Source organism: Physcomitrium patens, chromosome 13 (genome assembly GCF_059467195.1).
Source record: "Physcomitrium patens ecotype Gransden chromosome 13, ASM5946719v1, whole genome shotgun sequence".
In the NCBI taxonomy this organism is placed as follows: Eukaryota; Viridiplantae; Streptophyta; class Bryopsida; order Funariales; family Funariaceae; genus Physcomitrium; species Physcomitrium patens.
In genome coordinates, this window is record NC_143422.1 from 5,102,281 (window position 1) to 5,174,369 (window position 72,089).

At 36.2% G+C, this 72,089-nt stretch overlaps 5 protein-coding genes across 5 annotated transcripts; 3 read left to right on the forward strand and 2 right to left on the reverse strand.

Moving 5' to 3' along the window:
- Positions 1-2,842: 2,842 nt before the first annotated feature.
- LOC112290664 (uncharacterized) lies at positions 2,843-3,463 on the forward strand. The gene has a single exon (XM_024537211.3). The coding sequence runs from the start codon at positions 2,869-2,871 to the stop codon at positions 3,298-3,300; it is 432 nt and encodes a 143-aa protein (XP_024392979.1). The 5' UTR covers positions 2,843-2,868; the 3' UTR covers positions 3,301-3,463.
- Positions 3,464-4,315: 852 nt separating this feature from the next.
- LOC141046091 (cytochrome b-c1 complex subunit 8-2, mitochondrial-like) lies at positions 4,316-6,108 on the reverse strand. The gene is made up of 3 exons (XM_073538154.2): positions 5,722-6,108; positions 5,124-5,191; positions 4,316-4,936 (listed from the first exon to the last, which is right to left on the reverse strand). Exons 1-2 carry the CDS (start codon positions 5,889-5,891, stop codon positions 5,143-5,145), a joined length of 219 nt encoding a protein of 72 aa, XP_073394255.1. The 5' UTR covers positions 5,892-6,108; the 3' UTR covers positions 4,316-4,936; positions 5,124-5,142.
- An 851-nt stretch (positions 6,109-6,959) lies between these two features.
- Positions 6,960-7,724, forward strand: LOC112290713 (uncharacterized). Its single transcript, XM_024537329.3, has 2 exons — positions 6,960-7,122; positions 7,242-7,724. The coding sequence occupies exons 1-2, from the start codon at positions 7,042-7,044 to the stop codon at positions 7,578-7,580; spliced, it is 420 nt and encodes a 139-aa protein (XP_024393097.1). The 5' UTR covers positions 6,960-7,041; the 3' UTR covers positions 7,581-7,724.
- Positions 7,725-9,173: 1,449 nt separating this feature from the next.
- Positions 9,174-11,364, reverse strand: LOC112290712 (DEAD-box ATP-dependent RNA helicase 22). Its single transcript, XM_024537328.3, has one exon. It carries the CDS (start codon positions 11,318-11,320, stop codon positions 9,512-9,514), a length of 1,809 nt encoding a protein of 602 aa, XP_024393096.1. The 5' UTR covers positions 11,321-11,364; the 3' UTR covers positions 9,174-9,511.
- A 725-nt stretch (positions 11,365-12,089) lies between these two features.
- LOC112290776 (peptidyl-prolyl cis-trans isomerase FKBP20-2, chloroplastic) lies at positions 12,090-14,386 on the forward strand. Its single transcript, XM_024537445.3, has 6 exons — positions 12,090-12,220; positions 12,679-13,098; positions 13,285-13,394; positions 13,571-13,679; positions 13,783-13,859; positions 14,160-14,386. The coding sequence occupies exons 1-6, from the start codon at positions 12,157-12,159 to the stop codon at positions 14,277-14,279; spliced, it is 900 nt and encodes a 299-aa protein (XP_024393213.2). The 5' UTR covers positions 12,090-12,156; the 3' UTR covers positions 14,280-14,386.
- The last annotated feature ends 57,703 nt before the right edge of the window (positions 14,387-72,089 follow it).

Consider the following 72,089-nt stretch of genomic DNA (forward strand, 5'->3'; position numbering starts at 1 on the left):
TGATCGGTTTTCCTCAAGTGCTTCTACCATTGCCCACACAATCCAGTTCAAACAATCCGAGTATACTAACAATTCTACAAAGCAAAAGTGTTTACTTGTTGCCTACACTTTGGCAGAAAAGATCACTTCAGGTTGGCTTGTGTATGAACCTGACTTGCCATCTAAGGTTAATGGAAACATCTGGAAATGTAAAGTTACGATGATTTGTTGCTCTGATTTGCACAATAGCAACAATATACCAGATGTACTACCAATAGCTAATTATGGCAACTTTGTATGAATTATTCCAACAGGAATGGAATAATTTATACAAATCATTCCATTCTCATTAGCCACTAAACCAAACACAAACTATTGCATTTACTACATTGGGAACTTCAACAAAAAAATAGGATACAAATGTATAAAGTTGATTGGAGAGTTAATAGCAAATTGACTACTCCTCCCTAAAGCTGTTTAAACTTTTCTCTATATTCTTCCATATAGTAGTTTAAACTCTTTCATGTGATGGATTCAATCTCATGTTAATAATTTGGGCATGCCTATTGTCACATATACTTTAACTAAAGCTACATACACTATGATGTGATTAATTAATAAATTATCTCCTTACAAATAGACCAGTCGTATAATAAATAACTCTTACATCTTGAGCATCTCCTTTACCATTTGACACTCTGCCATCTACTTCATTAATATTAGCCATACATTTATATACCTTTCAAACAATTTATGCCATATCAAAAACAAATGGATTGCCAATGTAGAATAAAGACAACACACAATTATTCTTCAAGGTTGCATTCTTGAAGTGCCTTGGTTGAAGATAAAATTTATCTTCTATTATTCCATGGCAATAGCAAAATACTCTTATTCCAAGTCAAGAGCCACAGACACCATTTCTTTATATAGGATGGATGTGCCAATGTGTTCAACAACCAACCTATGTCAATTTACATTGTTTAAGATATTGTCGTATAATTGTCAACTATCATGTCAAGTGTGTACTCTACAATTGTGTTGGAGTTGGAGTTGAAGAATTGCTAGTTGAAGTGACCATAACATTAGAGTTGTCATTATTGCTGGAATAGACATTATAAAAGTCAATGGTTAGTGAGTGTAATCTTTGCACTTTGCTAACTGTAGCAAATAAAGAATTTCCATCCCTTGAAGCCATAGAAAAGGCCTTCAATCATTTTGCTTTTGGTGAAGGATATAGCATTGTAATTAAGACCTTGTGCAAGCAACAAAATGGTTGTTATTGTGTTTATTACAAATGCAATTGTGGAAGAAGTTATTACAACCATCTTGACTTGATAGAGGAAAAACAAATACATACAACGTCAAGTGCACTTTCAAGCTGCCGATTTAAATAATTGGCCAAGAACATGAAGACCAATGGTCATTCAAAGTGTATCATGAGGATTTTAATCACAAATTGTTTGAGAACATGTTTGTGTATGTTGTGCTTCTCAAGTTTGACACTCAAATGAATAAGTCCATTATCAATGTATAATGTTGGGATTCTAAGATAAAATATACACATTCATATGAAGAACTTGCACAATTGGATTATTTCAAAGAAGAAGTTGCAAAATATCCAATAAGAAATAGTTCAAAAAAAGTTGGATAAACAAATGTCCATGGACATTTGTAATGCAGGCTTTACTATTGAAACATGTGTAGATGCTGGTGGGACAATAATTCTCTTCTTTTTGAATGTCATTGGGCTTTGTCACTTCTAGGAAAAGCGTGGGATGGGATGCGGCCAGAGCAGAGGGAAACAGAGAGTGAGGACATCCGGTGCACCCCCCCTTCAATACCTCGAGGTGCATGCCTCCCCTTGTGAGGACCATGTCTTCACCATGTTGTCATCAGCTTGTTGTCATGCTTCAATGCATTTGTTGCAGTCATTAAATGTCTACTCTTTACACAAGCCGGCGACGTCTTTCGTAGCAGTGCTCAAGTGAGGGTACATGCGCCGCAGAGCTCTTCTTTTCGATACCCATTTCTCATCTCTGTGCGAGTTTGTGCACAAATTTTGTGGCTCTTTGGATGGCAGGATGGTTTGCATTTAGACAAACGTTGAGGGTAACTATATTGCACGCGCCCGGAGCAATTACCGTTGTGGCTTTCGCGGCTGGAGAATGATGGGTCTTGTTGGACTCTTTGGGGTTCACCGCGACTCGTTCAGTCTTCGATCGTTTCTTGGACTAGGTTTACTACAGGCTTCTGATTCAACGGAATCGAAACGGGGCTATTTGCGCTAAGATCCATCCCTTAAGGCTGTCCGCGTTTCCACCGGAGTTTCTCCCCCGAGATACAATAGTAGAATTTAGCGGCCATATGGAACTCGCAACTACAGCAATGAGTATGGCTCACCACCTGGCATCTCATTTGCAGGCCAGTGCAACCTGGTAACGCGTCTGAGATCATTCTCAAGAGTCATGTATCTGAAGGAGGACAGGGTTCGCAGGATCAAGCAGGGAGATTCCTCTGTTTTCAAAAGCTTCACACTCTTCAAGAAAAATCCATGAACACTACGCGAGGTTTGGTCACAACTCGCTTTCAGAGAGTGAACGCGTTTTTTTATATTTCACTTGTGTCGATTCTCATCTTCGATCCACAACCCATACCCGAAAAGTAAAAGCCCCGATTCGGCCGGGCTTCGACAAGCACCAACGAAAAGATCCAAGTCTTATCCAAACATTCTGACGTGGCTGAATTCCTTTTCATGGGCTTACACTCTTATTGGTCTTACACGCTCCAGGTGCTTGCTATGCAGAGATTGCAACCCTTTCTTAGCCTCAGTTCTTTCTCACGCTGTGACAGCAATCTCCGTCCTGTGTCTGTCGAAAGATCGTAGCTATGGCGTCCTTTGTTGCGTGTCAAGTAGTGTCCACTGTAGCCGTCGTCCCCAAGGTGGCCCTGACCAAGCCCACCTCCGCTGCCTCGAAGTCGCAGCTCTTCGCTCCATTGAGGCTCAAGGAGTGCTCCTCTCGTGGACCTAAGGTGGTGTGTGCTGTAGGTGATGTGTCTGCTGCAGGCACCAACTACCTCATTGCCGGCGCCGTTGCAATTGCTCTGGTCGGCACAGCATTCCCTATCTTTTTCTCTCGAAAGGATCTCTGCCCGGAGTGTGACGGCGCTGGGTTCGTGAGGAAGACTGACTCTGCGTTGAATGCCAATGCAGCCAGGAAGGATCAGCTCCAGATTGTGTGCAAGAACTGCAACGGGCTCGGCAAGGTCGGCCAAATCGACAAGATGGAGCAGACTGCCGCTAAGGGCAAGAAGAGATAAGCTCCCATAGCTCCGATTCTTCTCCTTCTAGCTCACAGATCTGAAACCTCTTCTTAAGCATCGTCTCCTCTAGATCCCTGCCTCATTGCATAGTGTGCTGCACCAAGCCGCATGGTTTCTGTTGTGCATTCTTGTGATATAATTTCATAACGTCTTGTGACTACTCTCTCGTCTATCGTCTCATTCCCGGTGTTTGTATCTCGCAACACACAGCGAGACTTTCTGCATCACCATTTGTAAACCTGTGTTTTCTGTGTATAATCTCGTCTTTGATGCGTGGCTCCCATCGTCGATCATTACAGAGTGTGTCTGCTCAGTCTCTTAGCTTCTGTTCTTCTTATGAGGACTTTTACTGTCGCGCTTTCGATCGCACCTTCACTTCTGATTGTCACCGAATGTGTTGCTTTCGCGAGCTGATGAATCCATTGCGACGGCATCGCAAATCCATTCAGTGAACGATGACGTTTACTGTGATATCTCCCCACATTGCATTGTGCAGGATGGAAAGGTTTATACCTTTTTCAACTTAACCTGGATAGTTTTGCAACACGGATTCAGCTATGACGCAGCCATTTTTATTACCACTTGAGAAGAGTGATGAATGCACCATCTTGTGAGGACTAAACTGCTATAATGTTATGTAGCATTTTGATGTTCATGTGCTACGGAAACAGGTATTCAAATCGCTTGCAGGAAACCGAAATTGATTCTCTGACTTACTTATACGTTAAGTATTATTTTAAGTTCATGCTTTTAATTTAAGTTAATTATTTTGAATTATTTTATTGTTGTCAGGGGTGCAATTACCTTTCACTTGATTGAATTTGGTAAATGCATGATCTATATTTATTATTTTCACTCGAAATGCAAATGGAGTTAGGTATGTGTCACTGTGAACATGCTACAATGAGATATAACATACTGAATGCCGAATTGCTCGAATAAGTCAACCGTAGTGTAGTACTGTAAAGTTACATCAATTATGTAAAGCAATCCATACTATGCATTTAATGAATTATGTTAACTTCACCATGTTAGTGAAATTTATATAATAAATCTAGTACATTGTATTTTTTTCCAATACAAGAATTATTGTGAAGATTGATGTTCAAAGATAACCAATAATGTTCCTAGTATCTGGTTATTGTCAGGCTTTTCTATTCTTACACAAAAATATGAATACAAAAGAATAGTAATGTTTGATGATGCTACCACCAAACTTCAACAGTTGTCACGCATCATTAATTCTATGCACACAGCACATTTAGAAGTGACTGTTTAAACACCTTTATTGTATTTCACTAAGAGGATGCATATGCAATAACAAGCCTCAAATCTTTCGCCATACAATTGAGCGGGTGATAAGAAACTCTTCATTACTTCTATCTCATGAGTAAATCCATCAAATTTCTCCGGCAATATTTCAACGATGAATGCAGTAACATCGTCAGTAGGAGCTGTTGTTAAGATTCAGGTCACAGCTTTCCTCCAGCTTCATTGAACAACCACATGTGTGTAACCCGCAGCCAAAGAGAAATGGGATCTTGTACTACCTGGTGTGGTTGCTATCCTCCTCCCCCCTCCTCCGCAAGGAAGGTGACTACAGAATTCTTTCATGTCAAGTTTCTCCCAGCAGCTACAAGCACAAAGTGGAAATTTTCGTCACTTCCCAGGGAGAGAAAAGTTGGGAAGAAAGAAATAGTGTTCTCGAAATGACGCGGTTGAAAAGAGAATTAGGGTTCAGCCAGTTTCTTGAAGTACTTGAGAATTTTACGAATGCAAGGTGTCAAGAAATGCCGTGAATCTGCTCTAAAATTCCAAACCTCTAAAAAACTGGGATCTCTAATGTCGATGATGCAGCTTCTCTCTCTCTCGGTATGCCTCAGCGTACCTGCACACACGCAAAATGTCATGGATTCCGTGTATTCTTTTGGCATCACAGTACGTTTCCATTTGTTTGTTGATTTGTTTGATCTTTTAAATATTATGATTATTATTATTATTATTATTTTATTATTATTTGTTTTCTTCCTTCCTGCAGCAACTCTTATTTTTAAGGTAACATCCCCTTTTTCAACAAGCAAAGCTCATCTAAAGAGGAAGAAAACAAACGCGAAAATTTCCAGAACAACTTCACAAAAACGCTTCAACCCCAAACCTGCTGAATATAGTGAAGATACAACAAACAGATACACAAATGAAACATCCAGAGAAAAGATGTAAAATGAAAAAAGGGAAAGAATACAGCACCCCAGAAAAGAAAACATAGTCACAAATTTTGATAACCCTGCATTAACCAAATAACAAGTCTTCCACCAAAGACCAAAACCATAAGATACGAGATGCCATCCCTCACCAACTCTTGATGGTGAGACACATGCAACAAACCAACACACAACGGCAAATAGCATAGAAACACACCCGTAGCTGCCGAGGACAGGAACCAACAGAAACAGTGCCGACACCCAGTTGTCATTGAACCGCTTCATGGTCTTGTACCGAACATCATGAAGAAGGCCTCGCCATATGTGTTGATGGCAAGGGGACAGTGAATAGGTGACCTCCTTCAGCCGGACCGGCACCTTCCCCATAGCTTGCAAATGCTAACGCACTCTAAAGCAACACAAAAAAAAAAAAAAAAAAAAAAAAAAACAAAAACAAAAACAAAAACAAAAGGATATCAAAACCACATCTACGGAGCATGCAAAGACATGAAATTGAAGGTGAGGAAGAATGGAGGCTGAAGCAGCAAAACCCATGTGCAAGATTGGGCAACAACAGGAGCAAGAATTTGTGTGCAGTTGTGCGAGGAGGTCCTGGGTGGCGGTGGTTACAAATGAGCTGGCCTTTCCGGATCACACCACATCATGAAAAAGACACTAGTTACATTGCAAGGGGGGCTAGTAGACTATGCTCTCATCACAAGGCAGGCAACTCAAAATTCCTCATTCTGATTAGTCTAAAAATGTACACAAACTACTGGTGGAGGATGACGAGTACTCACTTGCATTCAACTCAGTGCAGGTGAGTGGTTCGAATCCTTGTTTTAGATTTTTAACTGTTTTATATTTTGTGAAAAAACAATGCATGAATAATTTTTTTTGTTGTTAAAAAAAAAACAAAGAATCTCAATAAATAAATAAATAAATAAATAAATATAAATAAATAAATAAATATATATATATATTATTTACTTTGTTTTGGTGGTGGGTTTGTTAGTGGTAGATGTCTGATGCATACTTTTAGTCTTGTCCTAACTTTAGAAATTAGTATCTTGGTAAAAAAAAAAGTACCAATAAAACCAAATCTATTCCCATTGAGAATCTCTATAAAGCCCCCCACAGCCATTCCATGACGGCGACGGTTATCTGCGGCAACCAGCGGCATAAATCGGATAAATTATGAACGTTAGACTGAGCGAGGGAATCAGTGGCCCAGAGCAGCCCAACTTGGATGAATACTTACTTTCATGCTTTTTCTACACTTTCATCCATCCTTTCTCACGGCGTACTGGGTGACTGCCAGGTGTCCATCAATCTTATGTGCCAAGTGGTGGTGCAGGCATCGTTCCCCGTGTCCGAATTATTCAATTAAAAATGGTCTCGACTATGTATATGTTGTAGTCAGTATTTCGATCGCCCTCTCTCTCCCTCTCTTTCTCGATATTCAATCACTCGCAATCCTTCTGTTTCTTCGATTTTTTATTCTGCTACTTCATTGGTTTACTCAATTTCATCGACAATGAATTTCTTCGGGAACAACAACAACAACACCCAGGACGCCGCTGCCCAGAAGGCGGAGGAGACCAAGGCTTCCACCATGGTAAGGAACCCACCTGATTGTCCACAGGGTCCACTTCTGTTATCCGTGAGTTGCGTATAGTTGAGCAGTTGGATTCTTTGTTCCGAATCACTGGCTTTTGTTAAATATGAATCTCTCAGGACATCGCTGGGGCCGCCCAGAACAAGGCCCAAGACGCCGCTGGAGCTGCAGGTGACAAGGCCAATGAAGCCAAGGAGGCTTCGGCCAACGCTGCGGGAGCGGCCCAGGACAAGGCCTCGGATGCTGCGGGAGTCGCGCAGGATAAGGCTAGCCAAGCGCAGAGCCTTGCTGGTGAGAAATTGCAGCAGACACAGCAGGCTTCAGCAAATGCGGCCCATGCCGCACAGCAGAAGGCCATGGAGGCCAAGGATGGAGCTGGAAACATGCTGCAGCAGACTCAGAATGCTGTGGGCAACGCACTCAACGCTGCCAAGAACGCAGTTACCCCCAACCAATAGATTTTTCTTTGTTCAGTCGCTCAACAATGATGATTAACTCTTTCGATGAAAGGGTAGACAAGAGAACTGTAAATTGCCGTGTACTGTATAGGTCACGCCGCTTTGTATGTAATACAAGAGCTCGCAAGAGCGTTCAGTTTTTTATCTCTTTGTTGGTACATTAAGTATTTGAATCAGTTTCTGTATTGTTCTCTTCTTTACATCGGTTAATTGGTAGATTTGGTACGATCTGATCGGTAGGTATGGAATGTTGGTAAATTTCTCGGGACTTACAGATAACAAAACTTATCGAGTTTCACCAAATTGGGTGTTTTACTACTCAGTTATGCACAATTCTTTTTCATTTTTTGAGGCGTCGAATTTTCCTACAAGTATTGGTGCGTAATGTTACACTGAAGTAGCAATTTTCGTGATAAGACTGTAGAGGTGGTGATGAATATGTTAAGATTATATAATATACCAAGTTCCCGCAACATTATTATGTGATGTAAAGGATTCGAGGCACCCGATTGTCGATTTGTGCAAGATAGGTTATCAGATCTAGTGTGAGTTAAGCCACAGCCTACAGAAGATTGAATTAATCATGCTCACCAGATTGAGTTTTACTTGCTGGGAATGTGTCACGGGAGATGAAGCGTGTAGCAATATTCTTGTTTGAGAAAATACCTCGAAAATGTCTGCTTCAGTGAATAGAATAACCGTCAATAATTGCATCCTTCCATAGGAAGATGGTACCTCAAAAAATTCAAGTTCAGTATCAAAGAATTGGACTTACAAGAAGTGCTGACCAAGTGGACCAAACACGAGAATCGCGAAAACCGAACCCAAGACAAAGCTTGTTCATTGCAAGTTGTCGAACAAACCCACATTTACAATGAGAATAGTCCTCGATCATTAACTATTGACCACCCTCTTGATTCAATATTTTCCAGAATCCTAGTCTATAGAGTGAACACATGCACTCATAATTCATGCTTTAGAAATTACAATTCTGTTTAATACCGTGCGCATCCAAACTCATCGCAAATTTCGATCTGGAATGACTTCTGAATGTACAACAAGACACCATTTCGTAAGCAGGCCGACTAATACATTAAGAATTGCGCTAAATTGGCAGTAGAGCGGCGTAGATCCTAGTTCTAAGATGTATAGATACTAGGATTTGGGCGTATATCTAAGCGCACCCTGATAAAGAACCAGTTATAGAAAGTACGCGATGTCAGATTTTAAAGAATACTGCATACTTCTTCTGCTGCAAAAGCTCTGAAGCATAGATCATACAATCTCAGCTTCATAAAGTAGACTGAAGCCCTGAAAGAGTGAAATATCTAGCACAAAGCATGAGTGAGCAAGTCAAGGTAGAGCCTGATCGTTCCGAATTTGGAACCTCAGAAGCTGGTCACCAACAATAGAGGACCTTTTCGTATCCTACAGTCATGTAACAATTTGCTCTTGCGATAGACTGACAAAAACTATCAGGAGTGCATGACTCCGCATCATGCACGTATAACAGAATTGCGAAATGATATGTACTGACACAAAATTTCACGTAAATGGACACTGAAAGCAGTTCGGTTTGAGTTCAGATCAGCCTTCCACAAAATACTTAACTAGTTCAAAAGATTGAAATTCATAATACACGTAGTTAAGCTTTGCTAGCGAACCTAGTCAATAAATTGCATAATTCTTTGGTATGTAACTCGTTATACTGTCTACCTGGTCTTTGAATAAAGTAAATGAAATGTTCACCTCTATGAGTACGTATGGTGAGTAACCCTCTTCACAGGTGAAAACCCTACACTGTCTACCTTCTCCTTTCTGTACAGGGACGATTAACTTTGACCTGCATCCAACCTACACGTCTACCCAAAATTAATGCATGAATGGCAGCATTGCAGTCGACGGTAAAAGAAAGCTTCCGTATACTGTGGTTACTGTTTGGTCAAGGCCGACTTGGCCTTCTGCGCATCCTCGTAGGAACCGTACTTCTTAACTTTCCTGCGTAAGCTTCTTTTGCGACTAAATGCACCTTCAACAGGTATGGCAGCAGTCATGGCATCACGCATGGCATTGACAAGCGTAAGGTTTGCGTCCGTGTATATACTGGTCACAAACCCAGGCTGACCTGCTCTAGCAGTTCGACCTATTCTGTGAATGAAGTCGACAGCTGAAGTAGCAAACTCTGCTTGAATGACATGAGTTATGTTAGGAATATCAAGGCCTCTAGCAGCGGCATCTGTGCAGATTAGCGTACCGCCCTCTTCTTCGAAAGATGACAAGGCTGCTGCCTTATCCTCCACTGATAAGTCCCGATGATAACGCATGCATTTCAGCCCACATTGATCCAGGACCCGTGCAATTGCATCTACGCCTTCAACGCTGTTAGCAAAAACAAGCGTTCTAGCGTTGGACCGACTTTCTCTTAAAGCGTCAGTAAGCACAGACAATAGGTTATTGTCTTTGTTAACATGTACCCACCGGTGTTCTAACATGGGATTGTGGCGATGAAGGAAATTGCCATGGACCCAAGTCATAGCCGGAAATTTCTGCTTGAGAACTGCTCCAGGTGAACTCTTGCCAGCTTGAGGAAGTGTTGCTGCAACAAAAATGTACTGTTTACTTCTCTTATACTCCTTCCTATTCCGCAACCACTCAGATCTCCTCTGCATTGACGCACTCTGTCCACTGGAAGCTGTGCTCTCTTGGGCACGTTGCTCGAAAAGTAAAGAGTTTCCACTTTCGTCGACAATTTCCTGTGCTTCTCTTTCGACCTCCTCTGCCACATCCCCTGCCTCCTCCTGCCCTTCAGCTTCGCTCCAAACTCTCCGAAATTCAGGTTCTTTAAACTCTATCTTCGTCTCTACCGACGCTTCAAGCTCTCGAAGCTTGGAAATCCGCTTCTCTTCTAGACGAAATAAGTCGATGAGCCGACCAACATCCCGCACAAACCCGCCCCCCAACAACATGTCCGCTTCATCAAAAACCACCATTCTCACAGCCTTAACAAACGCTATACGTCGACGACGATTCGCATCGAACCCAAACAAATTATTCAACAAAGCTGCCGGAGTCGCAACAACAACGTCCGGAAGATAAGTCGGCCATCCCTGTCCCCCTGAAATCATATCCACGCGCACCAGAGGCTGTCCGTCCTCACCTCGTAACGCATTCGCCATATCCACAACCTGATGGCACAGCAGTGCATTTGGACACAACACTAAACCCAACCCAAACCCCAAACCCTCAAAAGGGCTTTTCTCCTTATCCTCTGCATCTTCTATCCCGCTCGCACCTGCCTTCCACATCTTCTGCACAAGAGGCGCCAGATACGTGTGCGTCTTCCCGCTGCCCGTCTCCGCAGCTACTACCACATCCCCAGTCCCCAAAATCGAAGGGATGGCTGCCGCTTGTACCAAAGACGGATGCGGCAGCCCCGCACGCATCAATGCCCCCACAACCTCGCCATCCAACCCCAGCGACCTCCAAGTAATGCCCTTCTCAGCCCAAAACCCACCCGCATCCTCGCCGCCTCCTTCCGCCCTGATCCCCGACGCCGAAAACCGCCTCCTGGCTCCAGGAACGCATCGCAGATTGAATCCAATTGTCTCCACCGTCCAAATATTCGAACCGCACGCGCTCTGCAAGCGGTATAAGCACCTGTGCGACGAGCAGCTGAAAGCTGCTCTGGTGTAAGGCACGAGCGCCGACACGGACGCCGCAGCCACAATGCACCGCGCCATGGCTGAATTCCTGCTGCAATTAACGAGTGCTCTTGTGTCGTCGCAGCAGAGACACCGTGAGACCCAGAGGGACTGCCATCAGCCTGAGGATGAAGGCCGAATGTCATCTACGTCATCCGACTTCATCATTGTAATACATTCATCCTATAGTAGACATACCAACTTCCATGCCACTCCTTTGTCCTTTATCATAAACCTCTAAGCAAGTTGTTAGAAGATTGAAATGGTAATTTAACCCCTAAAAATTGTATATCAAAAAGCTACAAAATCGTTTTCCATGATAAAACAGTTGCTATTTGATGTACTAATATTTTATTTATTTTTGTAAAGAAGAATTTTTGAATACACCAACTCAGATGCTCAAAATACCCCGAATATGCATTTCCTACATTATAGAAACCCCAAATTCAAAAAATATGTATATATATATATATATATATATTTTAAATATTACTTAAGCAAGCAGAAGTGCCACTAAGCGCATTCTGTTCCTTGTAGGACTTAGAAACCAGTTGATTTCAAAACCACCACCTCCAACGTGTGAACAGAACTCATTCAAGGGGGAGTTTCCTTCGAGGTCGGGGACCTCGAATGAGGTGCGGACCCAATGGATCGACACCTCAATTTCCACAGTGGATAAATGGCCGCCTGCCCGCCCTGCCCGCCCGCGCGTCGACGCAGCCACAGCTGAATGGGGGGGGGGAGTCAGGCTTTGCTGGGCGGGGCTTTGCACACGCAGTGGTCGCAATAACAATTGCAATGTCTGGATAGCCAGGGAGGGAGGGGGATTCACAGCAGTCTCGGCGGTGGTGAGATCGACGAGCAGTCACGCAGCCATGTTTGCTCTCTGTGCAGCTCGCGTGGTGCCTGCACTCGGTTCTTCGTCCTCCGCGTCTTCGTGTATTGAACTCTCAACCTTATCTGTGCCAGCTCCAATTTCGTGTGTGGTGATTTTGTGTGAAATCGCTGAGAGGTGGACAGGAATCAATTCTGTGAGGAGTTTCATCTACTCAGCGCGGGAGGTTTGTTTATAGGGTTAGATTTTTGTCGCGTAGGGTTATCACCGCTGAGGTTTTGGGCTTATTCGCTGCTGTGATTGTTTGTTCAATTGGGAGTGGTGGAGGTGGTGAAAGGTTATGCGGTTGCCCTTCCTACTCTGCTGTCAGTTTGCAGCTGCGTTAGGTTTACCCCTGAATTGATGTGTTTTCCTCTCCGTGCCCGAATTAGCTTTTCTGCGGTCTGTATGTGCTGATGAGATTGGAAGAATTTTGGTTTTGAGTAGTGAAGAAGTGGGATATTAGTCGTCCGCTCATTGAGATTTGTGCATCCTAACGACGTAGCTTGTTGGAATGTTGCAGCATTCCGGGGTTCTAGAATTACCTCGAAAGGATTATGTGAGGTTTCAAGTTTGTCAGCTCGAACGACATGCGCTACGGTGCGGTGCATTCACTCGGATAGTTTAAATGAAAATCATCGAACCGATTCTGAAGCTAAGACTAAGCTTTTTAGTAGGGCAGATTCTCTGTCGAACGGTTTAGATGAATGTAACTTTAGTAAGCGTAGAGCAATAGGGCGCAGAGACCTTTTGAATCTTGCTGCAGGATTCGGAAGTGCTCTGCTAGTTGAAAGATTAGCGGAAAAAGACATTGCTTTAGCAGTCTCAAAGAAAGACCCCTCCCCAAAGAGCCCTGTCGATGAGAAGAGATTGCTCGATCAGAATCGGAGGATGCAAAAAGTCAACAATGCTCCAGAGGATTTTCCTACCTTTATTCGCGAAGGTATATCTTATATTGTTTGATTCAACAGTATCGTGTAGTTATTTCTTTCCAACGGTGTTGTTCCCCTCTTTTTGTAGCCATGTGATGTCTCTTCTTTTCTACGATCACAGTAATGATATTCTGGGGCACTGTTCTTACTTTTTCTATCAGCGGGATCTCTAAGGAAACACAATTTGGTGCGTTCAGGATTCCAGGTGAAGGTGATAACGGATGACAAGTACACGACGGCCGAATCGGGACTCATTTACTACGACATTGTTGAAGGCCAAGGGGAGTCGCCGAAGGATGGGCAGCAGGTATTTGCATTGATCTCCTTGCATAATCAATTTTTTGTTATACATTTTGTTATATTTATTTTATTTTGATGTTTTAAAAAAATCAATTAAAATTTAAGAAATGCTGTTTTAGAACTTTACAGGTGGGATGGATTTGGTCGACGCTAACCTGTGCTTTTAACGGTTGTTGGGAGTAGTTAAAATTCCATTACATAGGATATAACGAGAATGGACGGCGCATTGATAGTAGCTATCAACAAGGTGAACCTGCACGTACAAGACTTGGTATCAAAGGGATGATTCCTGGTAAGTCTTCTAGCCTTTCACATCATAGGTATGTAGGCTCTTCTTTTAATTATTCGTTTGTCGGATTGAAGGCCTTCGCTGAATGGGATGCTTATTTATATAGGTTTCGAAGAAGGGATTCGGACCATGAAGCCTGGAGGCAAGCGTCGGATTGTTATTCCTCCCGAACTTGGTCCCCCGGTATGTGTCTTCTACTTGAAGAGGCCAGTTATATTGGGATTTTTGTTGGTGATTCAATTCCTTACCCACTTCACTTCCAACGCGTATACGTGTTATTCCTCCATTTTCGTAATTCTGTCTTTCAGTTGATGTTACATGTTTCTAACCACCGCATATTTCATCTGAAATTTAACGAAGTAAGTGCAAACCAATTTGAAATGTAGAGTTAAAGATACTATGTGACTATGTCCATGTTGTCCAATGCAGCAAATACGTGTTTTGTTGCATTATCCTTCTTACAAGTTGTTTTCTTTTGAGCAGGTTGGACCATCAACCTTCTTTAGTGCCAAGCAATTTGAAGTATTCGACGTGGAACTGTTAGAAGTGAAGAATTGCGAAAGAAGAACTGTGTTTCTTTACTCTGATGTTGTTTGTGATTAGGCTTCTATCTATCTTACTAGGAAATACCATTCTGGAGTCGGCAACAATGTGGTGCAGCTTTGTGGGCTTAATTTATGGCTTTCCTAAATCGAAGTTTTCTTTTGACCTCTGGTTTGCATTGTATGAGTAGGATTGGCGTTTCAAAGGATTTGACTCGAATCCTTCTAGGCAGATTCATTTAAGCAGCAACAGTTGTGAAAGTCCGTCTCCCGACATTGTGTCCGGTCTTGAATGCGCTTGAGCTAAAACTAGTTCCCATTTAAATCATGCTTATGAGATGCTACCGTGATTCTTGCTGAATGAACTGGAACTGCATGTATTGTTTCTTGAAGAAAGCACTGTTTGGTGGGTATAGTCACGCATTGAGGATCAGCCAATGTTGCAGCGATCATTTTGACTTCGCAAGGAACGCAAACACAATTATAAAACCAGCTTTCACATACTCATGAATTCATGAAGCCAGTAATTAGGTCGAGCACGTTAATGCAGCTGATCGTTCCATCCATCGAAACCTGGAGCGGCGACCCGTACTGGTCATGTTCTTCGACGCAGTCTACACACTTTCAAATTTTATACCAAACTAATCACAAATTTCTTTGGTGATGGAGTAGAGTGAAGAACCGGATGGACGTGATTGTTGTGACAGCGAATCCTGTGTGACTGGCAAGGGGCAAGCTGTCAGCAAAGGAAGGGACAGGCTCCACCAGAGGTTGCCATTAGTTGGCGAACAAGGTTCAACTTGGAGATGGCGCAAGACAGCCATGGGATGAATTCCATTGAATACAATATAGATGCATAGAATACTTATGTATCCCAATACTTGCTGAGGCCCTCTTTCAAATCGATTTTGTATTAAAATATTGAGATTGGGAATGTTCCTACTAGCCCTATACATTAGGCTTCTTTATGATCTTATTGGCTAGCACATGAATTGTGCTAAGGCCATTTTTTCATCTCTACATATGTAGAAGGATCCCCTTGTGGAGAAATTGTAGTATGGAGGCATTGGTTAAAGGTTGGTTTTGGGTGTACTATACATCACACCTAACAAGGTTGATGTTGGTAAAATTTAAGTGCAAATTGTTATTTTTAAAATCTCTATCAAATTGCTATGTTGCATCATGATTGGATTGAAGAAGAATTGGGCAATTTTTTCAAAATCCTTCAACTATGATGTTTGGACTTCAATTCATTTGGTGAGGCAATACATGGCTACTATGATGTACTTGTGCCTTGTGATCATTGTTGTTAGGGGCCCCTGAGATCTATGCCTACTTGCATGAATAGTTCTAAGATAGAAATTAATGTTAGTATGTACAACACGACATCCTTGTCATAATTAGGTTTTACTTAGTACACTAAATATTATTGAATAAAATTAGTTACTTCACTTATTATATTGATTCAATAGTAGACTTCTTGAAGTTGCTTGAGAGTTCTTCATACTGTAAAGTCTCTCTATATTTTTGCTACATGAAATAATTCTAGAATTTAAAAAAGATTAAATGCTTTAGATACTTGAAAAATGCAAGATCCTCCATAGAATCGTCTTTTTGTAAAAGAAGGCACAATCCTAAGTGAGGTATTGAGAGAGATAGTACTTTATTTGTTTGACAAGAGTTTGTCCAAGCTCCAATCAATTGAGCCAATCCGACAAGCCTCCACAATGTATACTCATGTCATATGTAGAATAAGAAGTCAAGATCCATTGTCCATGAGGTTAATTGTAAAAGGTTGAAATTGACAAATGGAGTCAAGATCTTGAAAATTTGTATAAAAATTGGGTGTCATAGACTCAGCATGTGTCAAAGCTTCAATGTTGGCATATATGCAACCAAGCTTGTGAATGATGGTGCAATCATACAATTATGAGATTAGGATCTATTATTCTAGCCATCATATTAAGTCATGTAAGCTCATGAAAGCTTACAAAGAAGGATAATTGATTTGATAACAAATTGTAAGCCATAGATATATGGTCAAAAGTGCTTGATGGCAAAGATGACAACAAATTATTTGTTATTACTATTGTTGTAGTTCTTCTTTGCCTTAAAGAAGCAATGTAAGGTGTATGTAACTACTCATTCTTGGCTATGATATTTTGGCTAAGTATGGCTTCTAAAGCATCTTAATTTGCATCAATTTGTGGGATGAAAGGTAAGTAAAAATATAGACAATGAGAAGTAGAATAATACATAAGCCAAACTTAAACTTATTAAAGATAGCATGTTTGACATTGTCCCAAATAAATGCCACTTCTTTCTTCATTAATTAGTAAAATGGAGCTACTAATAAAGAAAAGTCTTTTACAAATTAGTCCTAATGATTAATTAATTCAATAAAGAATCGAGTACATTTGAGATTCATAGATGCATGGAATTAAAAATCTAATTATACCTTATCAAGATCGGATTGTAGTCTTATAATAGACATAATATATCAAAGATATGTGAGCTTTAGCAAGCCAATGACACATTTCTTGGCCTTGAGTTTGAGACTCATACATCCAATTCATATTAAGATTCTTTAAAGATCAATGAGATGAGAGTCAAAGTCCTTAGAATATATGTTGACATCATTGATATACACTAAGGTAAACTTCCAATTGAACTATCTTAATACCATATCCATAAGATGTTGAAAGTTATATATGACATTATATAATTCTATAGGCATGATATTGAATTGAAACAATTTCTCTTGAAAAATAAAGGATTTTTTTTTTTTTTTTTTTTTTTTTTTAAAAAACTTTTTTAGCCTCATTTGATAATAGGACTTACTAAAAGTCTATGGCTAAATCAATAAAAGAGAATATAGTAGCTCTATGTAATTAATCCAAGGTATCATTAATACAAGGAAGATGATAAATATTCTTCTTCATAATTAAATCCAAAAGTTATTAGTTGATGCAAAATTGAATATTTTTATTCTTCTTCTCTACCAATACTACTATGAAGATCCATAGAAAGAGGGATGGACTACCTACTATTGAATCTAAGAACTTATATATTTTAGTTTTGATGATGGATTGTTTTTTTATATTCTTATAATAATCCACTTGCCACCTAGAAGGTGCTTTAGTGACAATAGCTTGAGTGATTAGAGTAGCTTAAGAAAGATTAATAGGGCCAATATTAAAAATTTTGAAGTTGTGGTAGATAAAGCATTGCTTTATTGTGAGGTTGGAATCCATTTGCATATCATATATGGCAGCAAGAAATTTTTGATGATCTTTTTTTTATACAATGATGGATTGAAGCTTGATAGTAGCCAAAAGAAGAATTGTGTATGAATGGAATACTTCTTCTAATCTAATGTCTATACTAAAGGTACTTGAGAGTTTATTAATGATGTCAAAAGAGAAGATAATAAGATATACTAGAATTTGATTAATTTAGATGTCTACTTAAGTGATTAAAGGATTGACCACTATTATTATGAATTTGTTGTGATATCATCAATTATAAATACGATGTGCTACCAAGGCACAATTTTGCTCAAAATAGAGATATTATGGTTGAAATTCAAGGTAATGTTGAATAAGGCATATGATAGATATGTTTGTGCAGTGAATATGTTGGAAGAATAGAAGCATCATAAATACAACATATTCTTGAATGAAGGTGGAGAAATTAGTAGTCATTGCTAGAAGTTGTGTCTTTTGGCTACTTATTAGAAGAGTCCACATATAGAGTTGTTTGTTGGAATTTTAAAAATATGCTCAAATTAAAATAATTGTCGTTATTTTTGGAGAAAGAAAGAGGAATCAATGGACATGTTGCTCTTAGCGCTATAGTAATAAAGGCAAGAAAGACTATTTGTGAGGTTGTATTGAATAGATTAATTGTTATTTGTTGAGACACAATGTCAAACAAACATAATGTTTGAATCATCCAATCTAAAAAAAAAATAGTTTTTTTAATATTAATAATTATATCTACTATAGCATAAATCCTAGTAATAGTAATAATAACTACTACCATTCAAAGGAAGCAATAAAAATTACTATCTATTATTGTAACTTACATATTAATTAAGATGATGCAAAGGTTTAAGAGCTTGGTAATGACTAAGAGAACTCCCATTGCATTGCAACTTATATTGATGATTATGGAAAAATTGATGCCATTGATGGATCTTAGTACAATCTATGGTCTTACAAAGATCTCTTTTTTTGAATTAATAGCATAATTTAATTGAAAGAACATAATAGACATTCGGATAGGTATCAAGGATATGAATCTCAAAGAACTAAAAGATTAATACATTCTTGTGTTACTTAAAAAGTTTGAAAAATCATTCAAAAATGGTATAATATTAAACTATAATGACTATGGCCAAAGATAAGAAGACTAAAAACTCTTGAAACAAGAATAAGAATTAGAAAAACATTAATAAGAATGAAGAAGACTTCACTCTTGCTTCCATATATACTACCTATTTAAGAGCTACATGGCACTATTCTATAAGACCTCCAACATGTGTCTAATTTGTAAGACATGTGTTTTAATTTGTAAGTTAAGTTTCATTTATAGATGCCACATTGTTAGGTTGTATCACATGCTACCGACATGAATAATACATGGCTAATTTATTGACAAAGTTTCTAACCTATCAATCAAATATAAACATTATAATATCAAATACACATCTATGAAGCTTCTAAGAAGCTTTGTCATAAGATAAAATCAAATCCATTTCCATTTATTTTTATACTTAGTACTTCTTATTTAGGTAAATATATATGTCTATGAAAATAGGTGGTCTTACCATAGTCTTCATATCTTTAGTATGAAAGAGTGTAATGTTTAGTTTAAATTTATATTGGATGCACATTACATTTATAGTTTTTTTTTTTTTTTTTTTTTTTTTTTTTTTTTTTTTAATCTTGCCTAATTATTTGAGCATTAAAGAATGTAGTGAGTAATTCATGGTATTTACTTCCAATTATATTAAAGATACTACATAGATTCATTTAATATTTAAAGCCTCTAATATTGATGTTGTTATTAGAGATATCTAGTTTAATCTAATAGATATCACTACATAATGTAATAAGCTACGTAATGAGATTTTGAACAAAGATGATTTGATAAGTGATTTTTTCATTGATATGCATATTCATTGCTCGGATTATTATCATGCGATTTTATATTTTTATATTGGATGCTGTAACAATGGTAATTTTTGTGGATGCCTTATGCTTCATGTATTATAATGGTAAAGAAATAAAACATTAAAGGAATATATTAAAGTAGCATGGTATTACTTTATTCGAAATGGATATATAATTTTTGCTTTTTGCATTAGATTCAAGAACAAAGATTATATGAAGTGTTACAATGCAACTTGTTGCATGAATTTACCTTTGTCCTATATTACCAACTTAGTGTAGTTAGTGAAGTATGAAAAATATAAATCAAGATTATTTATATATTGGTATTTGGTGTTATTCAAGTAATTCTATGTTAGATTCTATTAGTTGGCAAGAATGAAGAATACATTATCAAGGTATTAAACACGTGCTCATGTGAGCAAGATGATGCAATTGATCTTAGACTAAAATATATCATGTGTGTCTCTCAACAGTGATATGCAATATTACAAGTTTCAATAAAAATTCAAAGTGTCATGTGCTTCTGTTACAATGATAAAATCTTAAATGAAGGTAAGATAATTATTACTAAGAAAAAATTTTCCAAAAAAAAGGCGAATAATTTATTAAAATTAATGTAGAGCTTGTAAATACATTTGATATGTGTCACTATAGCCAATGTGATCAATGGTGGAAGAAGTATATTAGAAAGAGCATTTGGGAGATGCATTCACCAAAAAACCTTCATAACAAGGTAAATAACATGCAACATATAATCTTTTAGCAAGAATTTGGCTACTTATTGTAGCGTCATTGCTACCAATTACTTATAAAAAGTTGAGAAGGAATCTATGAGATATGTGGGCAAGAAATCTTTTATAACTATAAGTATCATAATTGTCTAAGTGTCATGAATTTAAAATACTGATTGAAAATCTAAACAAGAAGCTCAAGAAGAATCAACAAGAATTAGATTAATCAGATGAGTATAAGAACAATACTAGAGAGGTGAGCTAGAGCTCCAAGAGATGTATTGTTGAGACTAAGGATCCCCTCATTCTTGGCTCCTATATATACTACAAGCTAAGAAGCTTTTCAAGTAGCTTCCACAAACTAGGAAGCTTCTCAAGTAGCTTCTACGAGTTAGGAAGCTTTTCAAGCAACTTCCACAAGCTAGGAAGCTTATCAAGCAGCTTCCACGAGCTTGAAAATTTTTCAAGTAGCTTCTACAAACTACAAAGCTTCTCTAGAACCTTCTAAAATCTTCTACAACTTTCTAGTGTATGTCCTTAACATCACCCTCACTTTAGCTTCGAGGTCTCCGAAAAGCACTCCTATTGCGAGTCAGTATCAATGCAAGAAATTGAAAATTTATCACATAGTGTTTGTAATATACTCCAATTGTTGTTTACATGGCAAGTAGTTCATTGGTCCTTGTAACCAATGATAGTGTCCTATGCCTTCGATTTTCCACCAAATAAGAACTTCTGTGTCTTCATTGTGAAAATGCCCTGCAAACATTCCTTTGAGAAGATCACCACAAGCAGGTTCTACCTCAAACACAATCAATAGCGACCTGTTATTAAGTATCCTCTGTCGTCTTCGTAGTACATGCGGTGCCGTAATGTGTGAAGTCTTGCTTGAGAATGCTCCTGGCACTTGGCTGTAGAAGGAAGAATAGAAATTGCGATAACAAAATCCTAATTCTAATAGAATACTAACAATGCTCTAATTAGACTATAATAATAGTAAACAAACGTAATCAAATTCAAAATAATTCAAAGAAATTTCAAACAAACAATAATTTTTTTAAAAAAATATTAGAATGATTACAAATATTACTCAAATATATGTCAATTCAACCTTAATTTAATTCTAGTTAAAACCCTATTGAATTTCACTCAAACTTTAGACCAAACCTAATTAAATCTTAAATCCTAATAAATCCTAAACTCTAAGTCAAATCCTTAACAAACCTTAAATTAAACCCTAAATCAAACCCTAAACCAAATCCTAAATCTTAAATCAAATCCTAAATCAAACCCTAAATCAAACCCTAAACCAAACCCTAAACCCTAATCCAAACTCTAATCCAATCCTAAATCCTAATTCAAACCCTAAATCCTAAATCAAACCTTAAATCAAACCCTAAATCAAACCCTAACCAAATCCTAATCCAAACCCTAAATAAAATCCTAACCGAATTCTAAATCCTAATTCAAATCCTAATCCAAATCTTAAATCAAATCCTAACCAAACCCTAATCCAAATCCTAAACTCTAAATCAAACCCTAAATCGAACCCTAACCAAACCCTAATCTAAATCCTAGTAATTCCTATGATAGATTTAAACCTCAATATCTAATAAATAAACCATTGATCTCAATTCAAAATTTATATATTTCTTAAAAATTAAGTTTAAAATAAGTAAAAAAAAAATTTGAAAAGGATCGGAGTTACTAAATTGACAAAAACCTCAAAAATGTGTTCGGGTGTTAGCCGGCCTCCTTCTCCAATCTTGATGCCAACCTTCCAGAGCTAATTTCTCTTCTTTGTGCCGTTCGATTGGTTTCAAATTTCTCAAGGACATAGAAAAACAAGTCTAATATCTTCTCACATAAGTTTTACTTCAATCCAACTAGTAGATTGCATGAAAACTTAAAAACACTCACTGGACCTAAAATTCTACTTTCTAAGACCTTGACCCGCTTAAACCTCAATATCTCTCACTTCAACTGTTAGATCGAGCTCAAATTCACAAAATGTATTTAACACAACTATAAACATGAATCCAAAAATTTCACCTGTAGATCTGCAACAAAACTCTCGAAATCACTCAAAACATAAATCCTATTTTATTTCATAAAACTCAAGTCATCCAAAACAAACCTCTACTTTGCAAAGCTCTTACAAAGTCATATCAACTCCAAATCATCCAAAATCAACGTCCATAGAAACCCTATCCAATCTTCTATCAAATCCCACTTTCCGATCTGCCAAAGAGTCCTAGAGTCGTCGTCGAGACTCAGTTTTGTGCCTTAGGATCTGATTTAGACCCTAGTTCATAACCGGTCCTCTTTGGGTATCAACTTTCATCTTCTTGAGGTAATTTTTACTAATTTGCACTCCTAACTCTTCCCTATATATGTCTATATCCTTTATTTTTCTAATCTACCTCGTTTTGCCTTACTTATGGCCTTACAAAGTAAATAGAAGTATAATTTGTAAAAAGGCAGCATTAGCATCTTTAATTTTTCTACCTTTTTACTAATATCTATTTTTCCAAGATAATTTGCTACAATATTTTTGAAGTAAGATCCTCAAAACATGATATATTTCTTCACCCTTTCACCTACTAGTCATATTACATCAGGACAGTGATTCTTCATCTCGGGGTCGTCTTCATGAAATACTCAGTTGAGAAGACATGAATGGTATGGTATTGATCTCTTGGCTATCCATATTAGACCGAAAAATATAAGCACTAAACATGGAAGAAAGGGCTCAAGTTACAAATTTATAGTCTCTAACTATGTCTTTTAGAAGTTCCTTCTCCCCCTTCTTTGTAAGGCTGAAGATTAAGAGACTTCAAGGAGAAGGAACTTCACTGAAAAACTTTCATCAAAAGGGCTTAGATTTTTGAGGATAGCGTCGATGAAACTCTTGTACCTTTTGCAATGTATTGATAAGATTTTTTGCTAGTTCCCATGTGTGCTCATTAATATCATAGTCGCTCTAATGCACTGAATACTCTAATTTCTCCCACTTACGCCGTAAATCTAGTACCTTTTTCACCTTATATTCCTCGTGGTTCTCAATTTCAATACTAGGTGGCAGACATTGTATTCTTCTAGAAAAAGATGACTCTCAATAAGGCTCTAATAAAGAAACATGAAAGATTGGGTATACCTTCATAGCAGCCGATAATCCCAGATGGTACGCCACTGGATTGATTTGCTTCTAGATGAAAAATGGTCTCAATCTGCAGTAGTCCAACTTATCACATGGCTACTTGGTTTTGATATTCCGTCAAAGCAGCCATACTTTATCTCTAATTTTGAAAGTAGATGCTTGATTTCAAAATTTGTCTGTGGACGCCTTGTAAGCTTCTTGGGCGGTTAGCAATTGAAGCTTCAATATAGTTTGAAGCTCTAATAGTTGTTTCACAAATCCTTGAGCTGTTGGGTTGTTATTAGTTGATGGACTCAACAAATCATGCTTCGGATGATACCCATAGTTTGAAAAGAATGGTATTTGTTGAGTCGACGCATGAAGGGTGTTGTTATATGCAAACTTGGCTAATGATAGATATGCAGTCCAATCATCTTGCTGATAGTTGATGTTGCATCGTAAATACTGCTCCAAATTTTGATTCACTCGTTCTGTTTGGCCATCAATTTGAGGATGAAAAGCCAAAGAAAGCTTGATATCCATCTTCAATACCTCAAAGAGAGATCTCCAGAACTTTGATACGAATTGAGTTCCTCTATCCAACATGATATCATCTAATAAACCATGATATTGATATACACTATCAAAGAAGAGCCTTGCTGTATCTTTGCTTGACGATGTTTTCTTGCAAGAAAAAAAGTGTGTCATCTTTGTAAGCCAATCTACCACAACAAAGATGATGTCAAATGAATTTGATGGTGGTAGGTCTGTAATAAAGTTGATAAAAACTAAAGACCATAGCCAACGTGGAATAGGCAATGGCTGAAGTAGATCATAAGGACGATGTCGAGAGTTCTTGGATCTTGAACAAATGTCACAAAAGAGGATAAAATCCTTGACATCCTTCCACATTTGGAGCCACCAAAAATCTCGAGAAATAAGTTCCAAGGTCTTATTGAATCCAAAATGTCCCGCTGTCAGGATAGAGAGAGTTTGCCTCGAGAAAATGCTGGGCTTCTGGCTGTCACTAATTATTCAATCAAGCTTGAAAGTAAGGGAAGCCCTAAGTTTATATATAATTTTTCTCTTTTTGAGTAATTACACCAAATACACAATCCTCAAGTAACCCACAACTTCCAAAATATGATAAAATCTTCTAAATCCTTATTTATTCTTATATGGAGATTTTTCCAAACTTCAACACCTCATATCTCTTAATCCGACCGTCCAAAGAAACTCAAATTTTACATGAGGTACTGATGTATTCTTATTAACTTCTACAACAATTTTCAACCGAAAATTCATTGCAGATTTTGAGATATCTTGAAATCCCTAACAGTCACTTCAAACCCTTGTCTTTATACATCTGCGTGCAAATTTCTTCATATCTCACAAAACATAAGATCAAATTCCACGAAATTTGTATTTATAACTTTTTAACAGAAAATTTTACATTTTCCAAAAAGTTTGAATCAAAAATTCGTCCGAAAACTCAAGTTATGGCTTCAACCATTACTACAAACAAACTTGCTTACTTACTGCTTTTGATTTGGAAGCGTCGCCTTCAACTCCTTACAACTCCTTCATATGAACTCCAAAAGCAATAATTCTTTCATAAAAGATGTAGGCCTTAAAATCGCCGTTTCAGCCGCATCTTCCGATCTTTAAAGGCTACTGTGAAACTCCTCGTACTCTCAAAAGAATAACAGTATGTCTTAAATAAACACCTTAATTTCAAACGGTTATAACTTTTTCACCCTAACTCCAAATCTTCTAATTTTTATACACAAATTGTTCTCCAAACCCTAAACTTTACAATCCTAGCTTCTAATCTTCGAATGCCTCCGAAAGAGGAACCCTAATCTCTAATAAGGCCTCGGGCAACCTCCTCAAAGCCCATTGGGCATGGTATTCGACCAATAGAGATGAAGTTTCCCATTTCTTGCCTTCATCCGACCATGCCTTACTTTCATTTCTTTCAATTAGCCTCCTACTAGTTTAAATTTTCATACTTAGGTTTCCACCTTCTTCCAAGGCTTCATACTAAACATTTAGGTCATATATATATATATATATATATATATATATTTTAATATCAAAATCAAAAGAAGTAAAGAAATAAAGTAAAGTTTCTTATACCAAATCCTTTTAATTTAATCTACTAGCCACTCTAACACACATCTAGATTTATCAATATATAATATGTTTTAGCTAATTTTTACATACTGTAAGCATTTACAATATGACACCGCAACTGAAAAATCATGTCGAGATTGGAGAACTTGAAGTTGTGCTGGTCCCTTTGGAATATACAACTGCTCCTCAAAGTATAAAAGATCTCTTTCAATCTTGAATTTGTCATTATTGATACGTTGTATGATATCAAGGGCTACAGAATCTCTAATAGTTGTAGTACATACTTGGTTGAGGAAGTCAGCATCAATTGGCACTATAGCAGAGCAAAGCGTGAACTATTTTGACTTCAACAATGTTGTACACTGTTGATCAAATGCTGTTTCTCTAATCTTTGGCACTAGATACGAGCTCTTTGATAATGAATCGGATAGTCCTTGTTGCTTCCTAGGTCGATAAGTAATAACAAAGTCAAACCTCGATAGTAACATATTCCATTGAGCTTCATAACAATTCAGAACTTGAGCCGACATGAAGTACTCCAAATTCTTATGATCCGTGTATACGGTGTTAAATTATAATACGAGTATATCGTAAAAATATAAAGAAAGGGGACTTTTATTAATGTTCAATTACCTCAAATATTGGAAGCAACGACCAACTCCAGTGCAAATACTGAGTGGCCAGGTATGAGACCTGAATTGGTCGGGCGATTCAATGTGGTCCCGATTGCGGGCTCCAATTCTGTTTCAGGCTGTTCCGTCCTTTGTACCGTTCCAGAAACGTCCTTTCGGTAAAAGGATCTCTTAAAGGTAAAAACGGAGGAGAAAGCTCTGACGACGGAGCCAATTCCAGATCCAAGACAGAAGGAGCCAATTTCGGATCCAAGCTTGATGGCGGATGCCAATTTCGGATCTAAGACGGAAGATTGAAGAAATTCAGAGGATAAGGTTTAGGAGAGGAAGTTTTTGGGGAAGAGAAGTTTTTTTTTGAAGGTTTTGAGAAGGATCGAAGAGAAGCTTCATACTTCGGGTCGGGGAAGAAAAGACAGAGAATTGGGTTTTTCTTCTTCATAGGGTTTTAGAAAGACTGAAGCAATTGTTGCTGAAGTCAGTGTTGTAATAGTGAATCGAGATTTTTAATGAAGTGGGTGTGATCACTCTTGACTGTTTTGTGAAATCGGAGTTACGTCTGTGATTGGAGAATTAAAAGGGTGTCTATAGGATTGAGTATGCGGAGTGAATGAAATTTGTTGGGTTAATCTAACGAGATAGTCAGTGGATACAAGATCGTGAGTACAAAGCGATATCGAAGATTAGTAGTTTGGGTTGTTCGGGGTTCTCTATAACGTCTAGAGACCTACTGGCTGGGGCAAAAGAGACTTTGGCGAGCAGTCGAAGGACATCTGTATAGATTTACGATATATTCTTGTAGTCGTTTATATTCCAATAGTCAATAATTGATAAACTGCTTGAATATTGGCGAATCTCCATACTACCTTCTACAGCCAGACGTCTGGCGCGTTCTCGAGCAAGAAAGCACGTAATACGACAAAAGTGGTAAACCTGACGTGAAAGCTTGAGGTGGAAGGTATTGGATTTCGGTTGATTTTGTCTTTATTTTATGGAAAACGAAAATAAAAATTTTGAAGGATTTTTGGGAGGAGTTTCTGGTGGAGATTCTTCTAAAGGACAAGGTATGCACATGGATCCGTCTATTGCTAGTATGTTTCAAGCCTTCTCATTATCAATGCAGCAACAACAAAGCAATGATCGAAAGGAAGCTTTGGCAACCAAAGCATTGCAAGCAGTGGTCAATAAAATTGATCAATTTGATGGGAGGAATATTTCAAGGTATTTAAGATATTATGTTCGTGAAATGGAATTAAATCGGATTTCTGAGAAGAAAATGGTTGAATTACTTTGACTTCCACGATACCGGAGATAAGAGACCACATTACATCGATTACGGATCGTTATGAGAATTCATGGGAGGTTTTTTCACATGCATTGAAAGACGAATATTTCTTGGAAGATGCTGATAGAGTTACTAAGAAGTTGTTTCTGGAATGGATTGAATGGCCCAATAAGAATTTGCAAGCAATAGAGCTACTAAGGGAATTTGAGAGGCAGTACTCTCAATTGTCGAAGGTAGAAAAATTGACATTGGAGCCGAACAAAGTTGATCTTCAAGCTGCTGATGGAGAATTGTAAGGAAAATTAGAATTCCTTCTTGAAGACAAAGAAGAAGATGAAGGATTGACAACGAAGTGGAAGAACATTGAAGATGCGGTGAGGTTGCTTACAAAAAAAGAAAGGAGGAAGGATAGGAGCAATATTCCGAAAACAGTACAAGCACCCAAAGCTCCAGTACGTACAACACCACCAACAATGCCTATAGTTCAACCTTCGACATCCTTATCAAAGAAAGCAAATATGAGGATGGAAGAAATTAAACGAGGAATGTGAGATCTTCAAATCAAATTGGCAAGACTTGAAGAGAATACTTCTATAAATAATTCGAAAAATGTTTCAAAACAAGGATATGTACAAAGATATATTTGGTGTGATGACGCTTCACACACTAAAAAAGATTGCAATGAATTTAATAATATGATACGACAGGGAATTATTTGCTGGAAAGATGGGAAGATAGCATTGAAAGATAGAGAGGATCTTCTTCAAACCAATTTTGACAAGGGAGGAATGAGAGCATTGGTTCAAGATTACCTAAAAGAGCATGAAACAGCAGCACGAGAAAGTGCAAGTTATGGTGCTAGAGTAGATGATGAAATTGGTGGAAGTACGGAAACTAGTGAGTTTTGGACTTCTGCCGTTTCTACAATGCAAGAAGGGAAATTACCTCGAGAAGCGTTAGTGAGGACTGCAGCTACAATACGAGGTGCAATAGGTTGGGAAGATCCTGTTGAGTCTCTTTCAGTTCATGCATATATTGCTAAGAGCCAACATGAAGCTTTGATGGAAGAAAAGAGACAAGGAAATTTTGATGATACGAAAGAAGGAAATTCTTCTAAGAGGCAAACTCGAGGAGACAAGGCTCGGGAGGCACCTTCATAAGAATTGCCTGTAAAGGATACCTCAGCATCATTGGGAGAAAAAACAAAGGAGACAAAAGATAAGGGTAAATCAATTGCTTATAAGCTACTTTTTGACATTGAAGTGGCAACAAATTTGAAAGGAGTGTTGGAAGAACGTATATTAAACGCTAAGGTAGAATTCACATTGAAAGAAGTCTTGGAAATTGCAAAGAAGGAATTTCATGATGTTATCATTGACAGTATTAAGTGAAAGAGGTAATTAATGGACGAAACTGGAATGAGTCATGCTATTGATGCAAGAATATACAAAGATGAAGAAGAGGTTGATATTGGTTACAAGCAACCAACAAATGAAAAGAATGGGTATAATCAACAAGTACATTTCGAAGATTATAGTGATAAGGAAATGAAAACTTTGAGCCATTATACTCGAAAGCATTGGGCAAGGGCAACTACTGAGGTATTGGTGAGAGTAGGAGATATAGAAGAACCAATAGTTGCTTTAGTCGACCATGGTTCTGAAATAAATCTCATGTCTAAAGATCTTTATAAGAAGCAAAAATGGCCAATTGATATGGAACATGGATGGGCAATTCGAGCAGCTAATAACACATGGGGCGAATTATATGGAGCTTGTTCAGATGTCAAAATTCGGATTGGAGATGTTGCGACGGAGCAACATTTTTTTGTTCAAGATACAACGTCTTATCCGTTGATTTTAGGACAACCTTATATTACAGCAATACGGATGGAAACAAAAGTACTTGACGATGGTTCTGCTTATGCAAGGATACGTAGCGAGGATGGGAGGAAAGCTGTACAATTTCTAACAGTACCTCCTAACCATGAACGGAATCGACATAGGTTGAGGGAGAAACCATTGCCAAAGATTGTTGAAGGATTTAAGGATTTTGGGGAGGTACCACTGTAAAGTGAGATTATGGAGGTACAAAAGAGGAGGTACTCTCGCGAGATGAAGGTGCCTTTGATGCGAGTTTTATTGGTATATTGGAGAATGGAAATATTATGTATAAGAAAGTTGGTGATTTTAAAAGAAAAGAAAGAAAAAGATTATATAGTATTGAAGGAGAATTATGCAAGTTAGGTACATTGCAAGATGATGAGAGGATTTTAGGTGTTTATGAAGAAAATGGACTGGAAGATTCATTGGAATTGATTACATCTATTGGGTTAGGGGATAATGATAAGATTGTTGAGATTCATTCAAGAGAGGTTTATACCATGCTTGAAACTTTTCAACCACCAAAAATCACTGTAGAGACGAGATATAAAATGGCAGATAAGAAAGTAAAGCTTGTTGCCAGACCATTACTAGAAGATTCTAAAGAACAAATGGAAAAAGCATCAATAGAAGCAAGTTTAAGAGATCCAATGAGTATTGGACATCAGTTTACTAAAGAGACTTTTGAAGAATTGAAGATTGATTCTGATGGTTCTTTATTGTCGGAAGAAATTACTTGCTTTAAAAAGATGTTGGCTAAACAAGGTAGATCATTTGCTTTCAAATCTCATGAAATTGGGTGTGTGGATCCGAATATTATAACACCTATGGTTATCTTCACTGTACCGAATGTACCTTAGAATCTAAGACCGATTCTAGTACCAAGGATACATTTACCTAAATTGATTGAGCTATTAAAAGAAAAGATAAAGATGAAAATATTAGAACCCTCGTTTGCACCATATTCTAGTCGATGGTTTATGGTACCTAAGAAGAATGGGTCACTATGGTTTATTCAAGATATGCAACCGGTGAATGCAGTAACTGTCAGAAATGCAGGAATTGGACCTATTGTGGATGAATTTGCTGAGGCGTTTGCTGAAAGGGCGATCTATTCAATGGGTGATTTGTATTCAGGTTATGATCAATTTCAACTTGTCGAAGGAAGTAGAGATATGACAACGATGAGGACACCGCTTGGATTGGTTAGAATGTGCACTCTTCCTCAAGGCGCGACCAACTCAGTTGCACATATGATGAATGGGATGAATAAGGTATTGAGAGATTTTATTGCGGAAAAGATTATGCCTTTTCTGGATGATGTTCCTATAAAAAGGTGCAAAAAAGGAGACAAGGATGAAACTTTAGATACGAGGGGGTGTCGCAAATATATTGTTGATCATATACAAGATTGTGAAAAGATTTTAACTCGGCTTGGAGAAGTTCATCTTACATTATTGGGTATAAAGTCTGTATTTGGAATACGAGAGGTTGTAATTATTGGACATTTATGTGGATCTTACGGAAGAAAACCAGATCCGACTAAAGTTGATGCAATTGGAAGGATGAAAGAGGATTGTGATTCTTTAATAGAGGTTCGCAGGTTTTTGGGTACATGTGTATTTTATTGAATCTGGATCCCTCACTATGCTCACATAGCGGATCCATTATATGAACTGTTACGCAAGGATTACCGATTTAAATGGGAAGAAAGGCATATTCAGGCAATACAGAGATTGAAGAAATTATTGATGTCACCTCTAATATTAAAGAAGGTTGATTATAAGTACAATAGACCAGTGATTCTTACTATGGACGCTAGTCCAATTGCCATTGGATGGGCTGTGGGTCAAGATGATTCAAATGAGAATAGATTTGCGGTTCGATTTGGGGCTAAAGTTTTAAGTATTCGTCAGCGTGCATATTCGCAAGTCAAAAGAGAACTTTGGGGTGTTGTTTCGGCTATGAAAGCTGAAAGGGCTATTTGATTGAGATAGTAGTAGTAATTGAAACAGATTGCTTGCCATTGCTTGGAATGATTATTAACTGTTCAACGCCAGATATTGCAATGTTGAGATGGATTGCTTATATTAAGTCACTAAATCCAGAATTTAAGCATATTATTCGGAAGGACAATTTAGTAGCAGACATGCTATCTCAAGTAAGATACGAGAGGGAGGACGAAATGGTTGAAGACATTGATGATGTCGGATTGAAATTCTATTCAATATCAAATTTCAACAGAGAAGACAAGCTATTTCTTGAAGAATCTTATGAAGGAGAATTATTGGATATTGGTCATTACTTGAATACCTTGACTAAGCAAGGGAATTGGTCTATAAAAAAATTCAAACAAATAAGAAAAAAAGCATATAGATTTTTACTTCGACATGGATTCTTATGAAAGAAACCGAAGAAAGGAATTGGGATGCCACGACGAGGGATAGGCAAAAGGGAAGAAAAACTAAAATTATTAAAGGATTTTCATAATAGTTTATGGGCAGGGCATAGAGGAATCTAGGCTACTTTTGCTAATTCAAGGAACGATATTGGTGGAAAAATATGTATCGAGATGTGCTGTCATTTGTAGAGTCATGTGGAATCTGTCAATCGTATTCTAATATCCGACATCGAGATGGTCTTCATCCTACGTATCCTCTGGCTATTCATTTTAAATGGGTTGTTGATTTGGTTTTTATGCCGATTGGGTTATGGCAGATGAGAGATTTGGTTTTAGCTCATAAAGATTTATCAAATCAAGTAGAAGGAAGAGCATTGAGGACAAAATCTACAGAGGGAATTTGTAGGTTTTTGCTTGAAGATGTCATTTGCCACTACGGATGCGTAGGAAAAATCACTGTAGATCGTGGAGAATTAAATGCACAAGAAGCTCGTAAGTTCTTTGAAAGATGTGGAGTTAAACTATCACTGACTACTGCTTATAATCCAGAAGGGAATGCAAAGAGCGAACGCGGTCACCCACCGATTATGAAAGCATTAGTTAAAGCTTGTAATGGGAAAGTTAAAGAGTGGCCACGGCTATTGTCATTTGCATTATGGGCTGATCAAACAACACATAGTTCGGTGATAGGATATATGCCAGTAGAACTTATGACAGGTCAAAAACCAATTATGCCGATTGAAGAAAAGGTACTTACTTGGAGGATGCTACCATGGGAAGATGGATTGACAAGAGAAGAACTTCTGGCTATTAGGATTCGACAATTGGAGCAAAGAACGGAAGATGTCCAGATAGCATTGGGAAGGTTAAAAAGAGCAAGGTTACAAAATAAGGCACGATTCGACAAGCAACATCGATTGAGACCTAAAGCAATCGAGGAAGGTGGCTAGGTACTTGTTTATGACAATAGTCTAGATAATCAACATAGTACTTTGCAGAAATTCTCAAAACGTTGGTTTGGACCATATATAGTAAGAACTGTTCATGATAATGCGACTTACTCATTACGGGAGTTAGATGGTACAAAATTGAAAATACCAATTGCAGGGAAGTGAGTAAAAATATTTAAACAAAGACACGCGGAGATGAATATGGAAGACCTTAATGAAGGTATAGAGATTTCGCAGCAAGAAGATGAAAGTGATTTGGAAAATGAAGGTGACGACGAACTGGACAAAGACGTAGAGGATATATTCTGAATCAAATAGCAATTGGGTAAATTAGTGCATACCGGACGATGCACAGGTTAAGAGGAGGTGGATGTCGTGTTATAACACGAGTATACCGTGAAAATATAAAGAAAGGGGACTTTTATTAATATTCAGTTACCTCGAATATTGGGAGCAACGACCAACTCCAGTGCAAATACTGAGTGGTCAGGTTCAGTCACCCCGTTACAGTCAGCCGGGGCATACTGAAATGCTCCGTTCGATTCCAATAACGAGAGTCAGCACGAAGAGAAAGGACCAATTCACACGATGGGTGAGCCTGGTTCGAAGAGCCAATTGGATCCAATTTCAAGAATCCAATCCGGATCATCTTATCCAATATGAGACCTGAATTGGCCGGGCAACCCAATGCAGTTTAATTAGGGGAAAATCCAAGTCTTACTACGGGCCTCAGCCAATCTGACGCGAAGGACCAATTTGATCCAATTACCAGAACATTCGGGTCTTACTACTGGACTCTTAGCCAATATGAGACCTGAATTGGTCGGGCGATTCAATGTGGTCCCGATTGCGGGCTCCAATTCCGTTTCAGGCTGTTCCGTCCTTTGTACCGTTCCAGAAACGTCCTTTCGGTAAAAGGATCTCTTAAAGGTAAAAATAGAGGAGAAAGCTTTGACGACGGAGCCAATTCCGGATCCAAGATGGAAGGAGCCATTTTTGGATCCAAGCTCGATGGCGGGAGTCAATTCCGGATCTAAGACGGAAGATTGAAGAAATTCAGAGGATAAGGTTTAAGAGAGGAAGTTTTTGGGGAAGAGAAGTTTTTTTTTGAAGGTTTTGAGAAGGATCGGAGAGGAGCTTCATGCTTCGGGTCGAGGAAGAAAAGACAGAGAATTGGGTTTTTCTTCTTCATAGGGTTTTAGAAAGACTGAAGCAATCGTTGCTGAAGTCAGTGTTGTAATGGTGAATCGAGATTTTTAATGAAGTGGGTGTGATCACTCTTGACTGTTTTGTGAAATCGGAGTTACGTCTGTGATTGGAGAATTAAAAGGGTGTCTATAGGATTGAGTATGCGGAGTGAATGAAATTTGTTGGGTTAATCTAACGAGATAGTCAGTGGATACAAGATCATGAGTACAAAGCGGTATCGAAGATTAGTAGTTTGGGTTGTTCGGGGTTCTCTATAACGTCTAGAGACCCTACTGGCTGGGACAAAAGGGACTTCGGCGAGCAGTCGAAGGACATCCGTATAGATTTACGGTATATTCTTGTAGTCGTTTATATTCCAATAGTCAATAATTGATAAACTGCTTGAATATTGGCGAATCTCCATACTACCTTCTATAGCCAGACGCTTGGCGCGTTCTCGAGCAGGAAAGCACGTAATACGACAATGGTCCCCAGATGTGCAGCTCTTTTAAGAAAGTGACACCACTCTTGAAAAGAATCCACTATCGCAAGAAGTTCTTTATCGTGGATCTCTTAGTTGATCTCAGTAGCTAAAAACTTTTGAGAGTAGAACACAATCGAATGAAGCTTCTCATCTATGCCTATCTACAAAAGTACAGCTTTTATAGAAAAATTTGAAGCATTGGTCTCCAAATAGAAGGCCTTTGCCAAGTCCGGATGTACCAAGATTGGAACTATAGTAAATGCCATCTTAAGATCTTGAAATGCTTTTTCTGTTAGAGGTCTCCATTCGAGCTTGTCTTTACATGTCAACTGAGTGAGTAGAGCACCAACTTGAGAATAATTTTTGATGAAGATCCGATAGGAGTTAGCAAAGCCAAGAAAGCATTATACATCTCTAATCGTCTTCAGAACTTCCCATGATACAGTTGCTTCCACCTTCTTAGGGTCCATCTTCAAACCTTCCGTAGTTGCAATGAATTCCAAAAATTCCATCTCAGTTTGGTTAAATAAGTACTTCTCCAATTTGACATAAAGTCCTTGCTTGCAAAGTTTTTCAAGGACAAGACGAATGTGTTTCTCATGCTCTTCTATATTCTTGGAAAATATCAAAATATCATCTAGATAGATGACAATAAAATCATTAAGATGCTCTTGAAAGATGTTATTTATCATGTATTGAAAGACCAATGGAGCATTGGTAAGACCGAAAGGCATGATATTATATTCAAAATGGCCATACCTTGTACGAAAAGCTGTCTTCCATTTGTCTCCTTCCTTGATTCGCACGAGGTTGTAAGCTCCTCTTAAATCAATCTTTGTAAAGATCCTTGTATGCCCAAGTTGCTCTAAAAGACTTCATATCAAGGATAATGAATAATGATTCTTCTTTGTCACCTTGTTAAGACCTCGATAATCCATCTACATCTGTAGCAAGCCATCTTTCTTCTTCACAAATAAGATTGGTGCCCTAGTTGGCAACTTTGAATGACAAATGAAGTTCTTGGCTAGATTCTTGTCAATGTACTTTTACAACTCTGCTAACTTCGTCTACGACAAATTATAGATTGGACCAAAAGATGGTTGTGTTCCTTCTTGTAAATCTATGGCACAATCATATGGTCGATGCTTTGATAACATGTCGCCATTCTTCTTTTGAAATACGTCTTCAAAATCTTTATATTGCTCTAATATATTTATTGTCAAAATCTTCTCTCTACTAGTTGGAGTTGAATAAATGACAAATAATGTGCCTTCCTTGGACAATGTTATAAACGCTCTTGCTCCAATAAATAAGAATTTTTTTGATTTTAGATCTTCTAACAAACTTACTTTTAGAATATTCTATAGAAAATATCATCTTTCATAACCTCCAATCTATAAATGGATTATGCATTTTTAACCAAGAAAGACCAAGAATAATAGGGTTTGATGGAGTTTTAATAATATTAAAAATAATATAACTACTATGGTCTTTAAACGTCACCTCTATAGGTTCTGATTCATGGATGACACTACCAGATAATAAAGGTCATTCATCTATTACTTCTACATGAACGGGTTTAGGTTTTTGTACTAGAAGAATCTTGTGACGCTTAGCAAATTCTTTGTCTAAAAAGTAAGCACATACTCTTAAATCCAATAATGCTAAGATTTTTAATTTTTGAGGGCCAAAAGATAGAGGAATGGTAAAGCAATGGATAGGCTGAGCGAAAAGAGAGGAATCTGATTGTTGTTGTGGTATTAAATTTTTTAGCCGCACGGTCCCTATTGTGGCTGGGCATCTTTGTTTTCCTGAACAAACACGCCTTTGGTCCTGACAATGCGTCGATTTTGCTTCTTGGGGCAGTTTCTAGCTTTGTGGTCTTCTTCACCATAATAGAAGCATAGTCTTTCTTCTATATGTCACTTTTTTTCTTTTAGAGTTAAGGATTTGACACGTACCACATTAATTTGTATGTCTTCCATCTCTGAATGTGAATTTAGGCTGGTTGCTGATATAATTGGAGCTTGGTGAGCCATATGTTGTCTTGAGTGTTGGTCTTGGCGATGTTGGAATAGGCGATTATCATACTTTACAGCTTAGCTAATGGCTTCGTTGAACATTTGCAGATCGGGAAGAGATAATAATAAATCCTTCACATCGTCCCCCAAGCCCCAATAAAATTGACTCAATTATGCTTCCTCGTCCCAGTTGATGTCACATGCTAATTGTCTAAAATCTTATGCATAGATTGATGTCGAGCGTGTCCTTTGTCGTAGTGACCAAATCTTTGTTGTAGTCCATCGTGCCTTGTCATATTTGCCAAATGCTTCCGTAAATGCCTCCAAAAAAGTTTTGAAGTTTTTCAAAATTGACAATCATTTCTCAAACAAATGAGAAAACCATGATAGAGCTTTCCCCATGAGCAAAGTTCCAAACAGTCCAATACTTGACTCCTCCGTCGGATAGCATTTAGGCTATAAAGTTGTTATCAATCTAATTTGATTGATAAAACCTTGAAACTTGGAACACGTACCATTGAACTTATTTGAAAGGCTAATTCGGTTCTCCTTTCATTGTAAGACCAACGGTCCTTGTTGAATTAGAGCCAAAGTTGCTTCTCTTGATGTTGAAGCTTGAGGCTAATGAATCCTCGATTGTACCATCCCAAATGCTCCATCATTATGAAGTCTTGCAATAATTCCTTCAATCTCTGTAGTTCTCTATGATAATGTAGCAAGAATATTCATAATGGCGTCCAATTTGGACTCCAAACTTTCAATCATATTTGTTAAAGTAAAAATAGAAAATGTTACCTTATATAGGATATTACCTTAGATAAGTTACTAGTGGTCAAAGATTTGACTCTTGGTATATGGTAAGGGCATCCAATGGATATAGGACGAAGTCATGGACTAAGAGTCAAAGTCAAAAGGATAAATTATTAACAAGGAAATATCCAAAGATTAAATATGAGTCATTAGTATATGTCATAGGATACCCTCGAAGTTTGTGAGATGCCAAAGGATCCTAAGAGCATGTGTGTAAGACGTAAGAGTAATTAATATTAGACATAGAATACTCTTGGGACTTGTAAGATGCCAAAAGGATCCTAGGGCCATGTGTATAAAAGTCAAAGAGTGGACATTGTCTTTTAGGATTTCAACTACCACCTATAAGTAATGGGTGTTGGAAGTGAGAGATATCTTATTCCATACTCTCTTTGTGTACAACCTTGCTGATGCTAAGTGTTGTATCTTCTAAGTACTTGTTTTCTTAATAGGTCATGGACCTACTCATCTTTACTTGTCAATTTTGAAGTACTTTGAAGTCTTTCTTGTTGTAAGGAGTAGATCTTATGGTTATTGCTGAAGTTTGAGTTTGTTATCTTCTAATCTTTCTTATGCATCTAATTGTTGATGTAATTTTACTCTTATTTATTGTTAAGTATACTTATAGTCTTTGTTGTTGTTAGAATCCATATAATGATGTTTTAGAATTCTAGTATTATATTTTTTTGCTGAGATTTATCATTGGTATTCAAATTTTGTGCTTTCATGTGCTTAACTTCTTAAGAGATTGTTCTATTTTCACAAGAAGTTTTTTTTGTGAGGTTAGAAGTATTTTGTGAGAAAAGAGGGCTGATTGAAGAGTGGCAAAGCTTATACAAGAGATTTAGATAGAGTGTAAGACTTGTGAGAAGTCTTATATGTGAAGTTGAGAGTGATATAAGAGTGAAATCACTTGTTTACTTATAAAGAGGGCATTTTGGGTTTCTAAGGTAGCAACACCTTCTTGTTGATTTTGAGAGTTCTATATCTTCTTTTCTTGATTTTATTTCACACATCCCTTCTTTAGACATGGCTTCAAGTGAGGGTGAGAGCTTGAGAGTGATTGAGAAGTTTAGGGTGACAACTTTTACTATTGGAAGAAAAAAATGGAACTTTTGTTGGCTTCATTGGATTTTTGAGACATTGTTGATGAAAGTGAAGACCCTCCAAGTGACAATGCTGATATCAAAGTGAAGAAGGAGTATAAACGTCGTGAAAGGAAGGCTTTTGAGATGATTGCAACAAACCTTGATGATGCCAACTTTTCACATGTTATACCTTATAATGGACCAGCGGAAGCATGGAAGACTCTTTGCAACATCTATGAGAGTAGAAACCTTGCCAACATCCTTTGGACAAGGAGAAAATTCTTGATAGTAAAGTTGGAAGAAGGAGATGACCTCATGGCTCATGTTAACAAGATAAAAGCACTTGCTAACCAACTAGCAGTTGTTGACAAACCAGTTGATGATAAAGACATTGTGTTGCCATTACTCATAAGCCTTCCCGAATCCTACAACTACCTCATTGTGGCATTGGAGTTCATCAACATGAAGGAGCTTACCATGAACTATGTCACGTCAAGACTTACCCATGAAGTGACCAAGAGAAAAGAAAAAGAGCTTGCAAGTGATGATTCGGCTCTATTTTCAAGACAAGGCAAAGATAGCTATTCCCACCAACGTGATAATTCAAGAAGAAATATGAGGAATTAATATATTTGTGGGAAACCAAGTCATTTTGCTAGAAATTGCTACAAGGCCAAGAAAGGAGATAGAGAGAATGCAAACAATGCTAGTGATAGTTTTGGTAGAGATGAGTATGCTTTCATGGCAAAAGAAAGAGCCTCCATGGCTGCCATGTCAAAGTGGATTATAGATTCAAGTGCTACTAAGCACATGATACCATATAAGTGTTCATTTGATACTTATGAAGAAATTCCAGCAATAAAAGTGTAGTTGGAAGACAATGGCATGGTACAAGCCATTGGAATTGGCTCCATTGTAGTGAAAATTGTTGTGAAGGACCAAATGAAGAGGATCAAATTGAAAGAAGTCCTACATGTGCTAAAAATGAAGAAGAACCTCCTTTCGGTGAACAAACTTGTATCACATGGTTGTAAGGTTCAATTTGACATGAATGGATGTTTTGTCAAGACATTGAATGGCCAACATGTTACCAAAGGCCTTAGAGATGGAAATCTCTACTTCATCAATTGCAAAAAGATGAATGGAGTTGAAGTAGCGGTGTCGTAGTACGTGCTTTCCTGCTCGAGAACGCGCCGGGCGTCTGGCTGTAGAAGGTAGTATGGAGATTCACCGATAGTCAAGCAGTCTATCAGTTTTGATTGCTGGAATATAAACAACTGCAACAATGTATCGTAAATCTATACGGATGCTCTTCGACTGCTTGTCGAAGTCCTTTTTGCCCTAGCCGGTAGGTCTCTAGACATTACAGAGAATCCCGAACAACCCAAACTGTTAATCTTCAATATCACTTTGTACTTACGATCTTGTATCCACTGACTGTCTTGTTAGATTAACCCAATAAATTTCATTCACTCTGCATACTCAATCCTATAGACACCCTTTTAATCCTTCAATCACAGACGTAACTCGATTTCACAAAACAGTCAAGAGTATTCAAATCCACTTCATTAAAAATCCCGATTCACCATTACAATACTGACTTCAGCAGCGATTGCCTCAGTCTTCCCAAAACTCTACGAAGAAAAAAAATCCAAATTCTATGTCTTTCCTTCCCCGACCCGAAGCATGAAGCTCCTCTCTCTAATCCCCTTGATCTCCAAAAAACCTCCAATGAAAAACCGAACTAATAACCTTGCAAAAACTTTCCGCCGCTTCCCCGATTCCTCCTTCAAACTTATTCTCCCCCTAACCTTATCCTCTTGAATTCCTTCAATCTTCCGTCTTAGATCCGAAATTAGCTCCCACCGTCAGAGCTTAGATCCAAAATTGGCTCACGTCATCAAGGCCTTCTCCTCCGTTTTTACCTTTAAGAGATCTATTTACCGCAAACAACGTTCCTTGAAACGGCACAGAGAACAGGATAGCCTGAAACAAAATCGAAACCCCGTACTCGGGTCCACATTGAGTCGCCCAACCAATTCAGGTCCCATATTGGAAAAGATGCCCGTAGTAACCTGGATGTTTGCATAATTGGGTCAAATTGGTCCTCACGTCAGATTGGCTAAGGCCCGTAGTAAGACCTGGATTTCCCGTAATTAGATTGTATTGAGTTGCCCGACCAATGCAGGTCTCATATTAGGTAAGATATCCATAGTAACCTAGATTTTTCCATAATTAGACTGCATTGGGTTGCCCGACCAATACAGGTCTCATATTGGGTAAGATGCCCGTAATAACCTGGATGTTCCCGTAATTAGACTACATTGGATTGTCCGACCAATGCATGTCTCATATTGGGTAAGAGGACCCGGATTGGATTCTTGAAATTGGATCCAATTGGCTCTTCGAACCAAGCTCACCCGTCGTGTGAATTGGTCCTTTCTCTTCCTGCTGACTCCCGTTATTGGAATCGAACAGAGCATTTCAGTATGCCCCGGCTGACTGTAACGGAGCGATTGAACCTGACCACTCAGTATTTGCACTGGAGTTGGTCGATGCTCCCAATATTCGAGATAACTGAATATTAATAAAATTCCCCTTTCTTTTTATTTTCACTGTATACTCGTGTTACAATACGACATCCATCCCCTCTTAACCTGTGCATCCTCCGGTATGCACCAATTTATCCAATTGCTGTTTGCTTCAGAATATATCCTCTACGTCTTTGTCCTGTTTGTCTTCATCACCTTCATTATCCAAATCACTTTCATCTTCTTGCTGCGGAATCTCTATACTTTCATTAAGGTCTTCCATATTCATCTCTGCGTGTCTTCGTTTAAATATTTTTACTCGCTTCCCTGCAATTGGTATTTTCAATTTTATACCATCTAACTCCCGTAATGAGTAAGTCGCATTATCATGAACAGTCGTTACCACATATGGTCTAAACCAACATTTTGAGAATTTCCGCAAAGTATTATGTTGATTATCCAGACTATTGTCATAAACAAGTACCCAGCCACCTTCCTCGATTGCTTTAGGTCTCAATCGATGTTGCTTATCGAATCGCGTCTTGTTTTGTAACCTTGCTCTTTTTAACCTTCCCACTGCTATCTGGACATCTTCCGTTCTTTGCTCCAATTGTCGAATCCTAATAGCCAGAAGTTCTTCTCTTGTCAATCCATCTTCCCATGGTAGCATCCTCCAAGTAAGTACCTTTTCTTTGATCAGCATAATTGATTTTTGACCTGTCATAAGTTCTACTGGCATATATCCTATCACCAAACTATGTGTAGTTCGATCAGCCCATAATGCAAATGACAATAGCCGTGGCCACTCTTTAACTTTCCCATTACAAGCTTTAACCAATGCTTTCTCAATCGGCGGGTGACCGCGTTCGTTCTTTGCATTCCCTTCTGGATTATAAGCAGTAGTCAGTGATAGTTTAACTCCACATCTTTCAAAGAACTTACGAGCTTCTTGTGCATTTAATTCTCCACGATCTACAGTGATTTTTCCTACGCACCCGTAACGGCAAATGACATCTTCAAGAAAAAACCTACAAATCCCCTCTGTAGATTTTGTCCTCAATGCTCTTCCTTCTACTTGATTTGATAAATCTTTATGAGCTAAAATCAAATATCTCATCTGCCATAACCCAACCGACATAATAACCAAATCAACAATCCATTTAAAATGAATAGCCAGAGGATACGTAGGATGAAGACCATCTCGATGTCGGATATTAGAATACGATTGACAGATTTCACATGACTCTACAAATGAGAACACATCTCGATACATATTTTTCCACCAATATCGTTCCTTGAGTTTAACAAAAGTAGCCCAGATTCTTCTATGCCCTGCCCTTAAACTATCATGAAATTCCTTTAATAATTTTAGTTTTTCTTCCCTTTTGCCTATCACTCGTTGTGGCATCCTAATTCCTTTCTTCGATCTCTTCCATAAGAATCCATCTCGAAGTAAAAATCCATATGCTTTTTTTCTTATTTGTTTGAATTTTTCTGTAGACCAATTCCCTTGCTTAGTCAAGGTATTCAAGTAATGACCAATATCCAATAATTCTCCTTCATAAGTTTCTTCAAGAAATAGCTTGTCTTCTCTGTTGAAATTTGATATTGAATAGAATTTCAATCCGACATCATCAATGTCTTCAACCATTTCGTCCTCCCTCTCGTATCTTGCTCGAGATAGCATGTCTGCTACTAAATTGTCCTTTCCAGTGATATGCTTAAATTTTGGATTTAGTGACTTAATATAAGCAATCCATCTCAACATTACAATATCTGGTGTTGAACAGTTAATAATCATTCCAAGCAATGGCAAGCAATCTGTTTCAATTACTACTACTATCTCAATCAAATAGTCCTTTTCAGCTTTCATAGCCGAAACGACTCCCCAAAGTTCTCTTTTGACTTGCGAATATGCATGCTGACGAATACTTAAAACTTTAGCCCCAAATCAAACTGCAAATCTACTCCCATCTGAATCATCTTGACCCACAGCCCATCCAACGGCAATTGGACTAGCGTCTACAGTAAGAATCACTGGTCTATTGCACTTATAATCAACCTTCCTCAATATTGGAGCTGACATCAATAATTTCTTCAATCTTTGCATTGCCTGAATATGCCTTTCTTTCCATTTAAATCGGTAACCCTTGCATAATAGTTCATATAATGGATCCGCTATGTGAGCAAAATGAGGGATCCAGATTCGATAAAATACACATGCACCCAAAAACCTGCGAACCTCTGTTAAAGAATCACAATCCTCTTTCATCCTTCCAATTGCATCAACTTTAGTCGGATCTGGTTTTCTTCCGTAAGATCCACATAAATGTCCAATAATTACAACCTCTCGTACTCCAAATACAGACTTTATATCCAATAATGTAAGATGAACTTCTCTAAGCCGAGTTAAAATCTTTTCACAATCTTGTATATGATCAACAATATATTTGCAACATCCCCTCGTATCTAAAGTTTCATCCTTGTCTCCTTCTCTGCATCCTTTTATAGGAACATCATCCAAAAAAGGCATAGTCTTTTTCGGAATAAAATCTCTCAATACCTTATTTATCCCATTCATCATATGTGCAACTGAGTTGGTCGTGCCTTGAGGAAGAGTGCACATTCTAACCAATCCAAGCGGTGTCCTCATCATTGTCATATCTCTACTTCGTTCGGCAAGTTGAAATTGATCATAACCTGAATACAAATCACCCATTGAATAGATCGCCCTTCCAGCAAACGCCTCAGCAAATTCATCCACAATAAGTCCAATTCCTGCATTCCTGACAGTTACAGCATTCACCAGCTGCATATCTTGAATAAACCGTAGTGATCCATTCTTCTTAGGTACCGTAAACCATCGACTAGAATACGGCGCAAATGAAGGTTCCAATATTTTTATCTTTATCTTTTCTTTCAATAGTTCCACCAATTTAGGTAAATGTGCCCTCGGTACTGGAATCGGTCTTAGATTCCAAGGTACATGTGGTACAGTGAAGATAACCATAGGTGTTATAATATTTGGATCCACACACCCAATTTCATGAGATTCGAAGGCAAACGATCTACCTTGTTTAGCCAACATCTTTTTGAAGCAAGTAATTTCCTCCGGCAATAAAGAACCATCAGAATCAATCTTTAATTCTTCAAAAGTCTCTTTTTCTTTCTTTTCTTTTAAAATCATCAACTTTCTTATACATAATATTTCCATTCTCCAATATACCAATAAAACTCGCATCAAAGGCACCTTCATCTCGCGAGAGTACCTCCTCTTTTGTACCTCCATAATCTCACTTTACAGTGGTACCTCCCCAAAATCCTTAAATCCTTCAACAATCTTTGGCAATGGTTTCTCCCTCAACCTATGTCGATTCCGTTCATGGTTAGGAGGTACTGTTAGAAATTGTACAGCTTTCTTGCTATCTTCGCTCCGTACCCTTGCATAAGCAGAACCATGGTCAAGTACTTTTGTTTCCATCCGTGTTGCTGTGATATAAAGTTGTCCTAAAATCAAGGGATAAGACGTTGTATCTTGAACGAAGAAATATTGCTCCGTCGCAACATCCCCAATCCGAATTTTGACATCTGGACAAGCTCCATATAATTCGCCTCGTGTGTTATTAGCTGCTCGTATTGCCCATCCATGTTCCATATCAATTGGCTATTTTTGCTTCTTATAAAGATCTTTAGACATGAGATTTATTTCAGAACCATGGTCGATCAAAGCAACTATTGGTTCATCTATATCTCCTACCTTCACCAATACCTCAGTAGTTGCCCTTGCCCAATGCTTTCGAGTATAATGGCTCAAAGTTTCCATTTCCTTATCACTAGAATCTTCGAAACGTACTCGCTGATTATACCCATTCTTTTCATTTGTTGGTTGCTTGTAACCAATATCAACCTCTTCTTCATCTCTACATATTCTTGCATCAATAGCATGACTCATTCCAGTTTCGCTCATTAATTGCCTCTTTCGCTTAATGCTGTCAATGATAACATCATGAAACTCCTTCTTTGCAATTCCCAAGACTTCTTTCAATGTGAATTCCACCTTAGCATTTAATATACGTTCTTCCAACACGTCTTTCAAATTTGTTGCCGCTTCAATATCAAAAAGTAGCTTATAAGCAATTGATTTGCCCTTATCTTTTGTCTCCGTTGTTTTTTCTCACAATGATGCTGAGGTATCCTTTACAGGCAATTCTTGTGAAGCTGTCTCTCGAGCCTTGTCTCCTCGAGTTTGCCTCTTAAAAGAATTTCCTTCTCTAGTATCATCAAAATTTCCTCGTCTCTTTTCTTCCATCAAAGCTTCATGTTGGCTCTTAGCAATATATGCATGAACTGAAAGAGACTCAACAGGATCCTCCCATCCTGTTCTACCTCGTATTGTAGCTGCAGTTCTCAATAACGCTTCTCGAGGTAATTTCCCTTCTTGCATTGTAGAAACGGCAGAAGTCCAAAACTCACTAATTTCCGTACTTCCACCAATTTCATCATCTACTCTAGCACCATAACTTGTACTTTCTCGTGCTACTGTTTCATACTCTTTTAAGTAATCTTGAACCAATGCTCTCATTCCTCCCTTGCCAAAATTGGTTTGAAGAAGATCCTCTCTATTTTTCAATGCTATCTTCCCATCTTTCCAGCAAATAATTCCCTGTCGTATCATATTATTAAATTCATTGCAATCTTTTCTAGTGTGTGAAGCATCATCACACCAAATGCATCTTTGTACATATCCTTGTTTTGAAACATTCTTCGAGTTGTTTATAGAAGTATTCTCTTCAAGTCTTGCCAATTTGATTTGAAGATCTCGCATTCCTCGTATAATTTCTTCCATACCCATATCTGCTTTCTTTGACAAGGATGTCGAAGGTTGAACTGTAGGCATTGTTGGTGGTGTTGTACGTACTGGAGCTTTGGGTGCTTGTACTGTTTTCGGAATATTGCTCCTATCCTTCCTCCTTTCTTTTTTTGTAAGCAACCTCACCGCATCTTCAACGTTCTTCTACTTCGTTGTCAATCCTTCATCTTCTTCTTTGTCTTCAAGAAGGGGTTCTAATTTCTCTTGCAATTTTCCATCTGCAGCTTGAAGAAATAGATCAACTTTGTTCGGCTCCAATGTTAATTTTTCTACCTGCGATAATTGAGAGTACTGCCTCTCAAATTCCCTTAGTAGCTCTGTTTCTTGCAAATTCTTATTGGGTCGTTCAATCCATCCTAGAAACAGCTTCTTAGTAACGCAATCAGCATCTTCCAAGAAATATTCGTCTTTCAATGCATGTGAAAAATCCTCCCATGAATTTCCATAACAATCCGTAATCGATGTAATGTGGTCCCTTATCTCCGATATCGTAGCAAGTCCAAATAGTGCAACCATTTTCTTCTCAGAAACCCAATTTATTTCCATTTCACGAACATAACATCTTAAATACCTTGAAATATTCCTCCCATCAAATTGATCAATTTTATTGACCACTGCTTGCAATGCTTTGGTTGCCAAAGCTTCCTTTCGATCATTGCTTTATTGTTGCTGCATTGACAATGAGAAGGCTTGAAACAAACTAGCAATAGACGGATCCATGTGCATACCTTGTCCTTTAGAAGACTCTCCATCAGAAACTCCTCCCAAAAATCCTTCAAAATTTTTATTTTCGTTTTCCATAGAAATAAAGATAAAATCAACCAAAATCCAATACCTTCCACCTCAAGCTTTCACGTCGGGTTCACCACTTTTTATCGTATTACATGCTTTCCTGCTCGAGAACGCGCCGAGCATCTGGCTGTAGAAGGTAGTATGGAGATTTGCTGATAGCCAAGCAGTCTATCAGTTTTGACTGCTGGAATATAAACGACTGCAACAATGTACCGTTAATCTATACGGATGTCCTTCGACTGCTTGTCAAAGTCTTTTTTGCCCTAGCCGGTAGGTCTCTAGACGTTACAGAGAACCCCGAACAATCCAAACTGTTAATCTTCAATACTGCTTTGTACTTATGATCTTGTATCCACTGACTGTCTTGTTAGATTAACCCAATAAATTTCATTCACTCTGCATACTCAATCCTATAGACACCCTTTTAATCCTTCAATCATAGACGTAACTTGATTTCACAAAACAGTCAAGAGTATTCAAATCCACTTCATTAAAAATCCCGATTCACCATTACAATACTGACTTCAGCAGCGATTGCCTCAGTCTTTTCAAAACTCTACGAAGAAAAAAAATCCAAATTCTATGTCTTTCCTTCCCCGACCCGAAGCATGAAGCTCCTCTCTCTAATCCCCTTGATCTCCAAAAAACCTCCAATGAAAAACCGAACTAATAACCTTGCAAAAACTTTCCGCCGCTTCCCCGATTCCTCCTTCAAACTTATTCTCCCCCTAACCTTATCCTCTTGAATTCCTTCAATCTTCCGTCTTAGATCCGAAATTAGCTCCCACCGTCAGAGCTTAGATCCAAAATTGGCTCACGTCATGAAGGCCTTCTCCTCCATTTTTACCTTTAAGAGATCTATTTACCGCAAACAACGTTCCTTGAAACGGCACAGAGAACAGGACAGCCTGAAACAAAATCGAAACCCCGTACTCGGGTCCACATTGAGTCGCCCAACCAATTCAGGTCCCATATTGGAAAAGATGCCCGTAGTAACCTGGATGTTTGCATAATTGGGTCAAATTGGTCCTCACGTCAGATTGGCTAAGACCCGTAGTAAGACGTGGATTTCTCGTAATTAGATTGTATTGGGTTGCCCGACCAATGCAGGTCTCATATTAGGTAAGATATCCATAGTAACCTAGATTTTTCCATAATTAGACTGCATTGGGTTGCCCGACCAATGCAGGTCTCATATTGGGTAAGATGCCCGTAATAACCTGGATGTTCCCGTAATTAGACTACATTGGATTGTCTGACCAATGTAGGTCTCATATTGGGTAAGAGGACCCGGATTGGATTCTTGAAATTGGATCCAATTGGCTCTTCGAACCAAGCTCACCCGTCGTGTGAATTGGTCCTTTCTCTTCCTGCTGACTCCCGTTATTGGAATCGAACAGAGCATTTCAGTATGCCCCGGCTGACTGTAACGGAGCGATTGAACCTGACCACTCAGTATTTGCACTGGAGTTGGTCGATGCTCCCAATATTCGAGGTAACTGAATATTAATAAAATTCCCCTTTCTTTTTATTTTCACTGTATACTCGTGTTACAACACGACAGCGGCATTTGATGGTTTTACACAAGATCAAGACAAGTTTGGAATTTGGCATCAACAACTTGGTCATTTGAATGCCAAATGTATGAAGGAGCTCCAGTCCATGGTAAGTGGCTTGGATCTTGGTCAATTCAGCCACAATGCCATGACACTTAGTTGTGAAGGGTGTATACAAGGTAAACAACAAAGGGCTTCATTTCCAAGTAGAGTTGCAACACGTGCAACAAAATTGTTGGAGATTGTATACTTAGATGTTTGTGGACCAATGAAGACACCATCAATTGAAGGAGCAAGATACTTTATTACATTCATTAATGATTTTTCAAGAAAGGTGTGGATTTACATCATTAAAGATAAGAGTGAATGTTTCTCAAAGTTTAAGGAATTTAAGGCTCTTGTAGAGTAACAATGTGAGTATAAGATCAAAGTATTGAGAACAGACAATAGAGGTGAATACATGTCAAAGCATTTTGATGACTTCATGAAGATTCAAGGTATTGCAAGACAAACCTCTACTCCTTACACTCCACAACAAAATAGAGTTGCTGAAAGAGCAAATTGTACCATTGTGGAGATGGCAAGGAGTATGCTTCATACACAAAACTTTGGGCATGAAAATTAGATGGAAACTATGATAAATGCGGTATACACAAGGAATAGGTGTATTATAAGTGCACTTACATCAATGACTCCACAAGAAGTTTAGAGTAGGATGAAACCTTGTGTTTCACACATGAGGATTTTTGGATGCATTGCTTATGCAAAAGTACCAGATTGTATGAGGTCCAAACTTGATGCAAAAGGTAAAAAATTTGTATTTGTTGGATATTGTGAAGGTACCAAAGCATATAGGCTAATGTGTTTAGAAACCAAGAAGATTATCAAAAATCATGATGTAGAGTTTTTAGAGCATAAGAGTACTTTTGAACACTTGAAAGAGTGTCCAAGTAGGAGTAAAGGTATATTTGTGGACACATCTTCAAGTTTAGTTAAAGAAGAAGAAGAAGATGATGGTGACAATGAGGATGGAGGAAATAGAAATCAAGATCAAGTACCAAAGAAGCTAAATCATAATGTGCCTTCAATTGTTAGAACCAACAATGAAGACAATAAAGATATTGAAGGTGATGATGATGAAGAATATCAACCTTTGAGTGAGAAAAGATAAGCATTGAGGAAGAAGAAGGATGGAATGCAAGAAGAAGGCTCTTCTTCAAATGAAAGGAGATATCTTTTGAGAGAAAAAAAACCACGTGGTGAATGGTGGAAGGACCACATCTTTCCTCAAGTAAGTGAAGAACATGCCAATGTTGCACTTCTAGCTGATCCATTGAGTTTATATGATGCAATGAAGTCCACGGATGCATTGAAGTAGGAGAATGCTATGGAAGAAGAGTATAAATCGGTCATGGACAATGGAACATGGGAATTGACTCAACTTCCACCAAATCGATCTTCAATTGGTTGTAAGTGGGTGTTTAGAACCAAAAGGGATGCAATGGGAAATATTATGACATACAAGTCTAGATTGGTTGCTAAAGGCTACTCATAAGTTGCTGGTGTGGATTTCAATGAGACATTTTCTCCCATGGCCAAATTCACTACCATTAGAACCATTGTGGCAATTGGAGCAGCAATGGACTTGGAGATGCACCAAATGGATGTGAAGACGGCTTTCTTGAATAGAAGTTGGGAAGAAGACATCTATATGGAGCAACCTCAAGGATTTTTTGAAGAAGGCAAACAACACCTTGTTTGTAAGTTGAAGAAATCTTTATATGGACTAAAGCAATCACCAAGGGCATGGTACCAACACATTGATATATTCTTTGTGAGTGAAGGATTTGTAAGGAGTGAGGCTAATCATTCCTTATATGTGATGCAATCAAATAGGTTCATATTGATTGTCATCCTCTATGGTGAAGATTTTATCATCTTAACTAATACATTGAAGATGATGGATTAGTTGAAGGCAAAGTTAGAAAAAGAATATGAAATAAGTGATTTGGAAGAGCTTCACTATTGTTTAGGAGTGGAGTTTGGAAGAGATCGTGCTAAGAAGACCATTACAATGAGCCAAAACAAGTACATTGAAGAAGTGTTAAAATGATTCAACATGGAGGAGTGTAAGCCTATTGAAACACCATTAAAGGCAAACTTGAAGTTGATGAAGGTCACGGATGAAGAGTTTGCTGAAGTTGAAGGTCAAATACAAGGTGTTCCATACAAGGCAATAGTGGGCTCACTTATGTATGCAATGGTTGGTACAAGGGTGGATCTTGCATATGCGGTGAGTGTTGTGAGTCAACACATGTCAAGGGCTGGACCAATCCATTAGACAACCATCAAAAGGATCATGACGTACTTAAAAGGCATTTTGAACTTCAAATTATGCCTTGGAGGTGATAACATTAGTTTGCATGATTATTGTGATGCAGATTGGGCTGGAGATGCAAATGATAGAAGGTCAATAACGGGCTATGTATTCTTTATTGGAGTGGGAGCAATTTTATGGAATTGGAAGAGACAACCAACAATTGCAAGGTCAACAATGGAGGCGGAGTATATGGCAACAAGCCATGGTACAATGGAGGCAATATGGTTAAGACAAATTTTAGAGGACATTGGAGATGTACAAATGGAAGCAACTCCAATGGAGTGTGACAATCAACGATGTCTTACATTTGCAAAGAATCCAAAGTATCATTCAAGGACCAAACACATTAATATTCAACATCACTTTATAAGAGAGAAGATTGAAATGGGAGTGATTGATATGAAGTATTGTGCAACGGAGGACATGCTTGCTGATTTGTTGATAAAGGCATTAGTAAAGGATAGACACTACATGTTGACAAAGGCATTAGGCTTAAAAGGTATTTGACCAATAGCAAAGTGGGAGTATTAAAGTAAAAGTAGAAAATATTATCTTGTATAGGATATTACCTTAGGTAAGTTGCTAGTGGTCAAAGGTTTGACTCTTGGTATATAGTAAGGACATCCAATGGATATAAGATGAAGTCATGGACCAAGAGTCAAAGTCAAAAGGATAAATTATTAACAAGGGAATATCCAAAGACTAAATATGAGTCATTAGTATGTATCATAGGATACACTCGAAGTTTGTGAGATGCCAAAGGATCCTAAGAGCATATGTGTAAGACGTAAGAATAATTAATATTGGACATAGGATACTCTTGAAACTTGTGAGATGCTAAAAGGATCCTAGGGCCATGTGTGTAAAAATCAAAGAGTGGACATTGTCTTTTAGGACAGCAACTATTACTTATAAGTAATGGGTGTTGGAAGTGAGAGATATCTTACTCCATACTCTCTTTGTGTACAACCTTGCTGATACTAAGTGTTGTATCTTTTAAGTACTTATTTTCTTAATAATACTAATATCTTGACCTTCGGCCATTTTAAGAGAAGAAAAGAAATGATTCTATAAGAAGACAGTATTGATTTAAAGGAGAGTACTCCGTAACCTCTAAAACGCCTTAAAACCTTCAAGAAGAAGTATAATCTATTCTTCCCAAGAAAGATAAGACTTCAATATTATAATAGAAGAAATATCAGTTTAGAAGAAGATAATCTACAACTTCTAAAATACCAGCTCTTTTAAGTAGAAGAATAATTCACATTCTAACAAGAAGTAACTAACTCTGATTTGAAAGATAACTATAGTCTCAACAAACTATCAAGAATTTAGAATACTGACTGGAAATCTAAACAAGAAGCTCAAGAAGAATTGGCAAGAACTAGATTAATTAGATGAGTACAAGAATAATACTACAGAGGTGAGCTAGAGCTCCAAGAGATGTATTGTCGAGACTAAGGATCTCCTCAGTCTTGGCTCCTATATATACTACAAGCTAGGAAGCTTTTTAAGTAGCTTCTACCAACTAGGAAGCTTCTCAAGCAACTTCCATGAGCTTGAAAACTTCTCAAGTAGCTTCTTCAAACTACAAAGCTTCTCTAGAACCTTCTAGAATCTTTTACAACTTCCTAGTGTATGTCTTTGACACTAAGTCAATATTTGGACCACCTTAAATTCTATTTGTGAGATGGTAGTTTCAAAGTCTTTATGGCTAAAAAAGAGCTAGACTTGAAGATTGGTAGTTCTTGTCAATACTTAGGACATGATAAACTTCTCAAGTTTAAGAAAAAAAGAAGATATTACATACATAGATTCTTACTAAATGGTTTTTGATGCAAATTCAATTAGAAGCATATTCTAATAGTTCCATGAAAGAATAATGTCAATTGAATGATATGATTTTTTAAACAAGATAAAATCTTATTTAAAGAATCTTCCTTATATGCGTTACCAAATACTTATGTAGAAATATGTTTGTTCCTTTTTTAAAGACAATAAAATATCATACAATCTAAAGATATTGTGATGCTTGTGTCCAATGTCTTAGTAAGTAAAATACAAGGAATCAATTGTTCTTAGTATGAAATAGAGGTTTTTGGATCAAATATAAAAATTAATCAATAGAATTTATTTATTGGGCCATAAAAAGATAACAAATTGCTTACTATGTGGAGATGGAGTTTTGAAGATCCAATAAAAATGATAACACAAGGTGCTACCAAGCAAATATATGATTATACTTCGACTAAAGAGCTAATTTTTAATACCTAACTAATAAAGTATAGAAATTTTGATGACATTGATGATATATTAGTATCAAAAGATCTTTGAGCCGATAGCAAGGGACCAAAAAATTTAGAATTCATATCACAATTGATATCATGTAGAAGAGATTCTTAGATCAAGTAAACTTAGTTGATAGAAAGTATGGAACTTCAACTCCAATGTATAGTAGGTTTATTTGTAAAACGTAAGATTATTGATTCTTTGTCTTAATTCAACTATTGTGAATATTGAATACTTGTTGTAAGAAAGGATTACATGGAATTTTGTAATAATGTGATGAATACACATATTTATTTTAATAATTATTTATATGATTAAATAGAAATAAATAAAAGTAGATTAATTTTATAATATCTTTTAGAAAGCTTTCTACAAGTTTTATAGCTGCTTTGATTTTATACATGTTTGTAATTAATTGGTAGGCTAAAAACTTGGTCAATAAATTAACCATGTGTCACATGTATCAATAGCTTATAGAACAAGTTGACTATGTAGCATTGTGATTGTCGTTTTACTTATTCTATAATTCCTTTCAGAATAAACCTATATAAGAGAATTCGAACACAGGAAAAGACTAAGCGCATGAGTTTCACTTGTTAAGGTCATACAATTAACTATAGTCCGAACCACTAAAACACTAAGAAACACTAAAATGCTTCCTCCTAATAACAATATTCCTTCATCAACTCATAACTACAATGGGCAATCCTACACTCTCAAAAGATCACTCAAAACTCAATAAATTCCATCCAACATCAAGAATAACCGACTTCACTTCAATCAATCTGAATTCATAGAATTCCTATAATCACAGACTTCCTCTATCAAAACACACACTCACACAACTCTCAATAAACAACAATCATAATCTTCCATCCATAATCAATCTTCCAATAATTTTTTATATAATTCAATCACTCAGTACTCTAATTACATAATCAATAATTCATAAATTAATCTCTGATTTATTCCACAGACTCACTTTTCAATATTCAGAAACTATCCATTATTCTTCAATAACAAAAAAAATTAAAAAATTAAAGAGGAAACACCAAGCTTAATCCCGGCTCATGACTATCATAGTCTGGCACCCCGACAAACTTCTACAACTCCTATATAATTGCTACTAATTTCTAGATTCTAACCGTAATCCTATAATAATCACTTTTAATAACTAAATCAATCATCCGTCCTCCTAAACTGACTATTCTATGGACTATTAGTTTATTTTATCAATATCTTATAAAAATGAACTAATATCTATTCTACAAGCATACATGTAGATAATTTGTCTTACAAGTATAGAATATTATCATATAATTTTTAATTAGATAATATATATATAGAGAAAGATAAGAATGAAACCTTCTTCAATCTTATCAATGCCTTTCTAATCCTTAGTCTTGTTTTAAACCTTTTTAGTCTTTTTTGTCTTTGGCAATAGCAATCCTAATTCAATATATTATCATCTTTGAGTAAATTTCTAGACTTTTTGAGTGACACAAGAGTGTACCGAGGTTTTTTTTTGAGGTTCATGTTGATGGCAGTTTGACAAGACTGCTAGTTTTTTTATTCTTATCTTGTTTTAAAAGTAAGTGAATAATTTCACTTCTATATTTTTATTTTGAAGGTTATGGGCTACTTACTTTTAAACAAATAGTTTATTTTTTCAACATTGATTTTTTCTTAAAAAGAACAGATCACCTTTCTTTATTAAAATTTTTATTTGGTATTAAAGGTTGCAGATTATCCTCTTCTAATTTGATTTGTAGATTTACTAAATTATTTAAAATAGAAGGAAAAATCATGGATGTTATATTTGGAAAAAATAAGAATCAATTTATAACTATTTCAAATCTTCACAAGCTTATCAACACTCTTAGAACAAAAATTTCATGCATTATCAATCCCAACTATAGAAGTACTATTCTTACACATATGGAAGAAGTCTAGAGTCTATCCCAAGAAGTTGTGTAGTTGAAGGAAGCAAATAGATCGAACTTACAACCAAATCTAAGAAGTCTTGCTTTTAAAAGTATAAGAGAGGAAAACAATAGTATATCCTAGAGGTTTGATGGAACAAGATCAAAATTTTGAGAGTTTTTGCAACAAGTTAAGTTCAATTTAAGATTTCATCCTTTCTAATATCTCAATAGATTTATTTAAGTTAAATTTATAGGTACACTTCTATTAAGAAATATTCTCTTTTCATTTGTATCTTTGATGGAAAATGATTCACAATTATTCTATGATTTAAATTCATTCTTGAAAGTATTTATGGCTACATTCGAAGAAAATAATCTAGAAAGGATAGTAGAGATCAAACTTGTATTGCTACGACAAGAATTACATTCAACTACCAAATATATTTTTGAATTCTAAAATCTTGCTTTTGATATAGATTGGAATAACAAAGTCCTTATCAATTAGTTTTAATATGGATTGAAAGATAATATCAAATATTTATTATTAATAATATCAAGAATAGATTTATTGAAGCAATTTATTCCTTAAGCCATTGCAAGTTTAATTAATTCTTTAAAAGTTGCTAAGAACAAATATTTTATTAGAGAAGCATAAATCAAGCCATATCAAAACCTTCTATGTTTTTAGAAGCTTATTTTTCCAAGTAAGAGTCTATGCAAATTGACATGGCACATTTTAAAACTTTTACTAAGAAAGAAAAGATTCATCAACTTCATAAAGATTTGTGCCTATATTGTGAAAAATCCAAGTACGTTATTCAACATTGTTTAAAAAAATAATGCAATTACAAAATGATGAGCATTGTAATAAGATATAGATAAGATATTGGTATTATTGACAAATAGAGATAGATAATTAAAACTATATTTGAAAAGTTATGAAATTTTTTAGAATAAGGATTAGATTAGTGGACCAAGTAGGATCCATTGTGGAACATTTTAGAAAGAATTTAGAGCCGTTATTTAGGTCAAGCCCACCATGGAACATTCTAGACAAAAATTAGGGCAATAATTTAGGTAGAATGTACTATAGAATCTTCTAGAAGGAATTCAAAGTAATTACCTAAGTAGGATCTAATATCTAGGAACTTTCTAAAAATTCTAGGGTGGTAGAACAAAGTATAAATAGAACTAGCCACGATCTTTTGGGATATTTGGTCAAGTGTGGCTTTGGATCCTTTCTCTTAATATAATTAGATTTTATATTTTTTTTGCTTTATTTTATTCCGTTCTAATTCAAGTTACTTAATTTTGTCTTCTATGTCCTATTTTATTTAGTTCTGTTTAGTTTTTTTGTAGTCTAGTTTGTCCTACCTTGTGATGAGGTTTTATGTTACCTTGGATTAAAAAGATCTTGGATACTTGAGTTAAATTGGTCCTCTTTCATTGGTATTAGAGTGAGTGTTAGACTGTTCTTTGGTAGTGTATTGATAGTAATCATTTAGTCCAAGGTCAGTTGTTGTAGTCATACTAGATATTGTATTGAAGCTACCATAAGCTACTCTTAGAAAGTCAACCAAGAAGTAAGAAGGCATTACAATAGTAGAATCCAGTGGAGAAATTATAACATGTGAGATATGGTAGAGCAATCTTAGATAGAGGCTCAAATACAACACCTCTTAGACTAGATATCTACTTTGCGAGGGCAAATAGAAGCCTCGAGGATAAGAAAGTCAACATCTACTAGGATAAAATTGAGTAAGCCTAACACATGCTCTAGAACTTCAAGACAAGAAGATGAATGTCAATGATTCTTCAACATACAACAATATCTCTACCTATCTAGGACAAATACTATTAAAAGAATTATATGTGCAACCAACTATTTGAAAGATGCGGCACTCATTTGGTGGTGACATTGAGTTCAAAACTATAGAGCTGAAGGTGGATTTTATAATTGAAAGGAGTTTGAAACTCAGTTTAAGAATCAATTTTGGCCCATCAATGTAGAAAAGATAGCACATGATCAGTTGATAAATCTTATGCAATGTAGTTAGTACAATATTATATCTCTTGATTGGAATCTCTATATCTCCAAATTGATAATGTTTTAGAGATAAAGATGATGGATTGATTTTTATGAGGTTTGAAACCTGAAGTCCAGTAAGAGGTAGAATTAAAGGATCCACAAACATTTGAAGAGGCAATTCGGATTGTAGAGAAGGTCAATGCTATAAATTTAAGAAATTATGGATCATGACCTATAACACAAAGTCCTATGCTGTTATTTAATATTATTGCATGACAATCAATGCTAATAGAGATTGATGCTTTGCAAAGATCTTTAATACTACAAAAATAAAAAATATTCATGCAAAAAGATTGTATTTCTATTATTTAGAATTATGCCATTACATTGGAGGTTATCTAAAACGTCAAAATTCAAGCACCAACAAAATATGATAGGTTCATAGTTTCAAAACTTATCAAATTGATAGTGAGACAAAGTAAGAAAACGAGACTCTCTAGTAAAGGTACCGAGGACCTATATTAGGAATAGCTACTATATCTCAAAGACAAATGACATGGCTTTGGACAATCATAAATAGAGTCAATTGATGCACCTAATGGGACTACTAAGAAGACAAACATGTCGAGTGCTTGTAGATTGTGGCTCTACAAAAAATTATATTTGAACTAAAATTTTTGACCGAATTAGAATTAAAATTAAGACAATGAAAGAAAGAAGTATATACCTTGCAGATGATCAAGAGAACATATTGAATAGAACATGTAAAAAAGAAATCTTGAAGTTGACTGACACCTACATCTTAAGAGAGAGGTTCAAGGTGAGAAAGCTAAGATATGATATTATCCTTGATATGCTATGGTTAAAGATAGAAAATAAAGAAGTAGATTAGATAGCAAGAATAATTTCTTTTAAAGATAGTGGACGCAAAGTGAGTCTTTGCACTTTTGCATCAAGTAAAGAAGATAGATAATCTGTAACTAAAGACTTATTTGTCGAGATAACTTTTATGAAGAATCAAATACAACATAAGCAACCGATATATATATATATATATATATATATATATATATATATATATATATATTAGTTCCAAATCTTGTATCAGTGGTAGAAAAGTTAGCCAAAGGAGTAGAATGATTAAATCAATTGATTTGAAAATATTAGAATATCTTTTTAATTGACCTATTTAGTGGCGTACTTTCTGATTGAGGTGTCCCATCTCAAATATAACTATTGCTTGGAGCAAAAAAAATAAATTGACCATTTTATTGTTTAGTATCAAAAAAACTTGAAAAGCTATAGAAGATATTAGACAAACTCTTAGAGAAAGGCCTTATTTGAGAAAGCACATCACTGTGGAAAATACTTCTACTCTTTGTACCTAAAAAAGATAGTGGACTTTGCCTTTGTATTGACTATTGAGGCCTTAATAAGTAGATCGTTAAGAATGCATATCTACTTTGATGTGTAGATGATCTTCTTGACCAACTTATAGATGCAATCATTTTTAATAAATTGGATCTTTAGAGCCACTATTAGTAGACACCTATTACAAGAGAAGATGTAAAAAAAATAACATTTTGTATATGCTATGGACATTTTGAATGGCTCATTTACATTTCAACTTCACCAATGCTCTAACCTCTTTCATGGATTATACAAACGGATTGTTTCAGGATCCTTTGGAGAAGTATGTAATTATCTTCATTAATGATATCCTTGTATATAATAAAATCCTTAAACAACTTAAGTAACACCTACAAGAAGTATTGTGTCGACTACAAGATAGTTGTTTTTATTGCAAGCAATCAAAATATGAACTTTAGAAGTTGGAAGTCACCTTTTAGGGGCATGTAGTGTCCTCCAAAGGTATGCATATGGAACAAGATAAGGTGAAAGCATTGAAAGATTAACCAACTTCCAAAGATGGTTGTGAAGTTTGTTTATTTTGAGGCCTTGGTGAATATTATCACCGTTTTGATTGATGATTTATACACATTACTATCTCATTGAAAAATTTATTGGAGAAGGGTGCCCCATTTAAATGGAAATTGGAGTAGCAAATCACTTTTAATAGGTTGAAGGAGGCATTCATTATTACTCCAATATTACAACTTTATGATTTCAATCTTTCTTGCACACATGACATTGATACTTTTAACTTTACTATTGGAGTGGTCCTTCAATAAGACTTTAATAGGGACCTTCAACCTATGATGTATGAATTACACAAGCTCAAAAGAATAGAGTGCAATTACTTTGCACATGATTGAGAGCAATTAACAATTGTACATACTTCAAAAGGTGTGGCGACACTATTTGTTAAAGAAGTTAATAGTTGTTTGGACTTACCATCGAGTCTTGCTATATGATTTATATCTAAAAAATATGAAATCATGACATTATTATTGAAAATAACGATTGCAACTTTTTAATATCTAGCTTGAATATAAGCAAAGAGACTAATATATTATAGTAGATAATTTATTGTAAAAATGAGATTTAAAAGACAAATCGAGAGATAAGGCAAAAGTGACTATCTTTAGTAGTGTCATTTCAAATCTAACCAAAGAAATAGAATTGAAGGAAGCTATGCATTGAGATGCTTATTTCAAGATGGTTAGTAATTGATTGAAGGTGGGTAATATATCGTATCAAGATTATAGTCTTAGTGATAGTTTGCTGTATTTTAAGAAGTAGATTTATGTGCCTAATAATGTTATATTTTAGACGTGCATACTTCAAGATGAACATGACATTCCCATATCTGGACATCTAGAGCAAGAGAAGACTCTAGAACGGATCTTAAAGATATGATTTTGGACAGCTTTGGATTATGATGTTTGAACTTTTATACACTACTATAAGCCATATCAATGTAATAAAGTACACAATGCAGCATTTCTTAGACTATTGCAGCCAATTTTTCTATGTACAACATATTAGAAGCAAGTGACTATGGATCTCATTATGTGCTTATTCTAAACGTCTTATAATTATATTACAATTGTTGTTTTTATAAAATCAACTTTTAAAACAACTTTACTTGCCTAGAGTGTCCTTAAATATTGATATCCTAGTGCTTGTACAAATCTTCTTTGATATTGTCCTCTATCACTATAGATTATCTCTTATTATCATTTCAGATTGAGATCCATGCTTCATAAGAAGTTTTTGGAAAGCTTTGTTCAAGCTACTAGGTACACGACTTGTCATATCTATAACCTTCTATTTCCAAACAAATGGACAAACAAAGCATGCAAATCAAACCTTAGAAAATATGCTACAAATATTTGTGGCTATTCATCATAATGATTAGGATGAATACTTAATACCCTTGGAGTTTGCTTATAGTGATAGTATTCAAATAAATATCAATCATTCACCATTTTTCTTTAATATCAATAAACATCCAATTATTCTAGCAATTTTCCATTGTTCCATCGATATCAACAACCTGTCAATAAAAGAATTTATACAATAGCTTACAATGACCTTACAAGAAGTATGACATTACCTATTTATTGCATAGAATCGACAAAAAGAGTATGTAGATAACTATGAGCAATATAAGATCTTTTGAGAGGGTGATTAAGTGTTACTTTCGAACGCCAACTTGCCACTTGCTACATCAACCTAAATCCATAAAGTAGCATCTCGATTGCTTAGACCTTTCTACATTTCTGTAATGATTTCTAATGTTGCATATTATCTCGAGCTTTTGCCACATATTTGAGTCCATCTAGTCTTTCATGTTTTGCAACTAAATTTTTTTTATACCGAGCCAAAGTACTTTTTGGATCAATACCAACTACCACCACCACTAGTTGATGACCAATAAGAATATAAAGAGGATATCATTTTGGAGCATTGTTACCTTTGGTGTGGCAATGGACATCTACAACTTCAATACAAGGTTCTTTAGAAAGGTTATTCTATCCACAATGCAACATGGGAACCTACACAAAACCTCATCCATTGCTAAGACACAATTTGGAAATACCATTAGGAACAAAATAAGAATGTTTTGCATTAGTCCAAAGAGATTAACTATAACAAGATATTTGTAAGATATTTGTATTATTGATACATTTTGTACATAGTAAAAAATGTGCTATCTTGATAAAATGATCTACTATCACGAATATAGAGTCATAAAAACCTGAGATTGAAAGATCTGTGATGAAATCTATAGAAATAAAAGACCATGATTGTTTTGGAATGGATAATGGTTAAAGAAGTCTATAAGATCGATGATGGAGAGTTTTTGATCTTGAACAAACATTGTATGATTGAACAAAGTCTTTCACACCCTTCCACATTCATGGCCACCAAAAATCTCTAGATATAAGCTCCAAAGTCTTGTTGTATCTAAAATATCTTGATGTCAAAAAGTTGTGACATCCTTGAAGAACACGTAATCGTGCTTCTCCTTTTAGAACATATAATGGACCTTCAAAATAGAGTAGGTTGTTTTTGAAATCAAACTTAGAAATATCTTAAAACTTAGAAGAAAGATTCTTGATATTATGAACAAGAAGATCAGAAGACATACTTGATTAGATTTATTTCACAAGAATTGAATAAACAATCAATATTGATTTCATTACTCAAAGATGAAAATGCTCTACCTTCAAGAGAATCATTCTTTATTAATCAAAAGATGCATCTCTTTTTTTTGGTACAAGATAAGAACGTCTAAAAAGGAAGTTTAATAAATCTTATTATTTTTTTGGGTCGATATGTGACCTTAAAATCAAATCTTGATAAAGACATGCTCCAACGCTGTCATGTTGCAACACGACTATATGATAAAAATATAAATAGAAAAGATTTATTAACATTTAGTCATCTTGGATGTTAGAAGCAGTGGCCAATTTTAGTGCCAATATTCAGGGGTAAGTTAATATCACCCCATTGCAAGCTGTACCATCAAACATGACAACAATGTATGCTTCACCAACGTCATCGAACCAAGTACCTTCCGTACCAATGGGACGACCAAGATCATTTTCTAAGCCTACATAGAACAAGCCTAGTACGTATATACCGATGGAAATACCTAGTATGCCTGATGGGGGTGCAAAAACACCACTTCGTTGTTTCTATTGTAGGCAGATTAGTCATTATGCTAGTAAATATCCCAATCCCAAAGCCAGTGACAATTATGCGCTAGTGTGTGGGAATAATAAGCAGTTGGGGCATACTTATCAAGAATGTAATGCTCCATTCAATTTCAATAGTCGGGATCAATAGATCCAAAGCCAGGAAAAAATTGAGGGGATAAATTGAGGTCCTCAAGATTCTCTGATAAATCGGGTAGAATAAATCCGAGCCATTCTTATCAAGAGTCGGTAAAAGGAGAAAGGATCAATTCAATATTTGGGTGAATCTGATATAAAGGGCCAATTTGACCTAATTATGAGGACATCTAATCGAGGTCCTGGTATGGGCCTCTTACCCAGTGTGAGATCTGACTTGATTGGGCAATCCAATGAGGTCCCGAATATGGAGGCTTCAGTTCCATTTCAAGCTGTTCTGTTTTCTATGCCATTTCAGAGAAACATCTTTTCAGTAGAAAGATCCTCTTAGAGGTGGGAATTTCATGGAGGCGAGTGTGTTATTCCAATTTGGAGTCCAGGGCAGAAGAATAGGAGATTTCACAGAGTTAAAAAAAAGGAGAGAAAAAAGAAGGGGCATTCATGGAGATGGAGATTTTGAGATCGGAGAACTAGCTTCAAGCTCCTTCGAAAGGTGTAGAATTGGATTTCATAGGATTTGGGAGGACTTTGCAATCATTGCTCAAAGTCAGTGTTTGTATTGGTGAATTGGATTTTTGCAATAAAGTAAAGGCTAGTACTCTTGACTGTTTTGTAAAATTGGAGAGACATCTGTGGTTGAAATTTTAGAGGTATCTAGATGGTTGACTATACTAAGTGCATGCAAAAATTTGTATTAATCTTATGGTACGGATAGAAAATATTTGATCATTAGTATAAAGAGGTATCAAAAGTTGGCATATTGGAGTTGTTTAGGGTTTTTATAATATCTAAGATCTACTAGCTAGAATAAGGTGAATTTTGACACAGTAAGTGGAGGACTTAAAGGCGGAGCTATACACAAAGTTTGAATGAGAATTAACAATTAGAGAAGGAGAAATTACAAGTTAAAGTTCATCATCAACCTTCTAAGCGGTGATCAAGGGACTTCAGCATGGATTTACAGTATTTTCTTGCAATCTGTAAGTTGGATTGGATTGAACTGCTTAAGCATTTAGAAGACTTGTAAAGACACTAGTGATAGAAGTCTCACAACAATCAGACCATTAGATTGAGAATTACAACTTACCGAGGCTTGCTGACTAAGATTAGGATTTAAATAAATAAATAAATAAATAAATAATAAATAATAAAATAAATAAAAATAAAAATAAAAAATAACAAAAAAATCTGTGCTTATAATATCTAAAAGCTATTAAAAATAGTATTCTAAGTACTTTGTATTGGAATTAAGCTTTTATATTGAAATCCAAAATAGTTTGTGTTTAAATAATTGAAACCCACTAGACTACTTGGATACTTGCAAAACATCATTTTATCTTCCACAGCCAGATGTCCAATGCATTCTTAAGCTAGATAGCACGTAATACAACAACACGCTGGGCGATGATTCAAAACACGTGCTGACATGAAGTACTTGAGATTCTTATGGTCAATATATACGATGTCATATTGTAAATGCTTATAGTATGTAAAAAAATAATTAAAACATATTATATGTTGACAAATCTAGATGTGTATTAGAATGATTAGTAGATTAAATTAGAAAGAGTTGATATAAGAAATCTTAATTTAATTTTTTTTTTTTTTTTGATTTTGATATATATGTATATATATATGACCTAAATATTTAATATAAAGCCTTGAAAGAAGATAGAAGCCTAAGAAAGAAAATCCAAACTAGTGAAAGAAGGTAGAAGCCTAAGAAAGAAAATCCAAACTAGTGGAAGAAGGTAGAAGCCTAAGAAAGAAAATCGAAACTAGTAGAAGACTAATTGAGAGAGATGAAAGCAAGGCATGGTCGGATGAAGGCAAGGAATGGAAAACTTCATCCCTATTGGTCAAATACTATGTCCAATGGACTTTATGTAGGCTATCCGTGACCTTAAGAAGGATTTTGGTGACTTCAAAGAAAGCATTTGAGAATTAGAAGCCAAGATTATAAGGTTTAGGATTTGGACTACAATTTGTATACAAAAATTAGAGGATTTGGAGTTAAGATGAAGATATTAAAGAAGTTTGAAGTTAAGGTGTTAATTTAAGATACATTATTATTCTTTTGTGAAGATAAGGAGTTTTACTATAGTTTTTGAAGATCAAAAGATGTAGTTAGAAGGGTGATTTCAAAGCCTACATCTTTTATGAAAGAATTGTTGCTTTTGGAGTTCATATAAAGGAGATATAAGGAGTTGAAGGCGATGCTTCCAAATCAAAGGTAGTAAGTAAGTGGTCTTATTCATAGTAATGGTTGGAGCCATAACTTGAGTTTTCGGACAAATTTTTGGCTCAAAATTTTAGAGAATGAAACATTTTGTATTATAAAGCTATATATATAAATTTTGTGGCATTTGAGCTTTTATTTTGTGAAATATAAAGAAAATTGCACATGGATGTATAAAAACAAAGGTTTGAAGTCACTATTAGGATTTTCAAGATATCTCAAAATTTGCAACGAATTTGATGTTGAAATTTGTTATGAAAGTTGATAAAAATACATTAGTACTTCATATAAAATTTGAATAAGTTTGGATAGTCGGATCATGAGTTATGACGTATTAAAATTTGGAAAAATTTCCACATAAGGATATACAAGGATTTAGAAGATTTTATCATATTTTGGGTGTTGTTGGTTAGTTGATGTTTATTTAGTTGGTGTAGTTGCTCCAAAAAGAAAATTTTATATATAAACTTAAGACTTCCCTTATTTTGAAGCTTGATTGAGCTAATAATGACAATCAAGAGCCGAGTACTTTCTTGAGGCAAATTCTCTCTATCCTGACAATGGTGATTAGATTGGAAGCGTGTTTTAGATGATGATGCCATTCTTGAAATGAATCTATAATTGAAAGAAGCTCTTTGTCATAGATTTCATAATTAGTCTCGATTGTTGAATTTTTTTTGGAATAAAAAGCTAATGGGTGAAGTTTATCATCTGTTCTCATTTGTGATAATACGACATCTTAAGCAAAGTCTGATGCATCAGTTCTCATAAAAAATACCTTAAAAAAGTCAACGCAATACAAGATTGATGTAGAAATAAAGGCTAATTTCAAAGCTTCAAAAGATGCTTCAATTTCTTTGCTCTATTGAAGTTTGTCTTTACAAGTCAAACGTATAAGTAGTGCTGCAATTCGAGAGAAGTCTTTGATGAAGATCTGATAATAGTTAGCAAAGCCAAAAAAGCATTGGATATCTCTTACCATTTTTGGAATCTTCTAATCCATAATAGTTTGAACTTTCTTAAGATCCATCACAAGTCCATCATTTAAAATGATGTATTCTAAGACGTCGACTTGAGTAGTGTAGAATACATACTTTTCTATCTTAGCATAGAATCCTGCATGTCTTAATTTGTGTAACACATGATAAACATGAAGTTCATATTCATCTATATTCTTAGAATAGATCAAAATATCATCAAAATAATAGACAATAAAATCATCTAAAAACTCTCAAAAAATATCATTCATTAGATGTTGAAAAGCTGTTAGTGCATTTATAAGTCCAAAAGGCATGACATTGTATTCAAAATATTCATACCTTGTTCAAAACATAGTCTTTCATTCATCTCCTTCTTTAATACATACTAGATTGTATACTTCCCATAGATCTATTTTTGTGTAGATCTTAGCTTAATTCAGTTGATCGAGAAGTCCATATATCAAAGGTAGAGGATACCTATTCTTGATGGTGATCTTATTAAATCCTCAAAAATCAATATACATTTGCAATAATCCATCTTTCTTCTTCACAAATAAGAGCTCCTACTAGTAATTTGGAATGGCGTATGAAATTCTTAGCCAGATTCTTTATAATATATTCTTTGAGTTCAGCTAATTCATTTTGTAATAAACTATAGATTGGTCCAAATGGCAGTTGTACTCCTTCTTGAAGATCAATTGAGTAGTCATAGAAACAATGTTCTGGAAGAATATTCACATTCAACTTCTCAAATACATCTTGAAACTCTTAATATTAGCTTGGAATGCTACTTGAAGTCTTTGCATCATTAGAAATACGTGTGGCATAAATGACCAAAGGAGATCCTTCTTTTGTAGTATGTTAAAAAGCTCTTGCACTTACAAACATAAGTTTTATTGTATTAGACTTATGACTTTTTACTAGATTAACTTCACTCTTAGTTATACTTTTAGAGAAGCGAAGAGTACAAGAAATCCAATCTATGTAAGGATTATATTTTTTTAATGACAATAAATCTAAAATAATTAAATTAGAAGGAGATCTAATTATATTAAAGATTACGTAATTACTATGACCATTTATTGCTACATCTACATGAAATGTTTCATGAGTAATATTTTTAGAAGAGAACAAATAACCATCTATGACTTCTACATGAACAGATTTAGTTTTTTGTACTAACAGTATTTTATGACTTTTAATAAATTCTATGTCTAAGAAATAAGCTGAAACTCTTGAATCTATCAAAGTCGAGGCTTTATAATTATTAGGTTATAAATGCACATCTATTATAAAATAAGGAAAGGGTTCTAAGAAGAAGATAGGACCTTCATTAGAAATCATACAAGATTCCAACTGCACAGTTTCTATTGTAGATGGACAAATTTGTTTTTTGACACATTATCTTCTTTGACAGCTGTGCTTCTTATTTTGTAGTTTTGTTACTTCTTTGGATAATATTGAACAGTATGTTTAGATTCTTTATATTATAAGTACAATTCTTCTTGACGACAATGAGTCTTATCTTACTCACTAAGAGGTTTAAAACGTACCACATCAATTTACATATTTTCTAATTCTGAATGTATATGTTGAGGAGATATTGGAATTGCCATCGAATTGTAGTAACGTTGAGGCTGACTTATATGACTCTTAGATTGGAATTCAAAAAGACAATTGTCGTACTTCATAGCAAAGTCAATTACTTGACTCAATATTTGAGGATTAGGTAAGTTGAGCATTAATTTTTTTACTTCATATTTTAATCCATAGAAAAATTGGCTAATAAGTGCAACAACATTCCACTTGACATCAATTGCAAGTTGTCAAAATTATGAAGCATATAATGTTACAGATCGATTTTCTTATTACAAAATATGAATCTTGTTAGTTGCAATATAAGTTGCATCATGGTTTCCATATATGGACCAAAATTTTGTCAAAAATGTCTCCAGATTGTCCAATATTGGATCTTATTGTTCAAGAAAAGATGAAAACTATAATAAAGCTAAACCTGAAAATAAATGTATTAATGAATCTAACTTGTGATCTTAGAATTTGATAGCTTTGAAGTTGAAGTTCAATTACAAGTTGTACTTGATTGATAAATCCTCAAAATTTGGATCTTATACCATGAAACTTCTTAGGCAGGATAATCCTTAGTTCTCTAATGCTTGAAAGATGTTCTATCATAGGTGTAGGAACATGATTTGGTGCAAATGTTGAAGCAGTTCTAATCATCTCTATATTCTCAATTCTTGCCATTCTTATTGATACTTGTGGTGGTAAGGTAAGTTGATGCATCGCAAGCATCAACTTTCTTAGTTACTCTTGCATTTGTGCTATTGCACTCTTTATTTTAACAAAGTTTGCCATAATAACACTCAAAAAAATATCTAATACCGCTCAATATAAGTAGAAGAAAGGACTTGAGGACAAAAAAATACTATAAATAATATCAATTTAGAAGAAGGTAATCTGCAACTTCTAATATGCTTATGTCTTATCATGTGGAAGGAATAATCCTCTCTTAATCAAGATAAGACAAAGCTTTGATATTATAAGTGTTCTCTTATCAATCTGTCAAGGACATGAACTAAAAGATGATGCATAAACCAATAAAATCTGTGTCAAAGAAAAAGTGATAAAATAAAAATAAAAAAGTACATATATTAAAAAGAAACTAAAATTGCTTATTGCTAAAAGACAAGAAAACTTGAAACTCTTGAAACTAGACTAGAAACAAGAAAAGAATTGACAAGAGTGAAGAGGGCTTCACTCTTGCTTCTATATATATTATCTAACTAGGAGCTACGTGGTAATGTTCTATAGGACCTCTAATATGTGTTGACTTTGGAAGATACATGCTTTAGCTTTCAAGGCAAATTTTGTAAGAGTGGGCTCCATAGTTAGCTTATTCTTCAAGCTATCAATATGTGTGGCATATAGCCAATTTGTTGACCACATTTCTAATCTAAAAAGTCAATTAAAGACACCTATAAAGTTAAAGTAATATCTATGAAGCTTCTAAGAAGCTACTATAAAAGATATTATGGAATTTATAGAATAGATATTAATTCGTTTTTGAAAGATATTGATAAAATATATTAATAGTCCATATAATAGGAAATTCAAGAGGACGAATGAGTGATTTAGTTATTAAAAGTAGTTAATTACAGAATTATAGTTAGAATCTGCAGAATCAGAGAAAAGTATATAGGAGTTGTAGAATTTAATTAAGGTGCCATTGCTATGATAGTTGTGAGTCGGGGTAAGCTTGGTGCTACCTCTTTTCTTTTATTTGTTATTTTCTTTGAATAAGATGATTGAGACTTTCTGAATATTGTGAAGTGAATTATGGAATAGAAATGTGATTAGTATTATTTGAGAAGAAGAAAGATTGAATGTTGAAATCTGATTATAGTTTAGCAGAGTTAATGAGTTAGTGTTTGTGTAAAACACTATAATGTGAATGGCAGTTCTGTGTGAAGAATTCCAGTGATTGGAATGATGGTAATTGTGTGCTAAAAGTTGTGAGGGTGCAATATTACAGTTGGAGATTATGAGGGTGAATATATTGGTGGAAATAGCAGTTATTGATATGATTGAATTGCTATAAGGAAGAGACCGATAAGGTGAAGGAGGAGATTATAGTTTCCTTGTGTGTTCAGATATTGGAAATAAAGACGATATATTCAGGAGGTAATTGGTTGTGTGATCCTAACGTTGTCGTGTTGTGACACGAGTATACAGTGAAAATAAAAAGAAAGGGGAATTTTATTAATATTCAGTTACCTCGAATATTGGGAACATCGACCAACTCCAGTACAAATACTGAGTGGTCAGGTTCAGTCACTCCGTTACAGTCAGCCGGGGCATACTGAAATGCTCCGTTCGATTCCAATAACGGGAGTCAGCAGGAAGAGAAGGACCAATTCACACGACGGGTTCGAGGAGCCAATTGGATCCAATTTCGATAATCCAATCCGGATCCTCTTATCCAATATGAGACCTGAATTGGTCGGGCGACTCAATGTGGTCCAATTACGGGAAATCCAGGTCTTACTACGGGTCTTAGCCAATCTGACGCAAAGACTAATTTGACCCAATTACGTGAAATCCAGGTCTTACTATGGGTCTTAGCCAATCTGGCGCGAGGACCAATTTGACCCAATTATGGGAGCATCTTTCCCAATATAGGACCTGAATTGGTCGGGCGACTCAATGTGGTCCCGATTACGGGGTTCGATTCTGTTTCGGGTTGTCCTGTTCTCTGTGCCGTTTCAGGGAACGTTGTTTTCGGTAAATGGATTTCTTAAAGGTAAAAATGGAGGAGAAAGCTTGGCGGCGAGAGCCAATTTTGGATCCAAGCTTGAGGTGGGAGCCAATTCCAGATCTAAGACAGAAGATTGAAGAAATTCAGAGGATAAGGTTAAGGGGGATATAGTTTTGGAGGGGTGTGGTTTTTTTTTTGAGGGAAATCGAGGGGGGAGCTAGTTTTCAAGTTTCTGCAAGGTTATCAGTTCGGTTTTTTTATTGGAGGTTTTTGAAGATCAAGGGAATTAGAGAGAGGAGCTTCATGCTTCGGGTCGGGGAAGGAAAGACATAGGATTTGGATTTTTCTTCTTCGTAGAGTTTTGGGGAAGACTGAGGCAATCGCTGCTGAAGTCAGTGTTGTAATGGTGAATCGGGATTTTTAAATGAAGTGGGTTTGAATACTCTTGACTGTTTTGTGAAATCGAGTTACGTCTGTGATTGAAGGATTAAAAGGGTGTCTATAGGATTGAGTATGCGGAGTGAATGAAATTTATTGGGTTAATCTAACAAGACAGTCAGTGGATACAAGATCGTAAGTACAAAGCAGTATTGAAGGTTAACAGTTTGGATTGTACGGGGTTCTCTGTAACGTCTAGAGACCTACCGGCTGGGGTAAAAAGGACTTCGACAAGCAGTCGAAGAGCACCCGTATAGATTTACGATACATTTTTGCAGTCGTTTATATTCCAGCAGTCAAAAACTGATAGACTGCTTGACTATCGGTGAATCTCCATACTACCTTCTACAGCCAGACGCCCGGCGCGTTCTCGAGCAGGAAAGCACGTAATACGACAACGTGAACGCTTAAGCAACTAGTCATTCCTTGTGTTCGAATCCTCCTGTACGAGTTTATTCCCATTAGATTAATTTGGAATAAATAAAACGAGCTATCACAGTTTGGCGTCACTACCAAAGAGTGATAATAGCTTTAAGTGTTAGGAATTAATTACCAAACGTGTGAAAAAATTAGCAATGGAAGACCATTTTAGTAGTGTTTGAAGCAAGATTATGGTTAATAAGAACGAAAGCATTGCATCGAGGAAAATAAATCAATTGAGAGAAAGACAGGGAAGAACGCAAGGAAAGAACTTGCTTAGAGAAGAGTAAGAACGTAATCTTAAAAAAAAGCATCGACAAAATTGGATTAAACCATGGTTGAAGCTTGTCGGCGATCTGAACATATCAAGAATCGGACGACTGTTAATTCTGTAGTCATATGTCCGTTAATAAAACTGCCAAGAATACTCGCAAAAAATTTTGTTGACATTCCGGTGGAATCTTGAGGCCTTAACTGAAAGAGAAAGAGGTGTAGAAGAATTTGGTACTCCATTGGGTATTTTTTCAGTAGGGGTTACCATTGAAATGAGCAATAGTGGCTCTTCAGATTGGCACAAATTGGTCGCCAATAAAGATAACTATATTGTATTTCAAAATCTGACGTTTTCACCTGCAATTCAACCAATAAAACTATTTATAAAAAATAACAGTAAATCGAGGAGCAATGAAAGTTCAAAAATTAAAATAAAGAAAAGCAAAGATTATTTTAAAATGGAGTTTAGCAGAACAAGACATTCAATGGCGTCAAGAGGATCAACTATTCCAATTGCAGTACAAATGGGTGCAGTAGGCGATCGTATGACTAGTGTCACACCACTACCTACTTTTTGGGGATTTTTGGGTGCGGATCCCGATCAACATTTGTCTTAGTTTCTTACAGCATGTGTAGCTAATAATGGCAGAACTGAAGATATTTGGTTGCGATGGCTGCCAGCAACCTTAAAAGACACGACATTTGAATGATACAACTGCCAACCAGTGGATCAATTTCTAAATTGAGAAGCATCGAAGAATATATTTTTATTTCATTTTTGGCCAATTGGTTTTGAGGACAGCCTTCGAGAGAGGTTAATGAATAGAAAAATGATCCTAGGAGAGGTAGGAGAATCATACTATGGCCGAGTGGCTGATATACTCAGTAAGTGGCGGAATCACCAAATGGGCGGAGGCTATTGCTACTCGTAATGATAATGCCAATACAGTGGCCACTTTTCTATATGAGAATATTATTACTCGATTTGGGTGTCCGAAGGAATTGGTTAGCGATTGCGGCACTCATTTCATAAATGCTACCATAGCAGTCTTGACGAACACATACGAAATCAAGCACAGGAAAACAACACCATATCATCCTCGGGCCAATGTGCAGATGGAAAAGACCAATAGTATTCTATATAAGTGTCACGGACATACTCATGTAAGCTAGTAATTATATATATAAATAGGTGGAAGTAAGTAAAATTAGATAAAAGTAAGTTAATTCTATGGTATTTAATATAGAAGCTTCCTAAAAGCTTCATAGACGCTGCTTTGACTTCATAGGTGTCTTTAATTGACTTTTTGGATTAAAAACGTGGTCAACAAGTTGGCTATGTGCCACACATGTTGTTAGCTTGAAGATCAAGCTAACAATGTGGCCCACACGTAAAAAAACTTGCCTTGTAAGTCAAGGCATGTGTCCTACAAAGTCAACACATATTAGAGGTCCTATAGAACATGGCCATGTAGCTCCAAGTTAGATAGTATATATAGAGACAAGAGTGAAGCCTTCTTTACTCTTGTGAACTCCTTTCTTGCTTCAAGTCTAGTTTCAAGGGTCTTTATTTTTCTTATCTTTTAGCAATAGCCATTCCAATTTCTCTTTCAATATACATACTTGTTTATTTATATTTTTTTACCTTTCTTTGAGTGAAGGCTCACTTGTCTGAATTATTTTTTCA

Excerpts from the sequence above, each read along its gene's own strand:
- LOC112290776 (XM_024537445.3), top strand. The coding sequence starts at position 12,157 with ATGTTTGCTCTCTGTGCAGCTCGCGTGGTGCCTGCACTCGGTTCTTCG. Across the intron at positions 12,221-12,678 it reads TTCGTCCTCCGCGTCTTCGT|CATTCCGGGGTTCTAGAATT; the intron begins GTATTGAACTCT and ends GGAATGTTGCAG. Across the intron at positions 13,099-13,284 it reads TCCTACCTTTATTCGCGAAG|GATTCCAGGTGAAGGTGATA; the intron begins GTATATCTTATA and ends TGGTGCGTTCAG.
- LOC112290712 (XM_024537328.3), bottom strand. The coding sequence starts at position 11,320 with ATGGCGCGGTGCATTGTGGCTGCGGCGTCCGTGTCGGCGCTCGTGCCT.
- LOC112290664 (XM_024537211.3), top strand. The coding sequence starts at position 2,869 with ATGGCGTCCTTTGTTGCGTGTCAAGTAGTGTCCACTGTAGCCGTCGTC.
- LOC141046091 (XM_073538154.2), bottom strand. The coding sequence starts at position 5,891 with ATGGGGAAGGTGCCGGTCCGGCTGAAGGAGGTCACCTATTCACTGTCC. Across the intron at positions 5,192-5,721 it reads CCTGTCCTCGGCAGCTACGG|GTACGCTGAGGCATACCGAG; the intron begins GTGTGTTTCTAT and ends GCGTGTGTGCAG.
- LOC112290713 (XM_024537329.3), top strand. The coding sequence starts at position 7,042 with ATGAATTTCTTCGGGAACAACAACAACAACACCCAGGACGCCGCTGCC. Across the intron at positions 7,123-7,241 it reads AGACCAAGGCTTCCACCATG|GACATCGCTGGGGCCGCCCA; the intron begins GTAAGGAACCCA and ends TGAATCTCTCAG.